Raw genomic sequence first — 72,089 nt, 5'->3', positions numbered from 1 at the left:
AACAAGCCCCCACAAGGAAGCATCTTCATCCCGGTTGTTCAAGTATGAATCTTAAACATCTTAATTTGTTCTTCTTTCACTCTCAAATGATATGCTTGTGAATAAAAGAGAAAAAAAATTATAAATATGATAAATGATACCATGAATAAAAAGATTAAAAAAAATAATAAGTTTTCCGAGCTCAATCCATTAAAATAGTTAAAGAAACTGCATATAAAATATTTGTTCGGTTTTAAGATTGGTTGGATTATTATGATTTAATTTTTAAAAAACTACATTGGTGGGTTAAAGGAAAAAAATGCTTATAAAGTGTTCTTATTTTCAATTTCTAAATGATGTAAAACTTCTTGATTTATAGCAAGACTTTCAATTGAAATTAAGGAATAAAAGTAACTTAAACTTTCAGTGACTGGTATATTAATATCATTATATCTAAAATATTTTCTATTTATTTATTAGACTATTCACAATTTTATAAGAGCTCAAGATGAGTCAAGGAGAGGGGATTTTATAAAAAAAAAGTGATGCATCAGTTTTAATTACGAATTTTGAAATAGTGAGATCCAAAAGTTATATAGGGGTTCGGGTATTACAAATTATTTACGAATATACAATGAGTGTTTTTTTCGTGCTTATATGCAATCTTTATATTTATATATATATATATATATATATATATATATATATATATATATATATATATATATTCTATCTATCTGAGCCTAGACGTACATGTTAAGTTGCTTATCCTTGGGATGTCAATTCAAAAAGATAAAACTAGCACATGGGTTGTCAAATTATGTACTAGTAGTGATCTATATATGTCTGCTGCTGACTCACACGTACTACAAAAGTGTTATATATTGCTTAATTTGTAACGTGTCTGATATTAGTTATATATGATAATATTGGCTGCTCATAGGGCACTTCATTAAGAAATGAAGTTTACTATTATCTTATCAGGTTTTTGTGGCTGCTATTTTGAAAAGAAAGCAGATATGTCAATCTAACCCTCAAATGCTTCATGGAAGTCAAAACAATGTTGGTCGGCAACATACTAATAAGTTCAGGTACTTTTGTGTTTTGTTTGCATTGGTTTTCTTTTCTTAATTAAATTAATTTATTTCCATGGCCGCAAAACTATTTTTTAGACATACATCTAGATCGCCAATAAATTAAGGTGAGAAAGAAACTGCCTTGTTATCCTCATGATCAAATACACTTAATATAACCTATTCATTAGCTAGTAAGCTATTATCCTTTGATTTCTCAGCCATTCATATGAACGCCTGCATATATATAACTGCAAAAGGTTTATAACTCTTTAATATGGTCATTCAATTTATCATAGCACCCTAAAAAGAAAAACTGTGTGCATAAATACACATACACTATAACTTCTAATTAATAATGAATTTAATTTGATCAGGTTCTTGGATAAGGCCTGTGTCAGAGAAGAGGGAAGTAACAGTAACACAAAGGAAAGCCCGTGGAGATTGTGCAGTGTCGCGCAAGTTGAGCAAGCAAAGATATTATTATCAGTTATTCCCATATTTGCTTGCACAATTGTTTTCAATACAATCTTAGCACAACTGCAAACTTTCTCAGTCCAACAAGGGAGTACCATGGACACTCACCTCACCAAATCCTTTCATGTCCCTCCTGCATCGCTTCAGTCCATCCCTTACATTTTACTCATTGTTGTGGTCCCTCTGTATGATAGTTTCTTTGTCGCTTTTGCCAGAAAAATTACTGGTCATGAGTCAGGAATCTCACCTTTGCAACGAATAGGCTTTGGGCTCTTTCTGGCTACATTTTCTATGGTTTCAGCTGCCCTTGTGGAGAAAAAGAGAAGGGATGCAGCTGTGAACCTCGACAAAACTATGTCCATTTTTTGGATTACCCCACAATTCTTAATTTTTGGCTTGTCAGAGATGTTTACAGCAGTTGGGCTCATTGAGTTCTTCTACAAACAGTCCTTTAAAGGGATGCAGACATTCTTCACAGCCATCACATATTGCTCTTACTCATTTGGCTTTTATCTGAGCTCACTATTGGTTTCTATGGTGAATAAGATCACATCCTCTTCTTCAACTGGAGGTTGGCTCCATGACAACAATCTCAACAAAGACAAGCTTGACCTTTTCTATTGGTTACTAGCTGCCCTAAGCTCCCTCAACTTCCTCAACTATCTCTTTTGGTCCAGATGGTATTCTTACAATCCATCCCAATCCAAAGGTGACACTAATGAAAAGGAAAACAATCTGTTTGCCGGCCCACAGCTATAGAAACTGTGGAGATGACAATAATATTCGATAGCAAGTTGTTAATTTTATATACTTTACATTAATTAGTCTTGGATTATAAAAGTATAAAGCTATATGAGAAATCTGCACGTTTCTCTTTTCGGGCTGATAGATTCTGTAAAGAATTGTGACATGATGTACTTTAGTTATCTTCCGAAGGCTTAATATATTCTTCAATCTTGTCTCAAATTAAGTACTATTGTGTTTTTAAGTTTAGACTCCTTACTATTTATATTATACTTGAAACTTTTGTGAATTGTTTCCAATGCAATAGGTCTAATAATACATTAAACACATCTATATCCATGTGTAGCTAGCCACGTTGGACTTACGTGACACATGTATGTAGGATTCACATGTATATATATATATATATATATATATATATATATATATATATATATATATATATATATATATATATATATATATATATGCGTGAAGTCGTAAGCATTGTCCATGCAAGAAACACCGAAATTCAGAAAGATTCAGTTTTATCGGTATCCAAGGACTTTTAAGTTGGCCCTAAGTATCACTGTATCAGTAAGGACAAACTTAGTAACAATTCATTGCATTCTCTTAATGTTTCTCCTTCCCTGACTATTGGATAACTTTTCTCTTGAAGTGTTTTTTCCCATATCAAATTCAAAGCAAACATGCATAAGTGACATAGCAGTGCTTTCTCACTTTTAGGAGGGAACTTTCAGAAGAGATCCAACTATTGTGATGCGATGCTTGCTCAATATGAAACATAATGAAAGCTCTGTATTTAAAGTCAAGAAATTGCGTGTGTGGTATACCGGTGGGGCTAGATACAGTTCCTTTACCTTTTTCTTTTGGGTTAATTAACAGGGATTTCTTTCTGCATCATGAAGTTCATTTTTCAAAATTATTTTTGGTCACATTAAATTTTTCTGCTCGTATTCACAGATAATTTTCTCTAAAAATAGGAGTGATAAGGTGGTCTGGTGGTAAAAGGAGGTGGTCCTGGGGCTGGAGGGATAAGGCAGGATGGAGGTTCGAGTCCCCCTAGGACCCAGCGGAGATAACTACTAATTACTAACTACTAACATTTGCCTATCAAAAAAAAAAAAAAAAATTTTCTCTAAAAATGAGACCGTCGTTACTTTCTAATTATTATTTTTTATATAACTACGCTCCTTTGTGTGACGAGACATGTCCCAAACATGTTTTTCTGTTGAAGCCTGGTCCCATCCTCTCTGCAAAACCATTTCAAATTGGCATCCTCCTAAGACAATTGGTACATAAAAATGTAGGCTAAAAGATTAACATAGCCCCCACTTCCCCCAGCAAAAAACAGAAAAAAGTTGTGGCCTTGAGCCCACTTCGGTCTCGAACTGATTATTGTTAATTCCACTATGACCTTAGTCAGTAATTTTTTATTCTTCTGGCTCCCTGTTTATAATTTTTTTGTTATTTTTAGGTTTGATATTCGATATGAAATGATGTTAAAATGGATATGATTCGAGGAGCACTTATGTTAGGGCATCAAAATATTCATGCAAGCTATCGCTAGCTAACTAGTAGGGTTAAAGTGCATACCATCCTGATTCTAGTATAATTACAATAATAAAACTATACTTTAAATATATTTTTAGTTCTTATATATAATTTTATGAACGTGTAATTTTGGTCTTAAATTTTTTATATTATAAATTTGGTTTTTCTAATTTTTAAAATTTAATATTAGTTCACCATAAATATATCATCTAAAATTTTTTTAAAAAATGGTAAGTTGAAACACGAGTAATATTATATAACAGTTATTTAGGCATATGTTGAGTTTTGTATAATTAAGGAACAATGTTATTTTTTCACTAAAAATTTCTTATGTTCCTTTTTTCTATTTCAATTAAATCTATTAAAATAATTTAATTTTAAATTTTTTAATATTATTATGTTCATACGTTATTAACTAACTTTCAAATAGTGTCACTCACATTTGTTAGTATTTTTTGTTTAATTTTAAATAATGTTAATGATAATGATGAACTAACATTGTTTAAGTTTGAAAATTATTAGATTCTTACAAAAAAAATTAAAGACCTAAATTGCACATTTTAAAAAAAATTATAGGACCAGAATTTAAGTATAAAAATATGACATGATATTTGATAAATTAAGAAAAATAATGATGATAGTAATGATTATGATTTCGTATAAGCAAAATAAATATATTTTACATAAATATTAGAGTAATTTTTACCTTTTTTTTCAAAAGACATGCGTTTTTTTTATTATATTGTTTTAATTCTCTTTTATATTATGATACAATTTCCTTTATTTAACAAATTCAAGTATATGAACATGAGACTTTATTTTAAAATTGTCTTAACTTTATTTAAAAAAAATATTACCAAAACATTTTTTACACTATCATTTTATTAGAGATGCAAGTATTATATCATTAATATTCTTTCCTCTTGGTGTAATAGCTCAACAACCCGCATGTGGATATTGTCCGTTTTGTCCGAATTGTGAAGTCCCACATCGGTTAGGAAGGAGAACGAAGCATGCCATATATATGGGTGTGGATACCTTCCTTGTGTGGACGCGTTTTGGGGTGACATGCGTGCCATTGCCAGAAGCAAAACCGTGAGGGCTGCGGCCAAAGCGGACAATATCCACATGCGGGTTGCTGCTGGGCTGTTACATTTGGTATCAGAGCCTGGACCCGGGCCGGTGTGCCAGCGAGGGCGCTGGACTCCCTTGAGGGGGGTGGATTGTGTGAAGTCCCACATCGGTTAGGAAGGAGAACGAAGCATGCCATATATATGGGTGTGGATACCTTCCTTGTGTGGACGCGTTTTGGGGTGGCATGCGTGCCATTGCCAGAAGCAAAACCGTGAGGGCTGCGGCCAAAGCTGTTACATTTAAGAGTAAAATTTTATTATTATTATTATTATTATTTCTATTTATTTCAAGACTTGTGAACCTATGAGTTTTTATTAAAATATGTGGACCCTTCTTGATGTTATATTTATTGAATTATTCTTATTGTTGTTACTTATCTATTATGGGGTAGAAGGGTGTCACATTTAGTGGTATCAGAGCAGGTCGATCCAATCGGCCGTGAGTTATGAGTCTACTATGCTTGTTTGGTAGATGAATGATGGAATATGTTTTGCTTTATGATGAGGATAATGATGATGATGATGATGTTTCCCTTGTGTTGTTAGTGTTGTGCTTACACTTATATTGTTTTCTCAGAATTTGGCTGAAAGACATGATATAGCTTAGTTGGGGCTATTCATGATTGCTTATTTGTTTTGATACTTCTTGCTTACGTAAGAAGTAGTGGTTGAGTGGTATCGCTCGTATTGCAAGCATATGTGCCAGTAGTAGTGGACGAAGCCTTGCTAATCAACTAGAAATTATTGGGACCTTAGATTTGGGTGAGACATTGATTTGTCGAGAGTTTACGGTTAATGGAGTTTCTAGAATCTATAGTTGTAGCGATTGAATCCAAGGAGGTTGTATATGAGAATTGGAGTTTTGGTATCCTTGATGAGAGATTAAAATGTAGGTAATTCCCTTGAGTGTTGGTGTTGGCATGTTTACCGTTTATGGTTTAGGTAGCATGTGAGTTTTATTTTCTAAGTCTGTTGTGCTAAATATGTGAGTTGTTTGGTTTAGGATTGTAGTGGGAAGCTTGAATATGAAGTTGAGGTGTGAGTTTGGAAGGGTTGATGTATTTTTGTGGCCTTAGATATATTGATATACTATTGCTGTTTGGTGTAGAGGATATTTTCGCTGCAGTTTTGTTGTGCCATTATGACTACCATATTGACAGATTTAGATTTTATGATCTTCATTAAAAGTTGTAGCCTTAGACGTTATCTTTCCAATGGAATTGGAATCAGGTAAAACGGAGGTCTATAACTCCAGTTATAGCTACTTTGGTGATCAAAGGTCTAGCTGTAAGCGCCGAATATATCTGCTGCGGTTTTTGAAATTTTTAGCTAAGAAGAGGATCTTTTAGAATTTTATGTCTTCATAAGAGTTTTAACTTATTCTCTTAGCTTTCTTTTGAGATAGGTTTGAGATCATTTGGATGAGTATAACTCTCTAGGTGTCATTTTCTTTGATCATTGTTGAAGGGATATGTATGGTGTCATGATATTTTTGAATCGTTAGACAATGCAAGGATAAAAATTGATTTTTGTCATGATTCTAAGATGTTAGGTGGATTGAGAGGTTGTTTAAGATTGTATGATATTATGTGGTAAAGTTGATTCATGCTTTATGGTGTAAACGATGATTGATTTGTATATGCTTAGGGATAGTATATATGAAGATTTTAAAGTAGGTATTCTAATATGATTTGATATGCATGTATGTATATATGAGGATAGATGACTTTATGGATCAATTAGTGGATGTTTGTGTATTAATGAGATTGATCTTAGGATGTGATATCACCATATTAAGAGTTAAGTGTGAAGATATATCCAAGATAAATTTAGGATAGATTATCTAAGTATGATTTTTGACTGTATGAGATGAGTGTTCTAGGCCATGTAATTTTCTTGCGGAGGTATAACGTAGATCTATCTAAGATAGAAGTTGTGCTTAAGTGAGAGATACATGAGTCTATTAGCGAGGTTATGAGTTTCTTGGATTAGCTCATTGTTGTTGGATATTTATTGAGTAACTTTCTAAGATAGCATTACCTTTGAACATATTGAGTAAGAAGAGTTTTATTTTTGTGTGAGATAGTAAGTGTGATAGTAGTTTCCAAATTCTTAAGGAAAGATCGACTAGTGCGCTAGTGTGAGCATTGGCCGATCTTAGTAAGCCTTTTGTGATATATAATTATGCTTCTAAAGATATGTTTGGGAGGAGTATTGTGACAAGAAGGAAAGGTAGTAGGTTATGATTTTAGGCAATTGAAAATTCATGAGAGGAATTTTCTTATCTATGACCTTGAGTTAGTAGCTTTAATATTTATACTAAGATTTGGAGACATTATGTATATGATTCCAAGCTTGAAGTATTTTTTGATCGTTAGAGCCTTAATTATCTGTTGACTGAGTAGTTAATTATGTGACTAAAGAGATAGTTTAATTTCTAGAGGACTAATATTTCAAACTTAGTTGTTAATTGAGTAAAGCTATTGTGGTAACCGATGTTTTGTGTAGGAAACATTTATATTTATCTTCCCTTATGATTAGAGAGATGAATCCTTTTGGCTCAAATTAGAGATTTAAGTTTGGCTTATAAGGTTACTCTTAGTAGTGTGAGACTAAGTATGACTTGAGTAACGAATGGATTGTGTGAAGTCCCACATCGGTTAGGAAGGAGAACGAAGCATGCCATATATATGGGTGTGGATACCTTCCTTGGGTGGACGCGTTTTGGGGTGGCATGCGTGCCATTGCCAGAAGTAAAACCGTGAGGGCTGCAGCCAAAGCGGACAATATCCACATGCGGGTTGCTGGGCTGTTACACTTGGATTAAGATATACATTCTCCAGATAGTGTAAAAGTAAAACATATTTCATATATTGATTTGAATTTATATAATAAAGTATCATATAATTTTTAAATTTTAAAAAAAATTATAGATTTGATCTATCTATTAAAATATTTTAATTTAATGGTTGAATCATTAAAATATTATGTAAAACATGAGTTGTTGAATGAAGTAAGTTTATCAAAACTATTGAGATACAAACAAGTCTCACATGATAAAATAAGACAAGATATAACAATTTATATAACACATATATACTTCAATGATTGAGAGGCCTTTTAGGTAATGACCAAAAGTAAAACTGTTAGGGCTTAGGCCCAAAGCGGACAATATCTCATCATTGTGGAGTATGATTGTGTAATAACCTTCATAAAATATCCCCTCATACAAATACCATAAAATAATCCTTTTAGTGGTATCAGTAGGCATGACAACAGGACGGGGCGGGGGCAGGTTTTACGTTCCCCGCCCCACCCCCGCAAATTTAAACCGTCCCCCCCCGCCCCCGATACCCGCTGGGGATAAAATCTGGATCCCCATCCCCGCCCCCGACGGGGTTCAGGTTTCCCCGTCCCACCCCCGCCCTCGCTCTATTTTTTTTCTTTTTTCTTCTTTTTTTTATAAATAAATATGAACAATTTAAAAAAAATAATAAAAAGTAAAATAATATAAATTTTTACGTATAAATATTTTTAATTTTAGTTTATGTATATATAAAAATAATTTTTTAATTATATTATTAAGCGGGGCGGGTATGGGGGCGGGGGCGGAGTGGGTATTAACATCCCCGTCCCCGTCCCCGCCCCCGATTTTATCAATCGGGGAAAACTTAAATCCGAATCCGAACCCGAATTCGATAAACACGGGGTTTTCCCGTCCAAATCGGGACGGGTTCGGGCGGGTACCTCCGGTGGCGGGTTAGATTGTCATGCCTAGGTATCAGGACGCGATAACAACCCTCATAACTCATCGATAAAATAAAACAAGATATGCAATTGTTATAAATTCTTTTAATACCAGTTGAATTGTCACTAATGAAAAAATAGATAAATAAATTTATCAAGAAATCCAACACAATTAATTGAGGAGAATTCAAGAGTGTTATAAAATATAAATCAACTTGATGCCTAAGTTGATTTCTGGATATAAACAACATGCAAATAAATTTGCACAATTATTGTATTTTTACTCTAATAGTGAAAGGAGGTCACTTGGTAACAAACTTGAGAGTGAATTTGAGAAATCGCACGAACTTGACATACCACGTGTAATTTCTGCAGAATTGTTATCCAATTCCAGACCAACATGCCCTGTCTTGATGAGTCTGGATTCAATAAAATTTTCATTTTTCTAAAAAAAAAAGAATCCTAGAGTTAGTTAATTGCAATTAGGGTCTAGGCCTTATATGTTTGTATGATTAGAATCGCAAATTCTATGTTATTTGGATAATGGGTTTAGGAAGAACAAAAGAAAAGATTAATTCATGAAAAAGAATGATGAGTCTTACCCATAATTTTTTATCTGTAATGAAAAGAAAAGGATGGTTGAGAAGCATGTTGGCAGTGGACCTCTGAGAAGAGTTCTTGAGAAAGCACTTATTCAAGAAATCTTGACAAAGAAGATTTATTCAAGAAATCTTGACAAAGAGGAGTGAAATCAGAACCTTCTGATTAAAAGAGGTAGGTATAAAACTTATTCACTAAGACCTTTAATTAGTTGGTTGTCCTTGGTGGCTTCAGGTCGATCAACTTCTTATTGTGGGAACTCTGGGTTCTTTCCTTTCTCCAACATAAACCCTTTTCATGCGTTACTTTATCACCTTTCTTAATATCTTCAATAACATTTTGCATCAAGTTCACAACAAATTTAGGGAATAGTTATTCTTGTGCTTCAAACCTATTCATAGAGGATGTTACATGTCTCAGTTGCATATCCAACTTCTGAATGCTTCTTCTTACATCATGTTTGAATTGTTGAGAATCAATAACAAGGGTTTTAGCCATATGCTTTATAGACATAATTGGGTTCGAATTGTGGTAAGGACTAAATTCTCTTGGGTTAATTCTCGTTTAAGTGCTTTCACTTGATTCATTGAAACTTGTTTGACAAGAGACATTAGATTATTAACTAGAGTTTCCATCAAGGCTAAAAACATTTGTCTCATGAGGTGTATCCTGATATAGAATCTCTGTGAATTTGCTAGCACAATAGAAATTAAGTCTTTTGCATCTTATTAGTGTTATATATAATCATTATAGATTATATATATATATATATATATATATAAGTTTATTTGATACATAAATATATAAAATTTAACAATATATATATATATATATATATATAAGTTTATTTGATACATAAATATATAAAATTTAACAACATATATTTGTTGAGCTTAGGAGAGCTTGAAGCTTAAAGAGTTTTGATGATCACAACATGCAACAACTTGGAGAGCACAAAAACAAAGTTAAAGAAGAGTCAAAGAGAATGTTATGAACTGGAACTATGTAATAGAACTTAGGAAATGAATTTTTGTAATTGTGTGTGCTTTGTGCATTGAGCAAATCTTGTCTAGGATTAAGTAGGGAGTAGATGATGATGAGTTAAAAACATTGGAGAGTTATTTTGAGGCTTAAAATGAAATTTTAAGAACTAACTCAAAATAATCGATTATTGTTAAATATAATCGATTATTTCAGCAAATGGGCTAAGTGGCATGCCTTGCTGTAATAATCGATTATTTGCCAAAATAATCGATTATTTCAGAAACAACTCTCTGGAATAATCGATTATCCAGCTAAATAATTGATTAAATTGTTCTTGGTTGATTTCCAGAAATCTGAAGAACAAAATAATCGATTATTCTTTAAAATAATCGATTATCTGGGTTTGAACTTTTATAAATAGACTTGAACTCTTTTGAAACTTAAGACAATTGAGTAAGAACTGATAATCAACTTGTGAAAACGTTTTAGAGAGTCTGTGTGACATCTTTGAGAGTTTTCTTTGTGAAATCCAAGAGAAAAACGTTTGTGAAAAGCTTGTGAGGAAATCATCATCATCATCATACTCTTGAAAGAGGAAGACAAAGATTTGTTCAAGAATTCCAGGTGAATTCGTTCCATTTTAATTCTTTGTGAATCTTTGTGGAAAATCTTGAGAAGGGGTTCTCAAGTGGTGAAGTTTCTTGTAGTGGGATCTATAAGGGTTGCTTTCTTGGGGTCAAGAAAGTGGTTATCTTTTAGTAGTGAAGTATATGCATGTGTGTTTGCTTGTAAACCTTCTTGCTTAAAGATAGTGGAAAAATCTTAATCAGGTGGTGATTAAGGACTGGATGTAGGTCACATGTGGAGTGGCTGAACCAGTATAAAAGACTTGTGCAATCTTCTTCTACCCTATCTCTTATATTGTGTAATTCATTGGTGGAACTTTAAAGAAGATAAAACTTGATTAATAAGTGCATGTGAATCTTGATGGTTTGAATCTGTAATTGAATATTATTGCTGAACCTTACTGTGTTGAATCAAGTGAGCACATTGCATTCATATCATCATAACAAGTCTTTAGGAGGGCTTTATTTGAAAATTCTGTCATAGAAAAGTTTTGATTGAAATTAAGATCCAAAAACTCTGATAAATTTTTAAAGGGTCATTAAATCCAATTCACCCCCCCTCTTGGATTGTGCCATTCTTTTCTATCAATATTGTGTCACTATAATATATATCACTACATGATTTTTTTTTTGTAATGTGAGGTTATAATTTAATTTTCTTTATTATTGAAATTTGAATCAATTTATTTTTATTTGTATCAAAATCACACTTTTGTAATGATTTGGATAGAATATGAAAATTTGTGATCAATACTCCCCTTATTTATATATATATATATATATATATATATATATATATATATATATATATATATATATATATATATATATATATATATATATAAAAGAAGAAAGATTTGTTTACTTTAGATTGGAATTAATAAAATAAAATATAAAATAATTTTTAAATTTTTAAAAAATTTATAAACTTGATATATGCATTAAGAACTTTAATTTTAATGGTGAGATTATTGAAATTTAATGTAAAATATAAGTTATTAAACGAAGTAAATTTAGGTAGATTTACTTCTAGAGTAAACGAATTTTTATATATAAGTAAAAATATAAAAGAAAATGGTTAAGATCATCTAATTTTATTTATTTCATATAAAAATTAATTAAACTTTACCTCTTAAACTATCCTTAATAATATTTATTGAAAATAGTAATCACATTTAATTTAAGGATAATTTTTTAAATAATAGCATTAAATAGGGCCAAACTAATTAAAATTTGTTTGTACTTAAATTAGAAAAAAAAATACTTTTTTTGCTGTGTTTAGAAGGAGTAGAAGGAGTATCAATTGGTGATTCAATTGTTTGTGTATGCCCGCGTGCGTACGTGCATGCGTGCATGTGTGACAATGATTGAAATGCCACTAATATAATTTTTATTAACTTACATTACTTAATAACTATCAATTAAATGTGAATTTTTCAAAATTCACTGATAGATTGAAAGTTTCTTACTCCTAGATCATATATACACAATTATATATTAATTCAAGATGATTTAATACATCATTCTTATAGAAAAAAAATTAATATAATATATACATTTCAAATATACTAAAATATAAACATTTTGATTACCTTCAAATTATTGCTTAATTTTAACAAAATTTGATATAAACATAAAATGTAATATGAAGTTATAATTCAACAGCTAGATCAACAAAATTCACATTTAATTAAAAATTATTGAGTAGTGTAATAATTAATAAAAATTATACCTATATTGTTTGAATCTACTTAGGCTTATTACTTCGTTCAATAACTCATGTTTTATATTAAATTTCAACAATCCAACTATTAAATTTAAAATTTCTAATGCATAAATTAAATTTATAAATTTTTTTTAAAAATTGAATATCATTTAATAGTTTATTTCATTAATTCAAATCAATGCTTGAAAAAGATTAATTTTCTCACTTTCAACTTTTTAGGAAAAGAGTTGTTTACAAAATAAGTAATATATTTGAAATAATGGCTTAAATTTATAAACAACTTTTTTTCATAAGTTGAAAATTTAAAGATTTTGATTATTTTTTAACAGATTTTACTTTTAAGTTTATTTATAACAAAAACTTATTTTCTTGTTATATAAATAAAAGAGTTAATCACCTATACATTTGTCAGTATAAAGTTTTTTTACACTGACAACCAATTATATCTTTTAATTGTGTCATGTCACTGTTAAAAGTAAATGTGTTTATAATGACATAGCATAATTAAAAGATATAATTAGTTACCAGTGTAAACAAATTTTACACTGACAATATATAAGTGATTAACTCTAAAAAAAATAAACATTGAAATCATTTTACAACAAATTTACCCAAATAAAATTTCATTCCTATCATAATTAATTATAACAATAATCAATTATTTATATAATTAACTATTAAAATAATTTAATTTTCATAATTTCTTTAAAGACATTTTAACTGTTCAAAAATTTAGCTTTAAAGTTCAAGAACAATATAGTCACCCAAACCCAACATAATACACGTTTTTTCGCAAACAAGTGTCTAACGTCAACTTGAGAGAAAATCTAGTCACTTTGATTGCATTAAAATTATTTCTTCCACTGTTAATTTCTTTTATCAAATCCAAAATTCGAATTACTTGAAGACTAATGACAACACCAGTTAAAATAACATCGTGAATAAAAATTTATCTATTATAGTGAAACAATACTGTGAAATTTTCATATCCGTACATTATACAAAGCTTCAACCAAAAGTCCAAAACATTCTGTACTTCAATTGTAAACAGTTAAGACTACCCGAATGTTAATATAGGTAGACCGATCTAATTAGTAATGCAACACCCTTAACGAGAGTCATTCTAGACACATAACTTGCATCTTTTCCACCTACGACAAAAAATTGAAAGACAATTGCCATCTTCTGAGTCACAAATTAGGGGCACAAAAGCCTTTTAACGAATGAACATCTTTCTGAATTCTTCATTGGATTTTGGCTTTTCATCCGCATCTTCTGCTTTTGGTTTATTTGCAGTAAAACCAAGAGGTCGGACATTTCTAGGCACGGCAAAAGTATTCTTCCCTTTAAGCTGGATATTATCATTTCCTGGCTTTGTAGAAGACAACTTCGCATCCTTTACATCTTCCTTGTAAGTATCCTCAGTTTCTTTGGATAAGGAACCTTTTTGACTAGAATGATTAGTTGTATGTACTGAAAATTCAAGTTAAATGTTACAGAAACTTTGTTAGATGATATTGACATAAACAAAGCCAACAGTTACTCTATCAACCAGAAAAGCAAAGGAAGCACATATAACAAATGTCATTAAAGATTGCCAAGGAGCAACAACTATGGCTGCAAAACTAAAAAAAGAAAAATAATATATACATATATATATATATAACCTTCTTGTTGTGTATGACAAAGAACATGTTGTATTGTTGACAGTTCCCTAACCAAACTAATTACAAGCCTAAATGTTTATATAATTCCATAGTTTCTTTCTGATATTCACATGTTTCATCACAAGTTACCTAACACGACAAAGATGGATTGTATAGAGTTATTGAAATGAAATAAGAGTAACATAATAAAGATCTAAATTGATAATAAATATTTACATGACTTTTTCTTATAATAAAGAGCCAAAAAATGATTATTAATAACCATTATTTTACGGCAAAAGAACTTGGTTTCTTAACAAAAAATCTCAAAATAAAAAATGAAGCTATATTTTTTAAGAAAGATATATTTACCTTCTTCAATCAACTTTCTAATAAGTTTTTCCTATAATAGAGTTTTACAAATTAGAAAAAGGGGTAAAAAGACATTTTTTTAAAAATTTGTATATTTTAAGCTTACTTTTCAAAATATTAAAAAAAATTATATATTTTTAACAATCGTAGTGTGTTCATCCATATAGAAGGGGTCAGGTCACTCATGTGTCCAAGCAGACAAAAAATAGCATTCTAATTTGACACTTGAAGAGAAGTGTTTAACACATGTCAAACAAATGCTAACTAGGTGTCAATGTCCGAAATGTGTCCAGTATTGTAACGTATTAGATAGAAAAGGAGTTCGTGCTTTACATGTAATTATTAGATAACTGCAACTTTCTATATATCTATACAAAGTATCAAGTATACATCAAGATTACTAGCAGAGAGGATTACAGGTGCCAGCACATCCATGCATGCCCTTATGTTATGTCTAAGTAAAAATATTCAAATTGCACATACCATGTTCTTTCAATGTCTTTGGATTAGAAGATTCCCTTCCACCTCGCTTTGGGTCAGACCGAGCAATACTTAGCTTCTTTCCAATTAACTTTTGCTTGTTCTTAGCAATTGCAGCAGCAAGGTGTTCATCATCCATGAAGTCCACATATGCTAGTCCCTTCATTAATATCAAGATAAACATATGTGACTTATGGTATGATCAGTGAATAGCCATATAGCACTCATTTGCTGCGGTGTAACATGGCCTCAGCTGAACTAGTAACTAATGTTTGTATTACTTGTTAGATTCAAGTGAATTAAAAAAGTCCCACATGGGAATAATGGACTAAATGAGGATGAGGACCATATAAGTGGAAAAAATGAACTTAATTCCTTGAGGTTTTAAATCAGGTATGGTGTTAACTCCATAAGTATGGTTACTAAACCCATGGAATGTGACCTCCCCACTGTTTTGTGCTCCCCCTGAACTAAAAGTATTTTTATTATCAACAAAATGACAGGTAAAAATGTAAGCCAAATCCCTGAAATAGCAAGGTTATGGAACTGAAGGCAACACTCCAGCCCATACACCCAACTAGGGAAACCAACATGGGGGCTTTTAACATATTGAAATCCATTTGAAGTTTTATAGTTGACAAGCAGTTTACTTTCTAAATCAATTTAGGCTAAAAAAATAAACAAACAGTAAGAAATAAGTCATTTGATACCCTTGATTTTCCAGTGAATTTGTCATGCAGGATCCGTATGGCAACAATTCCACCAACATCACTGAAGAAATTACGAATATGTTCATAATTTGCCTGCAATAACACAAATTATTAGTCACAGAAACACATAAAGATAGAGTCTAAGAATACTATGTTCATAATTTGCCTGCAATAACACAACTTATTAGTCATAGAAACACACAGAAATAACGAGGCTAAGAATACTATCTACCGTAGGATGAAGATTTGATATAAAAGCAGTGCAGTGATCAGAATATGCTCTGTTTTTTTCGTGGCTAAACTGTTGCTCACTTGGGTTATCATCAATTTTAGTATTCTTCCAATTGACCCCTTCCACTTTTGTCACCTGAGAAGAGTTCTGCACTTGATGTTTATTCTCCTCAGGTGCTTTCTCTGGATTTCCAACATCTCTAAGTCGCTTGTATGAAGACTGTTCTTCAGTTATATCCGACCCCATCTTTCTCTTTTCACGAGCATTTCTCTTTGTATTCTTTTCACTTTCCTCTGCCGACTTGGATTCCTGCTGTATCCTAAATAACTGTAGCTCTTTAAGCCGAGGGGTAACCTACGGAAAGGAAGTCCTCAAATTAAAATAATAAAATCAGCAGATCTAAACAATTATTAGCTATTCTTCTGCCCATCCATAAGCATGTTCATGGAGTAAGGTTGACCATGCCATCAACAGTTAAATGACATGATTATTGTTAAGATATTCTATGATATTCTAAGATATAGTTTAGATATATTATAGAATATCTTCTCCTGATTTATAGTTTATCTTAATCCCTAAACTTTAGGGATTGGTTTCTGTTACAAGTCTATTAATTTGATTGTACCCATCAATTCAGATTCAATAAGAAATTATTCATATTCAAGTTTATTAGAATAACCGTTATTAATAACATTCCATTTTGGTTAAACTATTCATTTAGTCGATGTATGATAGAATCCTGATAATATAAAGAACTGATTTATTGAATAAAAGAGTTATAGGTAGTGATCTGCTACCCCTTTTCCCAGAGCATAAGCTCTGAACAACTTCCTAAAGAAAAACCCCAGCTGGTGCCCATACACTTCCCCTGTCCCCTTTTAATATTCTTTCAGCTTAATTATGTTTATTCCCCAAATTTAAAATTTTTGTTTTTAGTATTCGAAATATCAAAAATTATTTGTCTTTCAAATTTAGGATAAATTGTTTTTATTTATCTTTTTAGTCCATGTAATTTCAAATAATATTGTTTTAATCCCTTGGAACCACTAAAAACATAACTGACAGTGATAGATTAAGACAGTTATATAATATCAATTGGTTTAATGTGATGTTTTATTAAACAAAGACACTAGTAGAACAATTTTGTGTGATAGAATCGGTAATAAGTGAGTTATATTTGGCAGGTTTACTATCGACATTTGAATAAAGAGACTAAAATAATATTTTTTGATATTTTTGGGACTAAAAACACGTTTTAAATTTGAAGGACCAAAAAAAATATAGTTACTAAAACAATATTTTTTAAATTACATGGGCTAGAAACATGTTTTAAATTTGGGAGAACAAAAAAATATACACCCCAAATTTGGAGGACTAAACATAATTAAACTTATTCTTCCTAACAAATTCCCTAGATGATCATATTTGTTGTTAACTTCCTAGATAATCCTTCTCAAATTTAGAGTAGAATAATTTTTCTTATTAGTCCGAATTGATGGGTACAATCAAATAAATAGACAAGTAACAGAAACAATCCCTAAAGTTTAGGGATTAAGATAAACTATAAATTAGGAAAAGATAAACTAATATATCTAAACTATATCTTAGAATATCTTAACACAGCTAATAAAACAGATTCTAATAAAACAGATTCTAACACTCCCCCTCAAGCTGGTGAATAGGAATTCTCCATTCCCAGCTTGGAAACAATCTTCTCAAAGATGTTGCTGTTCAGCCCCTTTGTTAGAATATCTGCAAGGTTGTCTTGTGAGGAGACATATGGAGTGCATATCAGACCACTATCTAATTTTTCTTTGATAAAATGTCTGTCAACCTCAATATGTTTGGTTTTATCATGCTGCACCGGATTATGAGCTATGCTAATAGCAGATTTGTTATCACAATAAAGTCTCATTGGTTCATCCGATTTTATCCTTAGGTCTTCCAAGATAATCTTCAGCCAGAGTAGTTCACATATCCCTTGTGCCATTGCCCTGAACTCGCTTTAGCACTAGATCTGGCTACCACACTTTGTTTTTTACTCTTCCAAGTCACAAGATCCCCTCCAAGGAAAGTGCAATATCCTGTAGTTGACCTCCTATCCACAATTGACCCTGCATAGTCTGCATCTGTATATGCTTCCAGATTTACATTCCCATTTCATTTGAACAAAATTGTCATGCCTGGGTCCCTTTCAAATATTGCATAATTCTTAGTGCAGCTTGTAAGTGAACCTCCTTCGGCTGGTGCATGAACTGGTTGACTAGACTCACGACGAATGCAACATCAGGTCTAGTGTGAGATAAATATATCAGTCTACCAACTAGCCTTTGATACACTTCCTTGTCAACTGCAGTATCTTCTTCTGCGTTTCCCAATTTTAGGTTTGGGTCAATTGGTGTACTTGCAGGCTTGCATGCTGTCTTACCAGTCTCTTTCAACAAATCAGTGATGTATTTCTGTTGAGATATGAATATCCCCTTTTTAGAATGAGCCACTTCAATCCCCAAAAAATACTTCAATTTTCCCAAGGTCTTAATTTCAAATTCCTTGGCTAGATGTTGGTCTAACAATCGTTGCTCTTCCTCATCATCACCTGTTACTATAATATCATCCACATAAACCAGTAACACTGTTACTCCCCTTGACTTAGAGTGTTTAATGAACAAAGTATGGTCTCCTTGACTTTGTTTAAAGCCTAAACTTATCATAACTTTAGTAAACCTTCCAAACCACGCTCGTGGTGATTGTTTCAGCCCATACAACGCCTTTTTTAGCTTGCAAACAGTGTTGGCAGCTATTTTTTCACCATATCCAGGGGGCAATTCCATGTAAATCTCCTCTTCAATTTCTCCATGGAGGAAGGCATTTTTAACATCGAATTGTTGCAAGTTCCAACCATAATTAGCCGCTAGGGACAATATCACCCTAACTGTATTCATTTTTGCAACTGGAGCAAATGTTTCCATGTAATCCACTCCATAGGTTTGAGTGAATCCCTTAGCTACTAACCTTGCTTTGTACCTCTCAATGGATCCATCAGCCTTGTATTTTATAGTATATACCCACTTGCACCCTACTGGTTTTTTTTCCATTTGGGAGAGCAACCAAATCCCAGGTACTATTCTTCTCTAATGCTTTCATTTCCACATGCATGGCTTGTTTCCATTTTTTATACTCAATGCCTCAGATAAAGAGGTAGGTGTTGTTGTAGTGTTTAGGCTTGTGAGGAAGGCTTTATGGGTAGGTGATAAGTTTCTAAAGGATAGATAATTGGCTAGAGGGTACAGTGGCTTGGTGGTACATTTCTTGGTTTCTTTCCTAAGGACAATTGGAATATCTAAGTCCTCATAAAGTGGTGCTGGATTGGTTTCAGGTTCCTATAAAGTTGGGAAATCAGAGGTTGATTTTGTGAAGATTAAAGGATCAAGGGTAGTTACCTCATGTAATGTTGGGTTGGATTGTTGGACATGGACAGATTCTAGAATGGCCTTTGTCTTCCTTGTATAAACCAGTCCTTTTCCAAATCTTACATCAGCTCCATCTTGAATGGATTTAGTGGGTTCCTTCTCAGTTGTTACACTTTTAGTCCCTATTTCTGGTCCCAAGCTTAAGTCGGGGAGCATAAGAAGATCATCTTCCTTTCTTGCAGTCTCCCCCTATGGATGATCTTGGTGGAAGTAGCTTTTGTGCTCAAAAAAGGTGACATCTCTGGACACGAAGAATTTTTGTGATGGTGGGTGATAGCATTTATATCCCTTTTGTGTGGATGAGTATCCTATGAAAACACATTTTAAGGCTCTAGGATCAAGTTTACCTCTATTACCACTGTGGACATGGACAAAAGACACACACCCAAGTATTCTTGGAACAAGTTGATTGGATGTGGAAACATTAGGATAAAAGGAGGACAGAACCTCCATAGGGCTTTTTGAGGCTAGAATACTAGAAGGTAGTCTATTAATTAGATAACATGCAGTAAGAACAGCCTCCCCCCAAAACCTTTTAGGAACCTCATGTTGAAAAAGAAGAGCCCGAGTTTGGTCAAGTAGGTGACCATTTTTTTCTCTCAGCAATCCCATTTTGCTGAGGTGTTTTGACACAGGATGACTCATGAATGATACCTTCCTTTTGACAAAAGGAAATAAGCCCATGATTAAAGTAATCTTTGACATTATCGGATCTAATCCTCTTAATGCTAACTCCAAACTGATTTTTTACCATGGAGAAAAAACGCTGAACCACATAGCTGACTTCGGATTTTTGTTTTAGTAAGAAGACCCATGTGACACGAGTACAATCATCTATAAAGGTGAGGAACCAACGGGCACCAGAAACATTTGGGACAATTGAGGGACCCCACACATCAGTATGAATTAAATAGAAGGGAAAAGTGCTCATATTATTACTAACTGGAAAAGGTACACGCTTGTGCTTAGCAAGCTCACACACTTCACAATGGAGACTTTCCACATCTAATTTGCTAAAAAGGGAAGGGAATAACAATTTTATGACTCTAAAGGAAGGATGTCCAAGACGACAGTGATGTAGGAAGACCTTCTCCCTGTTGGCCTTCATTGAATCAGAGAAAAAAGAGTTGTTGTTTTCCAGGTCTGGTGGCAAATCCGGATTATCCAAGTAATAAAGGTCATTCCACTCTCTAGCATGTCCAATCGTCCTCCCCAAGTACTTGTTCTGCAGTATACAAACATTGTCATAAAAAATGGCATTACATGATAGGTCTTTTATGAGTTTTTTTATGGAAATCAAACTGACAGTCAATTTAGGAATATGAAGGACATTTTTAAGGGTTATAGATGGGCTTATTTAAAGTTTAAACTTCTCCTTGACCTGCTGCAGTCATCAGAGAGCCATCTGCTGTGAATATTTTCTTGTTGCTAGATTTTCTTGTTGCTAGGGCAAGGGGTGTAAGAAGAGAAATGTTTAGGTAGGGGTGTCATTTGGTCGGTAGCCCCAGAATCTAGTATCCAATATGGGTTATGGTTTTTATCTGAGGCATTAAGTCCAAAAGAAAAAGGAAACATACCTGAATGTGCCAGAGAACAAGTACCTGTTGACTTATCCAACTTGTTGAGGAATGATCTCATCTGCTCTATTTCATTCTGGTTAAGTTGAGTCACTCCTCCTCTGTTTTCTTCAATGGTGGCAACACCTATGTGTGCTTGTCCTCCCTTTCTGGTGTTGTCTCCTTTTTTTCCCCACTCCTTGTCTCGGTTTTGGGGCCCCCAATCCTTACTAGGTGGCTTTCCATGCAGCTTCCAGCATTTTTCATGAGTGGCGAGGCTTGTTACAGAAGGCACACCACACTCCTTCACCTTTCTTCTCCATATTAGCTATTCCCCCCTTTTTCTAGTCTACCATCATGGCTGATCCTGAAGCAACCATGGCTGGGGTTTCTAGCATTATTCCCCTTCTGCTTTCTTCACTTCTAACCATAGCTACTACTTCATTAATTCCTGGAATTTTTTCTTTTCCAAGGATCTGGACTCTTACTTGATCAAAATCAGAGTTAAGCCCTACCAAGAAATCATAGACTCTATCTTGCTCAATATACTCTTTGAGCATTGCTGAATCATCTGAGCACTTGGCTTTTATGACCCTGTAATGGTCTAACTCCATCCACAGGGATTTGAGTTGATTGGCATACTCTGTAACAGTCTTGTTTCCCTGTTTTGCAGCCACAGTCTTCACCTTCACATCATATATTTGAGCAGCATCTTTAGCTATGGAGTATGTGTGCTCCACGGCATTCCAAATCTCCTTTGCAGAATTAAGAAACATGCAAGTATCAGTGATTTCTGGGATCATGGAGTTCCATAGCTATGCCATGATCATAGAGTCCTCTTCATCCCATTTTGTAAATTTGGGATCTTCTTCCTTAGGAGCATCTTCAGTCAAGTGGTTAGCTTTCCCTTTACCTTTCAAAGTTCTACGAACAAGCTGGGCCCATTTCAAGTAATTCTTCCCATTCAATCGGTAGGCAATGTTGAGGTTCTGCAGTTGTTCCTGAGTGTTCTGAGACTCAGTATTCACCACTTCAGCAATTGGGTCTGCCATGTCCACCGTAGTACAACAACCCTAATGCAGTGAGTATGTATTTGATTGTTGTGACAACAACTAAGAAACAACACTACAAATCATAGTAGCAATGCTGCTGGCTGTCCTAAAAAAATGATTGACAACAATGAAGGCTGTCGTCTTGGGTTTTGGTTTGCGCAGTCAGAGGCGGCTCCCAGAATTTGAGAGCTCTGATGCCATCTCAAATTTAGAGTAGAATAATTTTTCTTATTAATCTGAATTGATGGGTACAATCAAATAAATAGACAAGTAACAGAAACAATCCCTAAAGTTTAGGGATTAAGATAAACTATAAATTAGGAAAAGATAAAATAATATATCTAAACTATATCTTAGAATATCTTAACACAGCTAATAAAACAGATTCTAACAAAACAGATTCTAACAATCCTATCTGTTATCAACTTCCTAGATAATCCTAACTTTAAATTTAAAAAACAAAACAGTAACACTTATCAACTTCCTTAATAGATAACAGATTCCTATCTGTTATATCTTATTCCTCCTAGTTAGACTCTCCAAAACCTTGGGCCTGCTATTTTGCCTCATTAATTGGGCTCTACACTATAGTTGTTTCTATTTTAAGTTTTAGTTCTAATATATAGTCCCTACACATGCATATAAGATAACAACAGAGAAACATTCTAGTGGTATAAAACCACAACAAAAACTCTGGCAATGAAAAACCACTACAACTTAAACTTAAACTTGTTTCCTTGTGACCTGGAGATTACAAGTACAAATACTAGAAACACTGTTCGCAAGGACTAGGATTAAAATTTTGAATAATTAGTGATGCATTCAGTTTAGATTAAGTTATAATAAATTTTCAAATAAAAAGCCAATAGAAATTTATTATTTTAATTTTAATGACATTTAGTTTGATTGAAGAACTAATCAGCTGCAGGGGAAGACATTAGGATATCATCAATATTACTTCCAAATAATCATTGGATATTTCTACCGTCATGCAATACAATTGTTGCATACAATCTCTTCTAAAAGCCTAGGCCGTTAGGCAAAGGCCACTTCTATAAGTCCAACAGATATTTTATAAAAACAAAGATAATGTGAAGTTGTTCAGAACTAATGAAAATGAATTTTAAGAGGAAAAAATGTACCTTGTGTAATGCATGATCAAAATCTTCCAACTTGCCAAATTCCCTCTCAAAGCGTAACCATGAGTGACATATGTCCTGAATTATTCTGTTTTTTAGGAACAGAAGGTATCATCTAATCCAAACAGTATTGCATAGCAAGTAAAATCATCCATACATGTTGCATAACACATTAAACACAATCTTTTTTATCATTTGCTGACGGAAAAAAATGACTTTTCACAGCTACGCATCCTGGAAATTAGAGCACAATGAATTGATGCTTTCATTGGTAGTTTTTGTTAAAGATGTGATTCTATCCTTATGTAAATAGAGAAATATGTCAATATTGTTGATAAGATTGTATCCTTATCAATTGTATAGCTGAAAATTAGGGATTGCAACCATTATTTGTTTCCTTAATTATATCCTTATTGATTATAAATAAAGTAGTGTCTGCATGGTTAAATACACACATTTTCTCAGCAATTTTATAGTTTTCTTCATATGTTAATTGACTATACTACTGTGCTTCCCCTCAGGCTATCTAAAATTATTTGAGGATGAGCCTTGGCACAATGTGGTTGTTGCTTGTGACCCTCAGGCCTCAGCCCCCTTGCTAATGAGGGAATGTTGTGTACATCCCAAGCAAGGTTGTCAAAATAGAGATCCTATCTAGCATAAGTGGGTGAAAGATTGTAAATCATGTAAGATCTTACCAAAATATTAAAGTATACTTTAAAATAAAACGGCACGATAGACAGAATCCAGATCAGACCTGATCTGTCTGGGCAAGATTCCATTATCAGTTTTTTTTCTCTCAATTATTTCGTCTCAGTACTATTGCCATATCCATGCATTCTGAATTGTTTCCTTATTTGATAGTATTACCTTTTATCTAGCTAATTTTATGGGATTGGAATGACTGAATGAAATGTGAGCCGAGTGTAGTGCATGATAACTGCATGTCAGCTTTCATTCTATTAAAGGCATGTTTAGAAAAACTCCTCCAGAAGCACTTCTAGAGGAGAAAAATAAGGAAAAATAAAATAAGTTTCTCCGTAAGTTAAAATTAGCTTATGCATAAGCTAATTTTAGATGTTATTTCCTATTATCTTTTCTAAAATATTACTTTTTAACTCATAAATAACCTAGTTTTAAGATGTTTATTTTGATTTTTCTTCCTATTTTTCTCTCCCAAAAGTGTTTCTAGAAAAATTTATCCAAACAGACCCAAGAATAGAATCCTAACTACTAGGAGAACAATTGTTCTAGATACTTTAAACAGAAGCTAACCAATTTAGTTAGTTACAGAAGATTTCTATTACAAGCTAACCCACTGTAGTCACAGAACACCACTCATGCATAATACTCTAACAAAGCTTATATCTACGGCTTTCAGTAACTTCGTTTTTTGTGGCAACACCAAATCAAAGTTAGAACTGAAACTTCAATGAGTCAATTAGATAAGATCAACATATCATAAGTACCAATTATTTAAGTGTTAAGAAGCTATATCAATTGCCTTATGCAACCAAGGTTTTCCTTTTCGTTTCTTTATATGATAGTCCTTCCCATCAAGACAACCTTTTTAAGCAGGCTGACTGGCCTAATTAAATCTAATTTACACAAACTAAAATAAAATTTTCAATATTTTATAGAAATAACATAAAAATTTCAATATTTTATAGAAATAACATAAAGCTGATTCTACCTCTGAACCAGTCCCAGAAAATCTCTTACTGTAGCATCTCTTGTATATGGATCTTGCTTCATTTATGTGACCCAATTCCACTTCCATTTCTATATAACGATTCCATGCCTCCAACATTGAACCACTACCATATGAAAAAAATAAGAGTCAAAAAGTAGTTTAAAATTAATTTGATGAATAAAACAAAATCAAAATTATTTGATTTAAAAATGAATTAAATGAACATTATCAAACCATATTTTAAGACAACTCTCCCAAACTCCACGAGCTGCAGTTATATCTTTTCCAAGTTTTGTTTCTAAACGGGCCCAATAAGCATGTAAATGTAGCAAACCCTCTGTATTCTTCAAGTAAGGTGATAGATAATCCGATGCACGCTAGAAATAGTAAATAGTTAGCACATAACACAAAATACATAAGGTTTTAAAGAATACATTTTAGCTGATTCACAACAGTTGATGAGTTGATTAGTTAGTGCAAACCCTCTTCTTGCAACACACTTAATTTTATTGAGAAGAAAAGGCTAATGTCACTTATCTGAGAAAAGCAATGTAGCCAATACGAACTTCGAGCCTCAAAACAATACATGAATATTAAATGGCATTAAAGTTGTTAGGGAATAGATTATTAACATGATCAGTGACCAATGTGTCATCAAGTACGTATACTGTACTAAATGATCAACATAAGTTACCAAGATAATTCTTTAGGGAAAAAAGAAAAAAGAATATCACACATGAAGTATACTTTAAGAAGGCTGGAAGAAATGCAGCTATCACATTGTCAGTGACATCCTTCCTTAAGTGTCTGGGTTAAACTAACCTAATTTAAATATTTCACATCATCTGTAGCACATTCTTTCTTTCAATTTTCAAATTTGTTCAAAATGTATAATAGAACTATGAAATTTATAACAGCTATGGTTTGGCTAACAGGTTACCACAGGCTTGTACAAGTTTTAAGTTTCCAGGTAGGGAAAACGAGTTGACTCACATTAAAACTTGTTTCTGATTAGAACTGGCATAAATCAAGTAGACTTGCCTGAAATGTCAATCCATGAGTCATCTGAATCTCTGAGAATCTGCTAGCTCATTTGACTTTTATCGGATACTAAGATAATTTTTTTTACATATTACAATTGTATTAGTCAATCTTACAAGTTAAGTCTATGGATACCTATGATAGGGATGTCAAATGGGTTAACTCAAACAAACCTGGCCTTAACACAACAACAAAAGCGTCTTGGGTTGGGTTAGACTGGCCAAAATTAAAAAATATGTGTGTGAATGATTTGTACGTTGACCTACAAATAAATATAAATAATTTAAACATAATGTCACAATTACAAAAATATTATCTTACTAAACTGTTTTAGCACAACTTTTTTTTAGAAATTATCATCATCATGAGTTTAAAAAAAAGTAGAGTAAAGCAACAATATTTAACTAAATAATTGATCAAAAATCTAAAAAATAAACAACCCAGTAGCCAGTAGGTCAACCCAACCCACCCTTTGATCCATTGAGTCGGCATGTTACACAGGTTGAAGGGAAGAATTACCCAACCCAATCCATTTTGGTGGGTTAACTGGGTTGACCTACTAAATTCAACCCACTTGGACATCCCCAACCTATTATGCATAGATATGATACATATTCGATACAACATATAGTTATTCTAAAATTGTATAGGATATGGATACAAACTAATACTCCATCCGTTCTTTATTATAAGACATTTGTAACAGAATCAAACAAACCAACATTGTACTTATTTTGGTTTATTTTATTGGTTTTTTAAAAAACATTATGATGTCCCATTTTTACTCTTATAAACAGTACATCGCAGAAACTAATACCATTTTCAATGTAGAAGATATTCCTCCATACCAAAGCTTATGCACTAATACCAATAATAATTGATAAATGACAGTTGGATAGTTCAAGAGGTGGGATAGAGAACGTTTATTTCTCATTATTCAACAACAAGAAATACATGTACTCACAATCTTTAATAGGGTCAAAAAATGAAAAATAAAATTAATGCTTTATATAAATTGTAAAATGCCTTATAAAAAGGACTACTATTTCCTTCTAAATTGCGTTTTATAATAAGGAAAAAGGGAGTAAAAAATAATAAATGCATAATTGCAATGCTACCAATCCAAATTAAGAAACAAACTTCTTGGACATTACTAAAGAAAAAAAAAATTATAAATTGTGATCATAAATTAATTCCTATTGTTTACAAATAGGAGTAGACGAAAAGTACTCTTAATCTCACTTCTCTCTTGAAATCATTATAATGAATATTTCCATTTTAGTTCATCAAAGGATAATGCCTCTATGTTTCTATGCTATCCATGCTTCAATGTCTTGTGTATATGGATTTTAATAATTTTTTTAAAGGCTTGGATACGGATATGTGAAGCAAATTAATGTATTGATCCTTCATATATGGTTTAATATTGAAATTAGCATGTGCTATTCCCTTTCTTTTTTCTGATGTTATTGCCATGCTAAACATTAATTTCATAAATGGCCACAAGGATACTTGCTGCAGAAGTACAGTAATAACTAAAACCTTTTCCCCCAATCAAACAACACTACTTGTCATGAATCAAGTCATTAGAAAGTCCAACAAATCTAAGTTAAGTCCTTTTTAATTGAAAGATTTTCTTGGGCTCCGCCTACCTCAAACTATTGGACTATCCTAAATCAGATCAACTTCTTACTACACTTCTATTGGGCTTCTCACATGGTCAAACTACTGCAGCTGGATAAATATACGAGGTGGAGACCGAGAAAAAAATCTAACAAAGACAATCAAAATTAATGGAGCAAAAGTACCATTAAACCATTTTTACTTTCAACTCCAACATAGCTTTACTGAAAATAAATATAACCATTAATGAAGCGAAAGTACCATTAAACCATTTTTACTTTCAACTCCAACATAGCATTACTGGAAATAAATATAACCAACCTGAAAGGTCTCCCTTATTATTTTATATTCCAAATCCTGTTCACCAGTGGATGTCATTCTTCGCCTTAAGCCATCTACCCGAGTAAGAAACAAATCAAGATACTGAAACAAAAATATAAATTGAAAAGTTTATTAATGCAACTTATTGTAACTTACGGGAAGTGAGGAAATGGAATTAGAAAAAAATAATAATAATGTTACAAGCACTGCAGAGAATGATGCAACAAACTAAATTGAATATTAGATATACCTCATCCAGAGTTGAAAAGGTACATTGCAGGGACTTCTCAAAGACCTGAAATCATTGGCAAAATTGATTTTTATAATCAAAGAATATATCAAGAGAAGAGTATAAATGCAACAGTATAAGAAATCCTCAAGAACTTTAAAAAAAAAAAAGATCATGAATAAAAGGACAAAAAATTAAAACAAAAATGCAATGCAGCATGCCAATCTTTGTCGAACCAACAAAGACACCCATATAAGAAGATCATGAGTAGCATTTCTTTCCAACCAACAAGCTAGGTAATCAACAACTAACAAGGATTGTAGCATTTCTTTCCAACCAATACACCAAAGAATTGCAAGTTGAGAAAAGTGTCCAATCCTTTTGGCATCTGTACTAGTACCACCATGTAAAAATCCATGAATTTGGCTTTTCAAGATCTGTTACCATGTTATAAACCAAAGAGAGATAACTGAAAATGTGCATTATTGAATTCTAAAGTGATTTGCAGAAAAGCACCTATATATGAAGTGCAGGTAGGGGAGTTTATGGCTCAAACCTTTGAAAAATTCAAACCAAACCGATCCATGTTATAAAAGTGGATTGGTTAACCGATCTATTTTTTTATAAAGTGGATCAGTTTGGTTTTTTAAAAATTCAGATTGGATTTTTTTAAACTGGATCAGTTTAAAGCAGTGCAGTTATCTACATTATACTCATATGGATTGGTTTTTTTAAAAAAACCAAACCAAATCAAACTAAACCAATCCACTTTGTGAAAATGGATTGGATAACTGAACCGATTCGGCAAAGTGGACCATTTTAGATTTTTTCTTAAAATGGATCAAACTTTTTAATATGGTTAGGATCGGTTTGGGTTTTTTGCATATCCCTAAGTGCAGGGGCTGGTTAGACCTAACCAACTGCACAACTAAAGTGTCAAATACAATTGTCAAACTAACTAACTGAAAGCAACTGTTCTAACTAACTGTATATGTTCTAACTGTACAGTACACTAACAATCCTACAGATATTTTCTCCCCAGTTGTAGAAAGGGCTTTTACTTAACATTTCTTATCCATGGTACCTATTCATCGCTGGCCTTTATATTAATCATAGTTGTCAATCCCCAATAATGGAAAGAAGTGGCCAAACCCAAAAATGGGATAGTGGATAATTCTAATATATGCGTGTGTGTGTATGTGATAAAAAATAGAAACATGACTGAAAATTCATGAACTATTCATCATTAATAATAAAAAAACTCATGCATATATAGCAGCTGTTGGGACTTGGCTAGGGCAGAAAACAGCTGTGGGTCGTGATGGAAAAAATATGCGCACTCTAAAGTAAACAGTTGAATGTTCAAGGAGAAATCTAAAGATGCACACTGCACTCAAGTTAACTCCAGCCTTGTAATTAGACAACACAAGATGGCCAGATGGGTTATATCACACTCTACCCTGCCTTTTCTTGATAAAAATTGACAATTTGTGGTACAACTAAGACACCAAAAGAATCTATACATATCAGTACACTAAATTTATGAAAAAATTAAAAGACATTTGCGATCATTGCTTTTTTCAACTGCAAATATTATCACATATGACAAATTGACAATATGCCTTTCATAACAGAACCCCAAGGTCATATGTGCCAATTTGGTAAACATCATCATGTGTGTCAATATTTCTTCCTCTTGGGATACAATAACTTTCAAATCAGGGACAAACTATTAGAAAGACAAGTGCGTTTTTTACCAAAAAACTTGCCTGTTATTAAACCACAAATGACATTATTTACTCATTAATAAACCATTGAGCCCATTGAGGATTAAAGAAACATTAATTGGATTTCTTAATATTTAATTTGCATCAAGAAATTGGAAATTTTGCTATAAAGATGAGTTGTATACAAGAACATACATCAGACAAGTCTTTCTCAGAAGCATGACCACGCTCCAAGGCAAGCATATACCGAACCCAAAGTTCTCCAATCCAAGGGCAATTCTTAGTTGCCCTAGAATAAACATTGCTGACAATATTTCCAACCTAGAGAAAGAAGCAAAAGGGAGAAATTTCAAAATTAGAAATTTGGACTTAGGAAATGGATGTTGTGATGTGACATAATACAACAAAGGCCTTGTCCCACTAAGTGGAGTTGGCTACATGAATCACACGATGCCATTCGGCTTGGTTAAAGACCAACTCTTCACTCTTCAGAGATATTGTTTACCATGAGATGTTACAAAATAACAAGGGGAAAATATAAAACCTTCAAAGTGTTGTCCAAGTTGCGAGTATAATCAAGCCAGAGATCGGGAGATACAGGAAAGTCAGTTATAGCTCGTTCATATAGAACTTGAATTCTAGCTGGCGTTCCAAAAGACTGCTCAAATTTCAAATAGTTCTGCAATACAAATATCTTCTTTAAAAGAAATTATACATACAAAAGAACCATAAATAAACAATTGTAGGATTCTATCAGTAAATAGTCATATTTTGACTGGGAGACATACCATGTAGTGTTGTAGTCTTTCTGAATTCGAAACATTCGAGCTCAAAATCTGTTCTTCAAGATGAAAACGAGCATTATACATCTCCAAGGCCTTCTGGTACGAAGATGCAACATGAGGATAAATATCAACCAATTCAATGGATTCAACATCTTGAAGATTTCCTTGTTCCACCTCCCAGGTCTTATAGGCTGTAAGTGTTGAACTCATATCAGCAAGAGGAACAGACAATTGGCGGTGGAATAAACTACGAATGTGTTGGACTTGCTTTTCTTTGGCCTGAAAAGATAGAAGAAAACTTAATGTACTACTGAAACAACCTATAATGCTACCAAATGCTTCAATAAACCAAATTCCTTTGCAAATGTCAAAAGTTAAACTCCAAATCAAGTTTCTCTTTGGCGGCTGGATTTTCTTTGTTCTTTGGAGGTATTTGTGCATTCAAGGCACTACCTCGGGACCAAAACTTATTTTTGACGAAACTAAGTTGTTCTGTCCTCAATTATATAAGCCAAGTAATACCTTTGGTTTCTGATCAACAAAAAATGTTCAAGTTTGTATACAATAGGAAGGCAAAGGATACATAAAGCATCTATCTGAGTAATCAACGTTCACACTTTCTTTTGACAGATAATTTCATACAAAAAATACTTGATCAGATGCAACGCTTGGGGATTGAACCACAAAGCAAAACATTGTATTAACATGTAAAAGTTGCATAGAGCTCGACTAATACTGGCACATTGTTTAGCACCATTAAGATAGATCTATGGTAAATTTAAAAATGTTCAGACCTGTGCATCAGTATCATCGATGGTTAAAAGTATAGCCTGCTCATATTGCCTGTATGCTTCCCATATTTTATTGCCTTCAGCAACATGCAACCCGGCTGCAGTAAGGGCACTCTCAAACAAATCCCTTGTCTTAGAAATACCAGTAGGTGTACATTGGCGTACAATTGGATCAAACTCTTGGACAAAATTAATGTAGTCACACCAGAGAGATACAGACTGAAATTGAGGATAATGCAACAGTTGAGAAAAACCTTCTAAAGAACAAATTGATTATAAATGTTGAAAGAAAAAAAAAAGGTTGCCCATGGTTCTCCCACCATATCTAAACCCTAAATAGTAGAAGAGCTACAGTTTAAAAGAGAAAACTTCAATTTAACTAGGAAAACAAATTAATTGCTGAAGTAGACATTAATTCTCTAAAGCGGGCAGCATATTGAAATATAATAACCAACCAGGTAATCAAAGACCCCCCGTTCGTAAAGCTTCAGAATTCTAGAGAAAGCCTCGGGTCTGCATGGTAAAGGGAAAGTGTAAGAAAAAGTAGTTCAAAAAATACTAATAGGATGGGGGAAAGAAGAGCAATATGAACTGGAGGGAAGAGAAGAGGACCGAGAAGCAGTGTCGATAGAAAGCTCGTCTTTGATCCATTGGAGCCACATTGTAGGGCTCAACGGAAAGAGTTCACTCATAGCTTCCCGGGCTATTGTCAGCTGATCAACATCACCCGTTCTCCTCAAAAGCGCTATGTACTGAAAAGGACGATCATCAACAGCAAGCAAATGAAACGAGAAGGGTTGGAAGAAAGGGAAATGGAGAAGTAGAGTATAGTTGAAGAAGAAAGAAATTACTTGCAAATGAGCATCGTAGTTGGAGGGGTTAGCAGCAAGCTCGGTCTGGAGGGATTCGAGTTGGAGGTTCTGCTGAGCTTCGTCCTCTGAATCAGAATCGTCGGAATCAGCCATGGCTTTGTCTTTCCCGCACCCTGCTTCTGAGCTCGGGGCTAGACTTTGCCCCATCCTCTGGTCGGAATCAGCCACGACTTTATCTTTCTCGAGCTCTGCTTCTGTGGCTGAGGTTAGGTTTTGCTCCATCCCGACGACCAAAGCAGACAGATAGAGTGGATGGGTGCTTGCTTTTTGCCTTTATCAATCAGACTATAACGGCCAAACACACCGCTTAATATGGGTGCACGATTCATATGGGTCGGGCTACGAGTTTAAACCCAATGTGCAGTTTTTTTTTTATATATATAATAATTACTGCAGTTAAATTCAAGTATATCCACAATTAGACCTCTCAATTTGATAAGCAGATTCATTTTGATTTTTCAATTTAATAAAATAGAAAAATGCTTGGTTTTCAATATTTTAATTGAAATTTTTTAACTCTTTAAATATCATAATTGAACAATTTTATCCTTCAAATATTAATTTAACAATTTTAACCTTTCAAATATTATAATTATACATTTTATTCTCTTATTACAAATTTAATAATTTTAAAATTATATAATATTTTATAATTATATAATTATTAAGTTATTTGTGTTACATATATTGTAATCTACATTATGTATGGTATATATTTATTGTTACTAAATAAATCTCTTAAAAAAATACTACTAAATAAACAAGATTTATAAGAGGAGAGATTATTTTTTTAAAAGTAAATATTGGTAAACTTATCAATAGTTTTGGTAGGAGAATTTTTTTTTTTATATACTTAGAAAAATCATGATTTATAGGAATTACAAACTTTAGAAACCAATATTCTTAAGAATAGTTAAAATCTACTTTATTACTCATAAAAAATTTTAAGAATATTAATATAAATTTCTTTAAAAATAAAAATTCCAACATTTAGTTATAGTACTATTTTTCTACAATATAGATATTTTTTACAAAAACATTGTTTGCAAAAAATTGAATTTCTTCTTCTTTGTAGAGTATAATCATATCATAATCTAATATATAAAAAATATCATATTTAACTTAAAATAACAAATCAACAATTTACATATAATTTGTAACGTAGTGAGTAGAGTTCAAAGTTTAGTTGACTCTAGAGAGAAGAGTATATAAGGGTTTATATGAAAAAGGAACTTCATAAGTTCATTCTCAAGGAAACTTAGAGAAAAGTTTTAGAAAGAAAGACTCTAGGTCTGTGAGCTTCTTTCTCTCCCAAATTTCTTTGTTTGATTCCTCTTCTCTTTTAGATTACTAATCTTTTTTATCTTCTCTTGAAATTCAGGCTAGAAAGCTTGCTATTGGAGGATTGAAGTTCGGAATCGAGCTTTGGAGGAAAATTCTTCTTCTTCTCAGTTCTTGGCCATTTTGAGCCAATCTTCAGGTGAGGAAAGCTAGAATGTATGTTGTTTGGTTGCATGTGAGTTTAGGAACTCAATTGATGCATGAATTTGGAGAATCCATGGTTGAATTGAAAAAATTCTCATTTTTCGAGGTTTTGGGAAAAAATGGGGTTTTTGGTGATTTTGATGCATCAAATGGGTGCATGTTGAATCTGAGTTTTCTTTCGAGTTGTATGGAACCTATGCATTGTATTTCCTGGTTTGCATGTGGCCGGATTTGCTGATTTTCAGGGGTTGGAGAAAATTTTAAAAGTTTTGGAGGCTATTGTTTGAATTTGCGTCGGGCGCAGTTCTTGGCGTAGGGCGTGTATTCATCAGAGATAACCATTTCAAATTCACGCCGGGCGCAAGGTTAGTCGCGTCGGGCGTGAATTGAGATGGAGGTCTCTGGATGGGTCACGCCGGGAGTGGCAAGAACCACGCCAGGTGCGATATCAGATAGTGGACTTGTTTGTTGTTTTACTGATGTGGCGCCAGGCGCAAGGGTGATGCGCTAGGTGTGGAGACCCTTGAAGGTCTCTGCCTATTATGGCGTTGTGCGCGGAGTTGACGTGCCGGGCATAGAGACCCTTTTGAGGTCTCTATTTGAGTCAACGTCGGGCATAGGGTGAGCGCTCTGGATGTGGAGACTCCTATAAGTCTTTGTTTTAAGGATGCCAGGCGTGGGGATTTCACGTCGGGCGTGGATGGGTTTTAGGACTCTCTGGTTGGGTTTAGGCCGAGCTCAAGTTGAGCGCACCGGGCGTGAGTATGTTTAGTAATGTTGGTTGAAAAGGATGCTTATGCATGTTTAAAGTTAAAGTTTTGGATCATGTATGTATGATATATGATGTATGGTGGTGTATGATTCATATGTATGCTTGGTAATGATATGTATGAATGTTTAAATATGATATGACATATGTATATGTTCATATGAGAATGATATTGATCATGATGGTGGATAGACCATGTATGATGTATGATGCATTATTGCATATGATGCCTTGTGGCATGTGTCTAGCCTAGGACTTGAGGAGAGGGAAATATTTTCGAACTGGAAGAGCTCACACGGGGTCTCTTGAGAGTGGCGCTTTGATAGGCTACTGATTTGTATGAGAGTGGTTCTTAGATAGGTCACTATTTTTGGGTGAGAGTGGTGCTCAAATAGGCCACTAGTTTTGGTGAGTCTCCTCTAAGTCCTTAGCTAGTGTTGGAGCGGAGTATGAGGTCGAAGGTTATTCCCTTAACCAAGTACTGGGGAAGGTGTGTGGTTCCTTGCGGATAGTCGGTGGGCGAACTCTACAAGTGACTTGGTAATGCATGTCAAGGTCGTGGTAAGTCTGTATCCAGCTGTGCTATACCTGACGGTGGAACCGGACTTCAAAGTATGTAAGTGACATCATCCGAGTAAACCCGAGTGAGGATTTATATCCTATTTAGTTGTGACCGAGCGGGCACATTGGGCGTAAAAATGGTTGGGGTGGTTTTAGTAGGATTGGGATGTCACTTATACTGCTTTACTGTTCGGGAAATCTCCTAGGTGTATGCGTGACGACGCATTAAATGATTGATATGCATTGATATCTGTCATGAGTTGCATGTATTGCATGATTTCTAGTATGATGAAGTGTGTGGTGTTGACTTCATGTTTGATGAATTGATGATTGATTTGAGATGAGAGTCCATTTGGGACTTGATTTGGATGCATGTGTTGTAACAGCCCAAGAACCCGCATGTAGATATTGTCCGCTTTGGCCGCAGCCCTCACGGATTTGTTTCTGGCAATGGCACGCATGCCACCCCAAAACGCGTCTACACAAGGAAGGTATCCACACCCATATATATGGCATGCTTCGTTCTCCTTCCTAACCGATGTGGGACTATATCCACCCCCCCTCAAGGGAGTCCAGCGCCCTCGCTGGCACACCGGCCCGGGAACCGGCTCTGATACCAATGTAACAGCCCAAGAACCCGCATGTAGATATTGTCCGCTTTGGCCGCAGCCCTCACGGATTTGTTTCTGGCAATGGCACGCATGCCACCCCAAAACGCGTCTACACAAGGAAGGTATCCACACCCATATATATGGCATGCTTCGTTCTCCTTCGGTTAGGAAGGAGAACGAAGCATGCCATATATATGGGTGTGGATACCTTCCTTGTGTAGACGCGTTTTGGGGTGGCATGCGTGCCATTGCCAGAAACAAATCCGTGAGGGCTGCGGCCAAAGCGGACAATATCTACATGCGGGTTCTTGGGCTGTTACATTGGTATCAGAGCCGGTTCCCGGGCCGGTGTGCCAGCGAGGGCGCTGGACTCCCTTGAGGGGGGGTGGATATAGTCCCACATCGGTTAGGAAGGAGAACGAAGCATGCCATATATATGGGTGTGGATACCTTCCTTGTGTAGACGCGTTTTGGGGGTGGCATGCGTGCCATTGCCAGAAACAAATCCGTGAGGGCTGCGGCCAAAGCGGACAATATCTACATGCGGGTTCTTGGGCTGTTACATGTGTAGTATAAATTTTATTTTGTACTTGTATGGTAGCGTTTTAAACTATAGCTTACCCTTTTGTTTCCATGTTGATGGATTGCGATGATCATATTATGTATGAGAGCAAGTCAAGATTAGGTTGGAGCTGGTTGCGGTGCCCACTGCGGGACAGGGAATTTTATCCTCGTGTTAGAGTTACCATTTTGGATAACTGTTTTGTCTGTGTTTGACCGACACTAGAGCAATATTATTTTTGGGATAACTGTACATATATAGTGTTATGTTTTGTACATAAAAACTTTCTTATATATATATATATATGCATGTATGTATGAGTTGTTCAGTTTTAATATTTCTCTTAGTTCACTAATAATAATGCGATTCCACTAAGTGTAGGAATCATGACGGGTTGTTACATAATTAAATTATATGCAAAATAAAATAAATTAAAATGTAAATATAGTTTTCATGGTTTAACATAATAAAAAAATAATTAAATTAACAATTAAGATAACAATTAAAATTAAAAATATAAGTCAACTAAAAAACTATATAAAAAAACATATAGTGTTATTTTGATAAAATATTTTGTTCAATTTACAAGATAAAATATAGTAAGAAATTAGCAATGTAATTTTATAATTTATAATTTTAAATGACTATAAAATATCATATCTTATAAAAGTTATATAATTATTTGATTTTTATTATTAAATCAACGATAAAAAGTGATATAAAAAATAAATAGTAATTTCTATCTAATAACAATAAAATATTTTATAATAAAAAGTATAATTAAATAATCTATTAATAGTTTATAGATGAAATGTTGCATTGGTTTTTTTCTTAAAAAATAATATAATTAAAAGTGATAAAAAAATTAATATGTCTAATAAATTATTTAATTTAATTTATATTTTAATTAGTTAATAAAATTAACGTGTTTTGTGTTTGTTGTTCAAATGATAATGGATAAAAATATATCAATTGAGTTGTTTGTTTTAGAAATAATATATTGTGATTTTTTTATATATGTAAAATTTTCTCTCTAATTCGAAATGTTATTTCCATGGGAATGATTTTTGGTAAACTTACCATGGTTAATAACTCGTGTATAGATTCAATTATTAAATTAAAAAAATTTAATAAATAAATTAAACTACAAATTAAAAAAAAAATGAAATTATATGATATTATATTATATAGATTCAAATAAATACATTAAATGATTTTATGATTATCTATCAATTGAACTAAAGAAACAAAATATCAAATAATTTTTAATTTCTTAAAAATTTATATACTTAACCTAAATATTAAGAACTTTTAATTTGAAGGTTAGATTTTTAAAATTTATAGTAAAACACAAGTTATTCACTGTGGAACCCTCTTCAATATATATATATATATATATATATATATATATTATTGATAAATTAATATCAATAATATTATTAATAATAAAATGATTTCATAAATATTAATTGGTATATATTTATATATTTTATGGAAAATAAATATATTAGATAAGATAAATATATTACAAGTGTGAAAAAAAAGAAGACATTATGTGACTCATATAATACATATTTGATTTAATTACTTTATTAATCTAATTAATTGTTTGATAATAAGAAATTGTTATAGAATAAAAGTTATTAAGAGTCATAATAAATATATTTTATTAGTTTTTAATAGAGAAATTAATAGAGGATAATAATGTAAAGGATAGTTAATTTTGCTATAAAAATGTTATATCGTTTAATGGACTTAAGGGGAGATAAAGATCAAAAGAGTTCTCTATATTTCTTTAAACATCTAAATATTTTGTTATATTTAATAGTTTGGTAATGATGACTATAAGAAATATGCCTCTACTATTATAAGTTATAGACTAGAGTTTTATTTTTCTTATAAAAAAAATGATAATTGAAAATACGGATACATTGTATAGTTAGTGCCACATAAAAAAAATATTATTAGATTTTTAATAAAAGATACTAAAATTATTTAATTAAAAATTGAGGGACTATATTACATAATTATTATATTTGAATGACTAAAATTACTTAATAAAAGTTAAAGGACTAAAATCATTCACCAATGATACTTAAAAAACTAAAAATACATTTAAATTAATATAAAATTAACCTCTATATTTATGTCATGTCTACTTTTATTGTTTTAGATTTTTATTTTCGATGAAAATATAACATAACACTAAAAATATAGTTATTTAAACATGTTTTCAATGAAAACATTTTAAATTTATATATAATTTTGAGAACATCATGATATTGTTTTTAGTGCTTTATTTGTTAAATTTTGAAAATGAAAATATTTGAATATGCGGCGGCAAAAATTGTAAATGAGGTGAAAAATCATAAAAGGTTACATAGCCTAAAAGTCTATCTACGTTGCTTGCTTTATAAAATATACGTAAACAAATCTATAAGACTAAGTAGTCCAACAAATCTTGTTCTTTACCTAAATTATTGATGTTTATTTGTAATCAATTGTTGCATCAAGGTTCAAACTTAAGACAAGGAGTATCCCAAATTCCACACTTAATAGGTTGACATAGTTATTTATTTATTTATTTTTTTCTGTATACGATTGTTGCACTGAAGTTTAAATCTAAGACTCATGGTATATTATCTCAATTCTTTCCCTCCACCCACTCCCTCTCGTACTAGGTTGACGCAGTCGGTTTTTTTTTCTTCTTTTCATTATTTGTAATAATAATAATAATAATATAAAAATAACAAGCAACTATATTTAAAAAAGAATTGTAACTTTTTTATAAATTCAAAATTACTAATAAATTTTATAGATGTTAAATATTATATATAGATAAATAGACAAATTTTAGAAGTTGATAGTCATCACTTAAAACAATCAGTCCCATAATTGAATTGAAATATTAGACAATGTAAATTTATAAATATTAAAAGGTTAATGAATGTTTACAATATTAGTTTTGCATTAGTATAACAATACACTTTTAAAATTATAATTAAAATATTGTTGTTAAAAAAGTATTATTAATAATCATATATATTAAATATAAATACTACACATATTTATATATTTTGTACATATTATATACTCATTTCATTATGATATATTTAATATTCATCTCATTGTGATATATTGTGTAAATATTTATTTTTAAAATTTAAATATTATTTGATCTAATTATACATAACGAATCTAAAACATGATGAAAATTAAATATTAAACTATTCAAAATAACATTAAAAATACTGATAAAAGATACATTTTTAATTAAATAAATAAAGTAGAAGAATTTCAAATTTTAAGTTGAAATTTTTATTTTATAATATAAGATACCTTCACTTAATTAATTATATAAAATTAATTGTGTGAATATTAGAATGAATATTATAGTTGTTCTACTGATCCCTATATCTTATATTTTTCAAGTAATTCCTTGTTTCTTAGGTTCAATCAGAAACGAATCCATATTATACATAGTGGGGGTACTTGAGACACCCTCTACTCCAATATTAATACACAATAAATGTAAACAATTTTTTTTTTCTTTTTGAGTAAATAAAATCTTTCATAGTTTGACAACATCTTTCATGGTTAAAATAATTTTATCAAATATCATAAGGTAGAAGATTCACATTCGTAACTCATAAATCATAAGAAGTCAACATATAAGTATCAAAACTCAAGAAATCATATAAAGGAAAATATAGATTAATTCCAGCAAAGGTGGCAGTGCCTCCTAGTTAGGAATTAAATTATAACTTTTAAATCATATAATAAAAATAATATGACAAAGATACACATTTTGGTCTTTTATCAAGAACGTTCAAAATTACAAAAGAAAATATTATAAACTTTATTTACGTTATTTCTTCGTTAGAAATTACAAAAGAAAATAAACTAAAGTTATTAAAATAATAACATATTAGACTAAGCAACCTATGCCCCGATGTCACATCCTATCAGAGCATGTACAACTGAAGCCTTAAGCCTCATCACCAACATCATGATCACCTGCAACTTAATTTAAACATATACAAGGACAACAAGGGAGTGAGAAACATCTCACTCAGCTTCAGGTGAAGAAATAAAGGTTAGATAGCACACCCACAAGAAATATAAGTCACATGGAAACAACATACATAATCAATATTACATGTACACTCATTTATCATGCAATGATATCATGGACTCGACTCATAAATGCATGCATGTGGCGCCATAAGGAAATTTCACAATTCATCACTGGTGACCCTAAAGTACACCTTGTTAGTCGTGGGTGACCTTAAGGTACACCTTGTTAGTCGTGGGTGACCCTAAGGTACACCTTGTTAGCATCACTGGTATGCGGCCTCAACGGCACACCTGGAGTAATATATGCATATGATGCATGTCATACATTCATTATTTTATTGACTCAACATTTTACTTATTACAGAATTTCATTTAGTACATCATGTCATTATTTTTCATAGTCTCATAATCACAGCTTGTCTCAATAGTCCATTCTTAGATATCATGTCATTTGTCCATATTTCACATGATCATGTCATAAATACTCCTCACAAGGTCCGCACAGGAATTTACAGAGAGCATTCTTATTCATATTAAAACTTATTTATTTTTAACATTAATTTCATATTTATTATTACTTCCAACGAGGAACAAAGTAACAAGAAACAAAGTAATAAGGAACAAAATAGAGCAAACAAAAAATAAAACAGAACAACAAGCAAAGGATTGGGGGTCAATCTGACAATCAAACTATCCAACAATTATCCCCACACCCCCGAGCGAGGTTTCTCACTCCCCCCTTACCTGGATAAGCAAGAGCTAGAACTTGGGTAGAACCTCCTCCTTTGGATTCCATCTTTTTTCCCTTTCTTTCTTTCTTTCTTTCTTTCTCTCTCTATCTCTCTCTTTCTTTCTCTCTCTCTAAGATTTTCACCTTCTCACTAAGTTATAAATTTTTCACCCCCTTACCCATATTTATATATTTTTAAATAAATTATCATCTAAAAATTTAATTTTTATATTTTTATTAATGTTAAATTAGTATAAATTAAGCCTTTAAAATTGTAATTCTAATCAAATATTTAAAAAATATTTATAATAGATAAATAAATTATAATTAAGATGTATATTTTTAATAAAAATTAAATTCATACATACTAAACTATAGTATAATCTAGTTTTATTTAATTTATTTTTACCCATAATCATAATCATAAATATAAAAATTTATAAGAAAATAATTATAATATATATTTATATTTTTATAATTTATATAAAATTATTAATATTACAAATATATTAAATAAATATTATATCTACTATTTAAAGTTTATAATCCATCACTAATTCAATTAAATGTATTTTTCACAAATACTTGTAGGTTCCGTACAGTCTGCCATATCTGCTAGTCAGATTCCTAAATTGGCACCACATAAATAAACCTTCTCTGCCTGCTGTCTATTTGCTTTCTTCAATATTCCAACTACCATCAATGAAATAATATTATTTATTAACAATTTTTTTACTGGGTGACATCAACACAATATAGAAAGAGATGCATTGACATACCAATAATTATACTAAAAACTTTTATGATAAATATTGACTTATTTGTAATAAAAAAAATTGTCAAAAAAAAAAAATAATAAAAAAAAAATAAAAAAATAAAAAAAAAATATATATATATATATAACGAGTGAATCAACATTCGTGTGATATAATTAGGATCTAAAACGCGAATTCAATTTGTACTCTTTTAATGATCATTTAACGTCTGCAACGAGTTTTTTTTTGTCTGTCGACCTACATGCATACTCTTAGGTTCCTTTTTGTTTCAAACACATCCTTTTTTATGTGTTTTTTTATTTATTTATTATTATTTGTGGTTTGGTTTCTGATTAAGTATTGTGGTATTTTTTTATAGAATGTTATTGATTTTTAGATATTGATTAAGCATTGTAGTGGTTTATTTTGAGAGTTTATGTGGTTTGGGGGTGTAACGATATGGATGACAACTTCTCGTAGAAATCTGCAAATGCATTATGTTGTGTTTTTGAGGTGGTTTGGTGGCTGAATTAGGGCCATGATAAGGGATGATTTATGCCTCTTTTTGGAGCACATTTGTAACACCTTGAATGTTTTAAAATTATTAAAAGAATGTGTTGTAATTAATTAAATGAGTTTTGTAAATATTTTAAGGTTTTTTTTTAATTATTATGAGTGTTTTTAATTAAATAAAAAAAGACTTGTGAAATTATTTTGGTATAATAAGTATTTGGAGAAAAAATATATATTTTTTATTATAATTGTTTTAAGTATTTTATTTTATTCATAACTGTATCGAGAGAAACAAGTTTAATTTATATATTATTTATGTTTTAATATTTAAGGGAAGGAAAATGTAAGTATGATTTATTTATTTTTTTGGAGGGTTAAATGTGGGTTAAAGAATTAGGAGAGGGTATATTAGTTTCATTTTTTACGCTTCTCTTTTTTTTTTTTTTTTGTACTCTAAAGAATTGAGAGATCAAAAGATTGTTGGAGAATACCTCAAAGATCTGCATTCTTCGTCTAACATTCACCGACATAAATGAGGAGTGAATAATCTTGTTTTGGGCGTGAAATATATGTTGAGCAGTGAGTTTGTTATATACATTATATGAAGAAACAATTCCAATTTTTAATCATGACTTATAATTCTATACTATATGTGAATATCTAATATTTTAATTGATGTTGTTGAGTGGTAAGTATTTTTATTTGTATGTAATAACTAATTTTGTGAAAATTGGATTCTTAATGAATTCCTTTATGAACCTTGGGGAATGTACATATTAAGTTAATACGAAATATTTGAGATGGGTAACTGAGAATGTGTAAATTAATGAGTTAATAGAGTAGTAAGAGACTTTAATTTGATATGTTACCAATTGGATTTAAATTGAAGGTGTTAAAGAATGATGTAGATAAAATTAAAAACCTATGAAAAATATAATATTGAGTTTTGGACCGGTGTAGCTCAGTCAAACGACCTTAGACTCACTTTAAGTGAATTTAGTTTAATTCAAGTGATCTTAGACTTATTGAAACGAATTTATAATAAGAAGTTTTAAGTAGTAGCTAGTTCACTTGAAGTGAACTAACCTTACTTAAATAAATGATTGACTCTTTTAAGTGTGTAGATGATTGATTTTTTTCAATTTTTTAAAAATTTTGTAAATTTGATCTATGTATTAAGAAATCATTGAAATTTAATATAAAACATAAGTTATTAAACAGAATAAATATATGTAAACTTACTCCTTGAGTAAATAAATCCTTTCTCTCCCCCTCTATCTCTTTTTCTCTCTCTCTCTCTCTCTCTCTCTCTCTCTCTCTATATATATATATATATATATATATATATATATATATATATATATATATATATATATATATATATATATTAGATGATTGCATTTAAGAGTAAGATTGGTGCAGGAAAAAAATTCCCACAATTTTATAATAACTTGAACCGAGAAAGTTTGCATCACAAACCATTATTGCGCACTCAAATTAAGAAAGATCAAGTATATCCCTTCTCAGTGCATAATATAGGAGGAACAAAAAACTTACCCTAAAACAGTGAAAAAGAAAGATCAAAAGAATCACATGCAATGAAGCCCGAGCATCTAAGAACGATGAGTACCAATACCAATGACAGAAGTTTTAACCCAGTGCGACTTCTTTAAATTTTAGAATGCAATCCAATGCTTTCTTGAAATCATTTTCTTCGAGAGCAATATTGAACCGACAGTATCCAGGAATTCCGGTCCATGACCCACTCTTGATGCATAATCCAGTGGCTTTGAGAATGGCATTCCTAATATTAGAGTCGTCGAGCTTTATTTCCTTAGTGGCACTTCCGTGGCTTCCTTCACCCTCTGGTGAAATCTTCAGCTTAATAGTCTTGTTAAGATAGGCAGAGGGCTTGGCTACAACAGACACCCCCGCACACGGTTCAAGGACGTCCCACCCACTTTTCTCAAGAACCTAGGGTAATAACAACAAAAAGAAAAAAAAGGTATTTAGCATTCTTTTAACAGGAAAAGAAAAAGAACTACAGCCATAATAAAAACAAATCAACTAAAATTAAATTCAAACAGAGATGTTTAGCTGTCGGAAATTACCTCTTTCAAGCACTTGGACCTACTTCTCAATATCCGTGTGTGTTCAATAATAGCATCTGATAAGTTGGATGGTTTCTGCTCTCTAAGCTCCAGCAATTTCTTTGTAGCATATCTAACAGTACTATGAGGTTTGCTTAACCCTGGATAACTATAAAACGTGTCAGCCAAAACAGGCTGGTTTAGAATAAGAAAGCCAAATCTGAGAACACAATTGAGCATCTTCAGAGACAGTCCTCCAAGGAGAGACACGCAGAACGATGGCTTAATCGAAGAATTCAGGTTAGACAAACACCCCTCTATATCCCAGCCACCCCAGCCTTCACAGTCAAATTCCAAACCGGAGGATGTAGTATCAATTATAACTCTTGCACCAAATCTAGAACAAGTACTCAAAATTTCTACCATCTCATCATTGCTATAAATTAAGCCAGTTGGATTGATTGTGGGACCAGAAATATACACCCATGGATTTTTCACAGTCCCAAGGACTCCAGTGAGTGTCTTTTCTGTGAACTTGAAACCTATATTGACATCGGTAGGGACTGTCAGTATGTCAGCTTTCAAAAATCTGGCAGAAGAAACGTAGTTCCCATTTGATCCAGCTGGAAAACAGAGGGTGCCACCTTCTTTGATGCAGCAGAGGACCAACTTATTGAAAAGAGCTTTTGAATTGTCAGCATATATAAATTCGGTGCTGCTATTTGTTGGAAAACCATAGTTACTCTTGACAAATCCTTTGATACTTGCTGTTACATCAGTTTCAGACTCAGACATGTTTTGTCTAGCAAAACTTTCAAAAATAGCTGCCTTAACAGGAGATGGAACAGGCAAGAAGATTTGATCAACATCCATATGGATCAGGGACCCATTCTCTACCCCATCAATAGATAACTCAGCATTATTAAGGACCGATAAGGCTGATGTAGCAAATCCTATCATATCAACTGATTTGACATTCTCACAGTTTCTCTGAAGGACAGGAGTTCAAATTGAAGTAATGAGAAAACTTAATATGGGAATAAACTAAAGTATGAACAACTAACAACTGCATGTCATAAATATATAGAAGATATATCTTAGCATTGATTTTCAAGGTATACTCCCCTTATAAGCAATGACAAGGAACTTGCAAATAACAGTTATCAAAATACAAAGAACCATAAAGTTTAAGGAGACATTCTGCTTTCAGATGTCAAATTTACACATTCCTCAGACCCAATAATCAAGGCACGTCACTTAGTTGCAGATAAAATGTATGTTCTAGATAAGGTTTCCTTAACTATCCTAGAAATTTCTAATGTCTTTGAGAATAAAGTCAGCATGCATGGTATGAAACCTTGGTTGTCCTTTTTTACTTAAGCAGACATTAGTAGATAACCACAGTCTGTTTGGTCCTCTATTAGGTAAATTCAGACCCTAATATGTCCGTAGCAGTTGGTGAAAACATCTAACTACTAGTCCATGAAAGAATCCGACATGATTCCTAGTATGAATTTGGTAAGAGGCAAACGATAACAGGAAATGGGGGAAGTTCTCAGGTATAATTAAGTTTATAAGTCCAGCTTTTGTACATATTATTTCTACAAAAAAATTTTGTTGTCCAAATATATTCAGAGCCCCAAATGAAGGAACCAACAGACACCAGGAACATTTTTACTTGCTAAAAAGCAACTTCATTTTTTAAGGTTTGAGGCAAATAAAAAGAAGAGACCGACCTTGGCAAGTGAACGCCGACCTGCAAGCTGAAAAGCAAGAAGCTCATGAAAAATACAGCCATAATAGTACTGACTAATTAATGCAGTATTGCCTTCTAGTAATTCAACAGTTTTGGACAAGGCGTTAAAGAGGGATTCTTCTTCCGAAATGACAAAAGCTACTTCTAAATCTGGATAAACCTGTAAAACATGTATGTCAATGCTATCAATAAGAAATTGTTAATATCAAGCCAAAACACAAATCTACTACCATACAGACTAAGGAAGCCAATAAATTAACAGGGATTAGGGAATGTTACCTTATTTTTTACCAGTCCACATATAATTGCTGCATGAGAAGGCAGAGGAGTTCCTGAAAGATACTTCAGGACCCCATTCGATCCGGGAAGACTGGATAGCTCAAAGTGATCTGATATGTCCAAGAAAAGACGAGATCCAATTTCTCGTGTTGTGTCCAAAAGGTGCACAAAAGCTGAACTAGTAACAGCCTCAAAATGTGCAATGCCAGTCACCACCACTTTAGGCTTCAATTTCTTTATTAGTTCTATCATTAAATCTGATTGCCGAGGGGCTTCAATAACCATAATTGTATCATCTTCGATAGTTCCTGTACTCTACTAGAAAGATAAGAATTTGTCACGAAAGATGCAACAATCAAGCCAAATCGTTATCAACACAGTAATTAAAATAAATAAAAAAATCATTTGTCATTCTTTTAATGGAAGGTTTTAGAACCACGTACTACTATGGGTAAAATTAATTCATGTCATGTAAAGGGAAATAATAAAGTCAGTTAGAATCTGTTAATATACAGCTGTATTAGTTTTCCTTTTTAACAATTGTAATTGTGTCTATATAAGACATTTTATTCATCTCTTATAATTCATTCTATTGAGCATCAATACATGAAAAACTTTTCTCTGTTTTCTCTCTTCCATGGCTGAACTCTAACATGGTATCAAGAGCAATGTGACATCAACCATGGCTTCCGCATCTCAATTCGTTCCCCACACGCTCAATATGCCGATTGCTATCAAATTAGATGATGATAATTTTTTGATTTGGGAACAATAGGTTCTTGCGACAATTTGAGGGTTAAAACTTGAGAAATTTGTTCGTGGTGATGCAATTCCACCACGTTTTGCTACAAAAGAAAATGAAAGTGCGAAGACGGAGAATCTTGAATACACCAATTATGTTCAACAAGATCAATTGCTTGTTGCGTGGCTCTTAGCATCGATGTCCTCACCGATCTTGACAAAGATGGTGGGATTGAAATTTGCTCATCAAATTTGGAAGAGGTTAGAGGTATATTATGCTGCGCACACACGAGCTGTTATCAAGAAATTGAAATTGCAGCTTTGGATGATCAAGAAAGATAAAGGTATCAATGAATATCTCCTAGAAATTAAGAAAATTGTTAATTCTCTTGTTGCGGTTGGTTCACCGATTTCTGATGAGGATCATATTGATGCAATTCTGGATGGTTTGCCGAAAGAATTTGATGGTTTTGTTACTTCCATCACGTCGAGACTTGATCCATATACTGTTGATGAAACAAAGGCATTGCTACTTGCTCGAGAAGAAAGATTTGAGAAGCGAAAGGGTTCAGACACCCCCTCTGATTCATGCTAATATTGTTTCTGGTCCTAATCAGTGGCAGAACTCCAATCAAGGTCATGGTAGATCCGCTATCAATGCACAAGGAGAATTTTGTGGAGGAAGATTTAATAATAGAGGTGGCAATTGGAACAATAGAGGCAGGTTTAATGCTGGTAGAGGCAATGGATGTTCAAATTGGAATCAGATTGGCCAAAACAATTGGAATCAAAATAAACCCACCTGTCAAATTTGTGGTAAAACTGGCCATATTGCTCTTAATTGTTATACAGGTACAATCAAGAGTATCAGAATAATCCTCAAGCCAATAACACTCAGTTTGAAACTAGTGGATATGATCTTTCGGAGACCACTACTCTTGCAACTCCTTCAACTGTGCTTGATCCTCTCTGGTACTCAGACTCAGGAGCATCTCATCATATTACTCATGATGAGTCCAATCTATCCATGAAGAGTGCTTACATTGGAACTGATTCTGTCAATATTGGTAATGGTACAAGTTTGCATATCAGTCATGTTGGCCATTCTTATTTTCATAATCCTATGTCATCCAAACACTTTGTTATGCACAATTTGCTTCATGTCCCATCCATAACTAAAAATGTGCTACGCGTTTCCAAATTTGCAAGAGATAATAAGGTATTCTTTGAATTTTGGCCTGATTTTTGTAATGTGAAAACTCAGGACGCCAAGGACATCATCCTCCAAGGGCATCTTAAGGGCGACTTATATGTTTTTCCTCATTTTCAAAAGGTCCAATTTGTTTCTGCTCATCCAGTTTAGAAGGATTCTAGTCATTCTCTCTTCCAGCTTTGGCATTCAAGGTGGACATCCCTCTCCTAGAATTGTGAAATTGGCTTTAAAACATTGTAATATACCTAGTAGTCATTTTCTTGATTCCTTTTTGTGTGACTCATGTTGTATGGGTAAAGCTCATCAACTACCTTTTGTACAATCAACTACTGAATATAAAAGTCCTCTTGAAGTTGTTTCTACTAATATTTGGGGTCCTTCTCCTGTACCTTCTTCTTCTGGTGCTAGATATTACATTATCTTGTTATATGCTTATTCTAGATATTCATGGATCTATCTTTTAAATTCTAAATCTCAAGCTTTTGATGCTTTTGTTCAATTTAAAACCTCTGTTGAACTTTAGTTAGGCATGAAACTTAAAGCTCTTCAGTCGGATGATGCAAAAGAATACATTAAATTTACCAAGTATCTAACAGAACATGGAATTAAAAATAGATTTTCTTGTCCCCACACACATGAACAAAATGGCAGTCCTGAGAGGAAGCATAGGCACATTGTAGAAACCGGGTTAACTCTTCTTGCCAATGCTTCCTTACCTCTTCATTTTTGGGGAGAAGATTTTTTAACTACCACTACTCTTATAAACTACTTACCTACTCCTTCATTGAACAACTTGAGTCCTCATCAAACAACTTTTCCAAACACCTCCTGATTATCATTTCCTAAAGACGTTTGGGTGTGCTTGCTACCCTCTTTTACGACCTTATAACGGTCACAAGTTAGAATACAGGTCTCACTTATGTCTCTTTCTTGGTTATAGTAATCAACATAAAGGTTATAAATGCTTATCTCCTAATGGTAAATGCTATGTGTCTAGACATGTTAAATTTGATGAGTCTCGTTTTCCATACAAAGAAAATCCTAATCCTTTTACTATTTCTTCTATTTCTGAGTCTGAATGTCCCTTTATTAGTCATCCTCTTAATTTTTTAATTCCTCTTGATGAGAATGGTCAAACTGATAACTGTAATCCTATCAGTTCCACTATTATTACCAATGGTGATGTGATTATAGACACTAACACTACTAATCCCACTGTTACTGTTCCTAGTATTGTTATTGATACAGGAGCCACTGAGCAAAGTATGGTCAATACACATCCTACAACTACTAGAGTTAAGGCAGGGATTTTTAAGCCTAAAACCTATGTTACTGTTGTTGACAAATCAACCTATGATCATACAATTGAGCCCACATTAGTGAAGGAAGCTCTATCTAAACCTAAATGGTGTCAAGCTATGAAAGATGAATATGAAGCTTTACTTAAAAATAATACATGGAGTTTAGTTGATCTACTTGTTGGCTGTAAAGCTGTTGGTTGCAAGTGGGTATTCAAGTGTAAATACAATGCAGATGACACTTTTCAAAAGCACAAAGCCCGCCTTGTTGCAAAGGGATTTCATCAATGAGAAGGTTTTGATTTCACAGATACCGTTAGTCCAGTTGTTAAGCCAACTACAGTCAGGGTTGTTCTTACATTGGTCTTGGCTAGGCAATGGCATATACATCAAATTGATATTAATAATGCATTTCTGCACGGTGCTCTTAAAGAGTCTGTTTATATGGTTCAACCTCCAGGTTTTAATACCAAACATAAAGGCAAAGTTTGAAAGCTCAACAAAGCAATTTATGGGTTGAAACAAGCCCCAAGATCCTGGTTTCATACCTTGAGTAGTACTTTATTCAAAATGGGATTTAAACCAGCTAAGAGTGATACCTCTTTATTGATCATAATAACACCTCACTCCACATTGTTGCTTCTGATTTATGTGGATGACATTATAGTCACAGGAAGTTCAGCATCTGAAGTTACAGCGCTTATATCCAAGTTAAACTCTATGTTTAGTCTTAAGGATCTTGGACCATTACACTATTTCTTAGGCATTGAGGTCTCTTCCAGCAATGATGGAGGTCTTTTTTTGTCTCAGGCAAAACATATTCGCGATCTTCTCCATAGAGCTAAAATGGATGATTCCAAACCTCTGCCAACACCAATGGTTTTAGGTTTGAAACTCACATTTGATGCTTCTACAGCTATGTCTGATCCTTCCTTTTACAGGTCCATTGTAGGAGGTACAGTATATTACAATCACAAGGCCTGAGCTTTCTTATTCCATTAACAAAGTATGTCAATATATGCATAAACCTTAGGAGCATCACTAGAAAACACTGAAAAGAATTTTGAGATATTTACAAGACACCATTGACTATGGTTTACACTTTAAAAAGCCAACTCACCTCACTCTTCAAGCTTTTTCTGATTCTGATTGGGGATCAGATCCTGATGACAGAAAGTCTACAATAGGTTTTTGTGTCTATGTAAGAGGCAATCTTATTTCTTGGTGCTCAAAGAAGCAAAAAGCTATGTCAAGGAGTAGCACTGAGGCTGAATTTCGAAGTCTTGCAGCTGCTACTGCTGAGTTACTTTGGTTGCAATCTCTTCTCAGTGAATTAAGGATCCCAACTATGATTCCAAAAATCTATTGTGATAATTTTGGTGCGGTATTGCTAGCCGCTAATCCAGTGATGCACTCAAGAATGAAACATGAGTTTGTCAGGGACAAAGTCATTGAAGGAGCTGTCCAAGTTATCCATTTATCTGCACAATTTCAGATTGCTGATATACTTACCAAATCTATCTCTGGTCCTCAGTTTGAAGCTTTTCAAAGCAAACTCATGGTTACCATACTAGGTAACATGAGTTTGAGAGGGGGTGTAAAGGGAAATAATAAAGTCAGTTAGAATCTGTTAATTTACAGCTGTATTAGTTTTCCTTTTTAACAACTGTAATTGTGTCTATATAAGACATTTTATTCATCTCTTGTAATTCATTCTATTGAGCATCAATACACGAAAACACTTTTCTATGTTTTCTCTCTTCCATGGCTGAACTCTAACATGTCATTTGATATAAAATCTAATTCCATGAGAAGCACTAGCGATTGCAATCAATAGATGAATGCTCATAATATTTGACACAGCAACACGCTTGGTATTTACAATTCCTTCATGAAAAATAAGGATGTAATGAGTTGAGATTTTCATGAACTATTCGAACTTAACTTGTTAAATGATCGATCAAACCATTTGTTTAAGTAATCAAGCAACTCAAGTTTGAAACTGAGTTTGATTATTTAAATCAGTTAAGTTCAAGTTTTACAAGATCAACATTAACTAATGGCCAATAGTTCGTTTATTTAAATAGACAAGTATTTAATATCTTTTGTTATTTATATATTCATTATGTATGTATAACTTTGTCGAGAATGTTAAAATTATTTTAAGTTTATTCTTTTTGGGATAGTGTAGAAGTTATGAATTATTTATTTATTAAATTATGAAAATATCACATGTTAAGAATATATTTTTATATGTTGATTAATTATCACCTAGTACTAAAATATTTTTTTAAAAACTAAATTAATAAAGTTAAAAAAACAGTTTTAAGAAATCATAAAAACAGAAATAATTAAGTTATAAATACTCTAAACAAGACAAACTCAAGTTTTATACAAAATTTTTTTTTAAAAATTCAAGCTCTATTGTTTGGTAAATATTTGGAGGGGGAGCTTTGCTGCCCATAATGATCCTATATGTCTACAAAATGATTACTTCTAGTGTAGGATACTTATGGTCTATATATATATTAAAAAAAAAAAAACTTGAGCTTCATTTTATTTTCTTTTTTTAATGCAGGCTAAACTCAAGCTTTAATATTGTTTAAATAAATGAACCAAGCTTGACCCATTTTTATGCAAGTCGCACCTAAACTTCAAATGTTTGGCACAACTCGACTTGTTTATACTTGACTAACAATTAGCAACTTTCTTGCTGGTGATGATGATCTTCCGAGAGGTCATTCTCTTTTTCACTCGTTGATAAATATTGCCATACGTGATGTGTGGTGTTCATAATTGTCTTACTCTGAAAAGGCTTAATGGTCTGTTTGGCAGGCTAGAAATAGATGAGACATTGGTGGTAGAGTGTAAGAAATAAAGAAAATACTAAAAAAAAAATTGTTTGGTTGAGGTAAAATAGTGCGGAAAGATTTTTTGGTTGATGTAAAATAGAGTGGAGAGATTTTTAAAGTGAGTGGGATCCAGATTTTTTTTCCCTCACTAAAATGGGTGGAAATAATGAAGAAATTACTGGCATCGTAAAGTTTGAATAAAATAATCTCGAAAACTGGTCTTGCTTTTGTGCAAATTTGTATTAATCAATTAAACATTATCAAACGTAACCATGCATACCAGCCCCATTTTCAAGTTTTCTTTTAATATTCGAATTATACATATTTATTTAAGTTTAATAAACATATATTGCGAGTGTAATCTGTTAAATCAAAATCGATTAATTTATTTTTTGTGTTATGTTACGTCATAATAATACACAGCCAAGGTTATAATACTAATCCCATTTATATTTTAAGATCTCTACTCTCCTACCTAAAGCAAACAACTCCATAATATTATTTCTCTTAAACTAAACAACCCAAAATTTCATCCTACTCCCTACATATTTCTCTTTTCTCCATTTCTTTCTCACCTATTTCTATCCATTTTATATCTTTCCTCACCACGAGTGTAAATGTTAAGACTAAGAGAAAATACAGGTCAATTAGACACAGTTTAAATTCATTTTACAAAATTCAAGGACAACCTAATTTCATGTCTGTCAAGACCACATCAGTTTTAAAGTTACTCCCAAGCAAAGGAAGGGTGAGTGTGGAAGACAGGGAAATAACATCAAGCAATAAAGCTGAATACAAAAAATCGTATTCTACTTCAAAAAAGTGAATAATGATGAGCAGCAAGCCCTTGATCATTCATTTAAAAAAAGATGAGATGGAACTTTATACATGGAGAATAAACCCCGAGAATAACGTGAACCTAATGGACAGTGGAATTATATTCAGGAATAATTGTCAGTGTTCATGGATATCTCTTTTCCAAGCGCAACCTGCGCCTATAAGCCGCAGGTAGTTACAACAAGCACAAAGAGAAGAAAAAGTTATGACAACATCCCAATATCCTATTTTACTGATTTGTGCCAGCCACATTAGGAAAATACACTAAAAGGAAATAAATCCAAATTATAATGCTGACATAAAGCTATAAAGTATGAAATTGAAAAATAAAGCATACGCTACAGCATTTATAAATGACACCAATTAGATGCTGTAAAAAAAAGAACTTCTGGAAGTTCTAAGTATTAGGTCATCACCTAAAATTGCTTTCAAATGGAAGTAAGTTATTTTATTCTAATTTGGAAGAAAAATAGGCATTTAAAGCTTCTGCTGGCAGCAGAAGTCAGATCCTTCTGTGAATCAGGTCTAAACGGAACAATGATACAGTTTGGATTTGTATGTGGATACATGGACTACATTGCCCATGAAAATATTTTTCCGCAAGAAACTAGCCAAAACTGCCCCCCTCCCCCAAGAGCAGTTTTTAAGAAGTTATTGTCGTTAAAAAAAGGTTTACAAGTACGTCAAAGAAGCATGCAGTTGCATTACTTTCTAAAATGTGTTCCTCAACAAAGGAACTTTTTTTCTATAAATGACTCTTGCTTCAGAAAAAATTTCACATCAAGGACAACTTTTCACATAATTGCATTTCTACAACACACTTGGATAACAATGCACAGACGTGACAAAATATCAATCGACTTCAAAAAATTCCAAGGCATGTCTGTTCCATACCTCAAGTGCCGAAGATGTTAACCACTGCTTAGGTAAGTGTCGAGTCAGATGTTCATCAACAACTACAAGGCGAGGCGAGAACAGGCGAAGAGCATTCTCAATTGCTGCAGTCCTTGAAGGAAAAATGACAACATTCTTGCACAAGATCGCAAAAGATGAAGTCAATATAGTAATAGTGTAATATATTATAGAGACCAAACAAATATACTATAGGACGCGTAGTTCCAAATTACTAGCTCAAGTAGAACTGTTCACACGTAAAATGTTATCAGCCAGATTGAACAAATTAAGGAGAGCACTACATTTTTTTCATATTTTTTATTGTTCATAAAATATTAATAATATTCATTGGGAAGCATTTGCACCCGAGCCATAGCAGGTACGTGCAGCCATAAATCACATTGCATGTTTCAAACTACATCCAGTAATAGAAAGAATTTTGACCCTGAAACACCTGGCATTATGCCTTAAATTAAACTGAATATTGAACAAAATTTGTTACTTAGTTGGCAACATCTATACTATGCCACGGGACCAATTTAAAAATAAAACAATTTCACCTATGACTTTGTTATTATTTCTTTGTGGAAGACAAATGTTTTTTTTTAAGAGAAATTCATATGAACTCCCCAATAGCTGAGGCTAATTTTTCAGGTTACATGACTTCTGGCTCACACCTATACAAGAATTTCCAATAATAATTATTAAACTACAACTTTGTAGGAATAATAACTTATTATAAAGCAAGTTACAAGTAAACAACAAACCATAATGTAACCTAGACTCTTACTACTAACCCATGCCCATTAAGGCTTAAGGATTCTTAGACTCACAAATAAAACACCATAATTCTTAAATAACATAGATGTGGCCCAAAATACTACCCCTAACCAGAAGCTACAAAAAATAATTAAATTTTTGGAAACTATAAAAGTAACCCTGCTACTTAAGATTTATTTTTGCTTCTACATCACATATACTACCATGCTCATTCATTAATGTATTAAATTTTGCCTGGATGCAATAAAGAACCATATTTACCTGATGGCACCCCAACCTGAGATATATAATGAAACATACAGTAGAGCTTAGTACACAGTTAAATCTAATGAGACATCATCTCATACGATATGTACATGTGCATGCTGCAGTAAGGCTATATACTTAATAAACCACTCTATTATTCTTACATCGGCGGTGAGTGGAATATGGTGATAAGTCTTCAAAAATCCTGCAATGAGATTGCGAAAATGCTTGCTTCCAGCTGGTGGCTCATATGGAAAATAAGAATTATTTTTTAGTGTGCTTGCAAGATAAGCAAGGAAAGGAATCTTCTCATCAGCAACCGAATCATCCTCAAAAGACAAATCTAAGGAGCTGCTGATCTCTTGACATCCATGTTTGAGAAAATCAAAAATAACCTTAACCTGTCAGTATATAAATGGCATTGTGCTTCAAATTTCCTCCAGTGCAATAAATATTCTTGTAAAGAATTAACAAGCTTTCCTGAAGTACTCCACCTGGTTAGGGTGACGAAGTTGACAACTGTATACTGATAAAGCATGGGAAATGCTGCCACCAGACTTTCCATAAGCCCATGCAGTCCGTGCGCAAAGAGGCTGATCTCCAGAAAGTCCCATAAAAAACTCAAATCGGTGCGGGCTGTTCTTCTCAATCTCAACTAAGGCTGCAATATCTGTATCACCAGCCTGTACCAATACATATCAGCAACATAATACTCCCATGGGAGACATGACATCTAGTCAAACATATAGCTACCAACCTGAATAATTTTAGTTTGCCAAAGCTTTGTAATGCGAAAACCCCGACGTTCAAACAACCGTTTGCAAACAGCTTGACCTGGGCGTCCCCCCATGTTAAAGATCATGATTCCAGTTGGTTTAATTACTGCTATCCCCTCCTCAACTGCCCTAGCAATTAAACCTAGGCCAAATTGGTCCTCCACAAAACCCTAGATGCAACAAAAGACAAAAAAATGTGAGAATGTTGCATTCTTGTCATAAATAGGCAGCTAATACATCAATTCAAAGAATTTCTTTATTGCCAAAAGATCTGTCATTGGGTGAAGCAGGGACAACTTTCTTAGGTGAAAGTGCTGTCTAAAGAATAAGGTTATTCTTGTGGTTTTACACATAGGAATCATTAAATGAGTAAGAAGTAATAGTGTAATACTTTAGATATCACCAGAACAAATACATCAAAATCGACTGAGGAAATATCGTAGCTAGCTGGGTAGATAGTTTAAGAAACACAATGCCAACCATAATCTGCCCTATCTCTTGGGATTGATGAGGTTCAGATTGGCATTTAGCATGAAAACGTGCAGGACATAAATGAAATTCCAGTAAATAGCAGGTGATCAATGATAAGCAAGGATCTTATTTACCTGAAGTGCACAGTAATTACTCAATGAATGAAGGAATTCCTCGCTTGCGTTTTCTGTTATCATCTTAGACATTGCATCTGGATTTGGATTAAGAATCTGCAGGGAGCCACCCATTAGAAAAAAATTGTATTAATCCAATGATGATGACAAAACACCCTAGGATAAACCAAATTCATCGAGACTTATTAGTTATGATGACAAAAAGAGCTAGTTCTCCTCGGTGCCAAGGTTTATATTATTCATAACAGGTCTAGAATTAAGGTGCATGTTCTAATGTTCTATGAAGCAAGGAACATGAATCCAACCATCACAATTGTTATGAGCCAAATTTTGTAAATAACTTGTTTATAAAGTTGCCAGTAAAGCTACCAGTACCATCAACAACCTTATCTTTGGCACACAACTATAACCACCTTTATCTGCTTCTAGACACACAGTAAAAAAAATTAGATAAGCCAATCAAAAAGTGAAATGCATGCGAAATTATGAAGGGTTCGAATCAAACACCAAGATATTTTACTTCGCTCCATAAAAAATAAAGGTAAAAAGCAGCAGCAGGCCCAGCCTAAGAATCAAGAACACCGACAATAACAGGAAAAGATAATAGCATCTGAAGTCCAATTCAATGTCACTCAAAAAGGGAATCAAAACATATAATACCATACATGAAAAGTTTTAGAATTTAACCTCAAAAAGCATTAGATTCCCACTTAGTACATAATGTCACCTTAACCAAAGGTAACCATAGAATCTTGCAGGAACTTAGTTACTAGATAAGAAATCATTCACATGTTTTCACCCAACAACTTAAAACTCTATTCATGACATGGCATCATAGCCTCTATTGCCATGTGGTCCGAAGCTTGATTCCTGTTATCCTAGATAAAAGTTAAATTCCCCTACAAGATAAGGTGTTGTACATTGTCCACAATTCAAGCCCAAAGGGTTCATACATTGGGGTGTGTGTTAGTTGTAAAAATGTTAATAAATGTATCCCATGAAGAATAGTTTTGATAACAACCAACAAAGAACTCAACATTGTTTTTCTCAAACATCTCCAGCTCCATCCATTTAAAACATATTGTAAGGATTCTTGATATGGACAAAAAGGCTTCGTTAAAAATAAATTTATTCACAAGTTTTTTTAAAACTCATTCTCTTGAGATAAATTGTTTTTAAATTAAATAGCTTTCAAATGAATTATTGTTAATTTAGCTCAAATGTTTCAGAACTTGTTTTCTATGAAAGTTATAAGTTGCATGCGTTCTTAAGCGTTTATTCTTTCACACATGTAAAGTCTTGCAACTGTTTTCAATAAGCCAAGAACTCAAATTCTTGATTTTGGGGGGTCAAATAATCAATTATACCAAGTAATAACAGATTATTTTGCTTTTAAAATGTTTTCCACGTCTGAAAATCAAAATAATCGGAGGCACATTAATCGATTACCTAGCTTCCAGAAACCGATGTTTTTATTGTTCTATTAATAATCAATTATAAGGATTTGTAATCAAGTATTCTTTGGGCAGAAACATTTTTATAAACAATCAATTATTTATTTTAGAAAAAAATTAACAATAAATTATAATCCATTATAACGTAACTGAAACCCGTTTCTAATTCTAACCGTTTGAAACACATTCAACTTCTATCTTCATTACGTATTAGCTATTCCCGTTGGGGAGGCATCTTACCTTACTCAGGTAGCAATAAAACCAGAAGTGGTAATTGAGAATGATCCTATCTGTCTATCCGAGGTGAATGACGGAATCTTGCGGGATGATTGTCGATGTCCAAGGCCTAATGTAAGGACGAGTAAGCAACCTACTTATCTCATTTATATGCTTCCCAAATTCTTCCTAGCCATTCATTACGAAATGGTTTCATAAACAGGTCCTTAAGTGAATAGTCTACTTTATTCAGTACATTGAAAATCATTTGAAACCACACAAAAACGTGTCTTTGAGATTTTCTCGTTCATTCTTGAGAGATTCAGGCATATAAAATTGAACGCCAGGGTTTTAGAAAAAGAGAGAAAAGCAAAAATACATTGAGAATCATTTGAAACCACACAATAACGCATCTTCGTGCTTTTGTTGTCCCTTCTCAACTTGTATCTATTTCACTATTGAGTTTTCATATATCTGTTTCTACTTTGATTTTTTTGTAAGGGTGACATATCGTTATTGGGTTGTGGTATCACTGACTTTGTAACTGCTCAAGTGTTTTATAACTATTGTTATTAATGGATAAATCTCAGACTCTAGCTTACAGATTGGAGCATGGGTTACAAAATGATTGGTGACCGAAGCAGGGCAAACACCGGTGCAAACAGAGTTCTCTAACTCTGCTCTTTGCATTTACACAATTCAACGCCTCTCAAGTTTGAAGCCATTTGGGTTAAAGAAAACATTCATGAGCTTTCATTCAACAGCTTAAGATTTAGAGATGGTTGGTTGCATCTCAAGGCATAGGTATAAATTGTGCGTGTACAAGTAATGGTTGTGGAATTACCTGAGGTATGCATCCAACAATTCTTTCAAGTTGAATGTCATTTTCCCTGCAATAGGATAAAAGATCAGATTCATGGAACTCTACCCTGTCCAGCAAAGTTTTCTTCTCGTCATCATAGACGGGCTGGCCATTTTCATCTAAAGCATTCAAGTATAAGTTTATCCAGGAAACCTTGACCGCTCTAGGATTGATATCGAGGCCATAGACCTGCAGAAATTAGTTGCATTGTGGGAGCCAGGGCAGGAAGAGAGAAAAAATGTTAGGAGATAAGTAATTAAAGGAAACCTTGGAAGGCAACCACTTCTCGGCAATGGCAATGGAAATCCATCCATTTCCGCAACCTAGCTCGGCGACAGTCCTCTCCTTGAAAATGGAGTCTGGATGTCTGTTAATCCCTTCATAAAAAGTGAAGGACCAGTCTTCGGGGAGAAAAATGCTAGGAATGACCATCATAGTCAGTTTGTTTCTGCCGTGGTGTCCAGCTGCAATGCATTAGTTAGCGAAGAAGTGATGAGCGGAGCGGATAAAAGCACACACATATAAAGCCAATATAATATAATATAACAGGCAGAGACAATATCCATACATAAATGCCCACGCACATAAAATCCATTCTCATTTCCTGTTATAATCTTTTTTACAGATCAAAAAACATACACACGCACTTACCCTCGTATTGACCCAAGAAAACGTCTTCGATGCGAAAATGGTAGGTTTGAAAGCATCGATCGCAGGATTCCTTGGTAGGAAAACGCTTCTGAAGGTGGGACAGGAAGACCCGAGCCTGGGAACGGGTTTGGGGATTGTCTAGGCGCTCCAGAAGCGACCGCAAGGAGGCGTAGGCAGCGTCGCCGGACTGCTTGCACTGCGTCAGGAACTCATCCACCGATATCCCACTCATTTTCCTAATTCCTTCTGAATGAATGATCAGTCAACAGAGAGAGAGAAAGAGAACAAAAAATGAAAATAGTTAGTTAGAGAAAGAGATTGTCACACTACTCTCAGTCACTCACCAATCCTGCGACTTTTTCTTTTCTATATATATAATATCTTTTGCCACCACCATGCTTTCACCTTTCCAACAACTGTCTTTCTAAAAAAAAACGAGTCAAATTAATTTAAAAATAACTAAAATAGTAAAATATGTTTATAACATTTTTTAAAAATCTAATGAAAAATATTATTTATAAATTCACATGATAATTTATCTATAAATAAATATAAAATATTAGGATAAAATATAATATTAATAATTATAATTTTGAATACTTTTGACATTATATTATATTTCAAAATGAAAAGTTATAACATAATTTTTAAACTATTTATTATAATTTTTTTTGACTATTTTTCTAGACAAATTTTGTTAATAATTTTTCATGCTCTACACAAGTTTATAGGTTAAATAAAGAAAAAACATTTTCCTTAAAAAACTTAAGTGTTTTTATGTTTAAAGAAATTAAAACATTAAAAAATACTTACAACGAATCACTAATTAAATATAGTCATAAGAATTAAGATAATATATGCATAAAATTTGTTATTATCTTTTCTACGTATTAGAAAAAACATTATCTTTCAATTTATGTACTAAATACATAATCTGGTATTTTGATATTTAGAATTGATATTTAAATAAATAACTTAGTTAATACTTTATTTAATAAATTGTTATGTTATAATAATTTACAAATGTTATAACTTATAAATGTTTAAAATTTAATAAGTTAAAATATTTGGATATACATATTGACAAATACTTATACCATTTTGAAATGTTTGAATGTATTATTATTTAAGTACTTATAAAATATTGTTTTATTTTAAAAAATTTTAAAATAAAAATTAAATTTTGGACATATAAAAATGTTAAAGAGTAAGTTAATAATTTTTTTAAAAAATGACATTATATATCGCAGTAATTTATAAAAAAAAATAATAATGAAATGTGAGAAATCAATCTTATATATTTATAATCATGATTAAAAATTATGAATCATAAATTTTAAAAAAAATGTTATGTGATGTTAATGAAAATAGTTGAATATTTGAATTTTAACTTCTATAACTAAAATTATGTGATAAGTAAAAATAATAGACAATAAGCAAGCAATCGAAACTCTTAATAAAAAAATAGATGTTACATACCTTAATAAAGAGATTTCAAATAAAGTAGATGTGTTATTTAAAAAAAAGTTATCACGGTTTTTTTTTAAAAAAAATAGGAGAATATGGATTTTGAGGGAAAGGGAAAAAAAACTCTTAGGTAGATAGATAGTGGTTGGAATAAAACGATTGTCAAGCATAAATTATGAAATATTGGACAACACTTAAATGTTGACGGAGCTACAATGAGAACTACGACAATGGAAGACGTAGAGTTAACAACAACAAAAATGACATGAGGCATAAATGGCTTTCCTCGGGAAAGAAAATACCGAATTGTAACAATGAGCAATCACAATCAAGTACATAAATACTTGATTTGTCCTATATTGGAGTCGAATTTTTCTGATGTGAAATTTTTACTATCTCAACATATATCGTAATTTTACAAATAAATATTTTAAATTTTGATAAAAGGGTTCACATGAAAAACTTAAAAAATCATTTTTTAATAATCACAATAATAAAGATTTAAAAAATGAAACACAATAGTTTACAAATTGTTTTTAAAATGATATTTACAATTCCAAATCCATATAAAAATTCTGTCCTAAAAGTCCTCTGCCCCGATGTCACAATATCATAGCATACCTCTATTTTAACTGTTGGCATTCTAGATGTCACTCGCAGCCGGATCTTCTTCACCTAAAACATCCACAAAATTGTACGGTGAGAAAAGAAAACATTTATATGAAAAGTACATGCAAACACACAACATGTCATCTCATTATAACTCGATACTTAACAAAATATTCATAAACATTTCAATGTATCATAACTTTATCAATCACGCATCGTCATCACGTCACAATTCGCAATCACAACAATCCTCACAAATCTTGCAATCAACCCTATGCCAAGGTCACGCCTATAACATCTCTTGCCCAAGGTCGTGCCACCTCCGACACAAGTATTAATTGCCTCACACATCCCACCCTATGCCAAGGTCACGCCTGTAGCATCTCTTTGCCCAAGGTCGTGCCACCCCCGACATAAGCATGAGAAATCACACATCCTACACTATGCTAAGGTCACGCCTGTAACATCTCTTTGCTCAAGGTCGAGCCACCCCTAGTCATAATGTGAGGAACCACAATCACATCACAATCATAATCACATCAATCCATCACAATCCACATAAATCTTACATTTAACACTATGTCAAGACCACGCCACAACTGACACAAGTGATACAGGTTAATTGCCTCACTCATCCCACATCATGCCAGGGTCACGCCTTCCCTGTAGCATCACTTACCCAGGGGCTGTGCCATCCCTAGTCATTGATGTGAGGAACCACAATCACATCACAATCAACACAATCTCTTGCAATTAACCCTATGCCAGGACTGCCATATTTGACATAAGTGATACGTGTTAACTGTCTCACTCATCCCACACCATGTCAGGGTCACGCCCTCCCTGTAGCATCACTTACCCAGGGGCCGTGCCATCCCTGGTCATTGATGTGAGGTACCACAGTCAAAATTATAATCATATCCACACAACATCTCATAGTTCAATTCCATATCAGATAAGTTCCACACAACATCTCATAGTTCAATTCCATATCAGATAAGTTCAAAATAATGGGTTTACACACTCCTCAAGCAATTCACATCTATCATCAATTCATAACCATAACATTCATAAATTAATAAAATAATCAATAGAATTATCAATTTAATATGATTTCAACATAAACAACAAAACCCCTAATTGTTCCAAAACCTAGCTCAGAGGCACTTTTCTACAATTTCGTTCTCTCTTCCTGATCATCATTCTTACAAATTATTAGCATATTTATAATCCTCAACACATACAGAATTTAATGGGATCATCAATTCCTCAAATAGAAATCATCCAATTTTTCACAACCTAACTAACATGAACTTTTCTATAATTTCGTTCTCTCTCCCAGAGCATCATTTTTCCAAATAAATATATATTCATAATCTTAAATTCATACAGAATCACATAAGACCAATAATTCTCCAAACATAAATAATTATAAAATTACTCAAAATCTTAAGGGTTCTTCTCTACCCAATTCCCTCATGCAACTCTACATATAAATAATTCCCTTTTTCTCCCGTACCTGGATAAACAACAGTTGAACTAAAACAGGGATCTCTTGGTCTCCTCCTCTAAATGCCCCTTGGTCTTCAGAGAGAAGAAGAGGGAAAGAAGAGAGAACAAAAAATAATAGGAAGAGAGAATGAGAGATGTGTGAAAATGAGAGGTGAGGGGCGCTATTTATAGGATTTCAGGCTCACCTACCGGAACGGCTTGTTCCAAAAGTGGAACGGCCATTCTGGGCCCTTCAAAACTACGCAAAATTCTCAACTGGAACGGCCCGTTCCAAAACCGGAACGGCCCGTTCTCAATCCCAGCAAAACGGCCCGTACCACTTCCAGAACGACCCGTTCTCCAAACCAGAACGGCCCGTTCTCCAACCGGAATGGCCGTTCTCAACTACGTTTTTTTAGGCAAATTCTTTATTCCGGAACGACTCATTTCACTTTTGAAACGGCCCGTTCCGGGCAACGAATTGGGCCCACGGCCTAGTGAAAATTGGGCTGTTACATTTGACACTTCAAAAAGAGAAAACCAATTATCTAAACCTGAGTATAAAAATTTTTATACCTAAACCAAAGTATAAAATATTGGTATTCAACCTTAATCAAACATGAGTCCTCGATCAAACATCTAAATTCAAGTATAAAATTTTGGTACACCAAGCACATGTACAATAAAAAAGCCTAACTTACATTGAAACTTTTGTTTCGCATGTGACAAACTGGAGATCTTTAAAATCTTCCTTGTTTTCAGGGGTAAAGGAAGAAGATTAATTATTTTTAAGTTTTCCTACTCTTGAGGACTCATGGACTCTAGCCCCCAAACTTTATGCTTCAAAGGTTTTCTCGTCTAGTAGAAAGGAAATTTTGGAGTCGAATGCTCATCGTCTTTGGGAACCGGGCCCATGAAGAAGGATGCACCCTTCAAAATTGGTAAAATCTTAAAGAACTTGTCCTTGAAGTTCTTGAAGGATGTGATGTACTACTCGAATAACACCTAGTGAGCACAATTAACCAAAGAGAGCCACCCCAACATGGTGCTCTACCTTTATTAGGATAAGATTGTTTAATTATTTATGATAGGATAGTTTGTTATCATATTGCATTTCTGTTTTATGTGATTTTCTGTTTCTATGTTATCATGTTGTTGAGTTTCCGTTGAAGTTCGTTTTTCTTTTTGTTATATATCGTTATGATTTTGACCACGGACTCAAACACGACAAGTATACCGGTCATACAAGTAGTAAATTAAGATCGTATCTACAGGGACTAGTTTAGGTAAAATAAGCATTTAATGACTATCAGTGATTAAAAAATAATTCCAATTTCTTGTAGGTTGTAATGCAATTAAAAGAAAATATTATAAGTCACTGAAATTTTAAATCTAGAAAACAGTTTATATGTGTGGAAAGGGTAGAAAATGATATTGTGAATTTGTGAGATTGTGGGGTCAGATGTCACCAAACTTGACTCTCATGGATCACGATTCTCTTATTGCATCCATTGTTCAGTTAACCCAAAAGTCTACTTAAACCTAATCCCTTAGAGCAAGAGTATACTCAAAAGTCTACTCAAGCTCCATTCCTAGATACATTTCCCACTAGGTATTTTGTTTTAGAGCTAGTTTCAAAGGCTATTTTCCAATACCCAATGAACCCTATATCAAGCAATGGAGAATCAATCCAAAGCAAGCATTAATAATAGAAACATAACACAACAATGAATGAAACAAGCTTATATCATTAATAGGATGAAGATTACACAAGAGTTCAGTTGATTACATCTAACCCCACAAAATATTGGGTAGAACCACTCAAAATAATGAGGGTAAAACAAAAAATAGAGATGGAAGAAAAGATGGAAGAACCGAAGAAAAGACCCACACACAACACGGTCCCAAGCACCAGGAATCCCTTCCACAGCTCCTAGAAGTCACTCTATGTGTGAATGAGGAAGGAAGCCTCGAAGATTTGATCAAATACAAGCTGGATGAGTCAGGATAGGGTTTACACGCCCGATGCGTTATACTTTGCGCCCGACGCAGTGTCTTCCATTGAGGGAGTTGCTCTTTGTCTCGAAGCACGTCCAGCGCAATTCTTATGCGCTCGGCACAATAATGAGGTGCAGAGAATGTTGCTCTCTATCTTGAGCAAGCCCTGCGCAGTTACTCTCATGCCCGGCGTGAGCTACTTCTCCTACTCTTGGCTCTTTCAAATTCCAATCTCATGGGTCTTCAACCTCAACTCTTCAACTCAATACCTGCACAACAAATAAGGTGTATCAAGGTATTTTCAGATGATTTTTGGGTTAGCTATATCTGCACAAAATTGAATCAAAAAAGAACAATTATATTGCAATAGTGAATGGAATGGGTAGAATTGTTCAGTAATTCATATATGAAAATAAGTATAAATAAGACTTAACACCTGTACATATTTTTGTTATTTGGAATATCAATATAATGACCAGCACGTGAATGAGATTCACAAGCTGCTCCTTCATAGCAACTTCCTTTATGGTATCAAGAGCTAGATTATCTCACGTCATTTTTTTTTCATTATATCTTCCGCAACTCTTAAAATTACCGACCCTAAATCACCATTTTTCTTCATGTCGTGGTCACCCTGGTATCATTCTCACCACTGTACTCTTATGTGGACAATCTAATTATGAAAATTGGGAAAAATTAATGCGTAATGCATTAAAAGCCAAGAACAAACTCGGTTTCATTATGGGCACAGTTCCCGCACCCACTGATGTTGCTTCTGATGAAGCATATGCTTAGTCCCTATGTAACTCCATGATTAACAGTTGGATTCACAATACCATAGATTCTCAATTGCAGCCATTCATCAAGTGTTTTGAAACTGCAAAAGGTCTTTGGGATGATCTCAAGGAACGATTTGCAGTTGCCAATATTCCCCGTATTTTTCATCTCAAAACTTCTCTCGCGACTATGAAGCAGAATGGCACATCAATTATAAATTACTACACAATGTTTCGCTCCATCTGGGATGAACTGGAATCCAGCCGCACGTATGACTTATGCACCACCGGTGACAATTGTGCATTCCAAAAATTGGTTTCTACTGAACAAGAACATGACCGCGTCTATCACTTTCTTATGGGCCTCGATCATGTTGTCTATGGAACTCTTATTACTCAGATTCTTAATAGCAATCCACTTCCTACCATTAATCGAGTTTTTGCTATGGTTACTCAACAGGAATCTCATAAAGCTATGGTGTGTTCTTTTGAGACCCTTACCAACGCTCTTGGCTTTGCCACCACTAATGCACCCATTGATTCATCCAAGTCACGTGTCACCTGCACCCACTATGGACGCCCCAATCATGATGTTTCTCATTGTTACAAACTCCATGGCTACCCCGATCGCCCTAATACCAGTCGTGGACGTGGACGAGGTCGCTCTACTCCAGGATGCCCCACTTCTGGTTCTGCCCATGCTACTCTATCTGGTGTATCTTTTGACAAATAATTATCTATTAATGACTTTACTCATGACATGCTTCAACAGTTGATGTCCATTGCTATTTCTTCCAAATCGTCCACCAACAAATTATCGGGTACAATATCTTCCAAACACCCTTGGCTTTTGGATAGTGGGGCTTCCCAACATTTGACTGGGACCGTCTCTCTCCTCTATAACATTTCCCCCTATTTAGTAAGCTTACCTAATGGTGTTCGTACCATTGCAATCCAATGTGGGGACGTTAGGCTAGCCTCTATGTTGCTACTTACAAATGTTCTTTATGTGCTATCCCTCATGTGCAACTTGATTTCTATCTCAGTTGCTATGTTGTAATGACTGCATAGCTATGTTTACTAATTCCACATGTTTTCTACAGGACCTGTAGACGAGGAGGATGATTAGATAAGGTGTTAAACATGAAGGGGTGTATGTGCTTTGCCAAATAGTTTCTACCAATACGATTTAAGGTTACTCTTCGTTCGATTTGTGGCATCGACGCTTGGGTCATCCTTCTCGACAATATTTAACTTTGTTGCCATTTTTTTTCGGTTCCAATAAAATGGCTTTTTGTGATGCATGTTGCGAAGCCAAACAAACTCGTCGTTCATTTCCTATTAATAAAAAACATAGTTTACATTCTTTTGATTTATTTCATTGTGATTTGTGGGGCCATATCGAACTACTTCTTCATCGGGTGCTCGTTACTTCCTCACTATTTTGGATGATTTTAGTCGTCATGTATGGGTTTATCTTTTGCGTGACAAGCATGAGACATGTTATACTTTAATAAATTTTATCACAATGGTGCACACTCAGTTTAATTCTATGGTTAAATGAGTCCAAATCGATAATGGAACTGAGTTTATTTCTTCCCATCTTCGTTCCTTCTTTGACAATCGTGGTATTTTGCAACAATTATCATGTGCGTACACACTGCAGTTGAATGGTAGAATTGAATGCCGTCATCGCCACATTCTTAACATGGCTCGTGCCTTGCGGTTTGATGGACATTTACTTATCAAATTATGGGGAGAATGTATCCTCATTGCTGCTTATTTGATCAACCAAACTCCCACTCCATTGCTTAAAGGAAAATGATTGTATAAAGTGCTTCATAAGACTCCACCTAGTTATGATCACATTTGGGTCCTTGGTTGCTTGTGTTATGCCATGATTTTTCCTAAACCGTCTGATAAGTTTGCTGCACGCTCACGAAAATGTGTTTTTGTGGGCTATCCTTCTAACAAAAAAGGTTGGAAGGTTTTCGATTTAGACACTAAGGAGATTTTAGTTTCTCGTGATGTTTAATTTTACGAGAATGAATTTTTGTTTGTATTACCTACCACAGACATTCCTCCAACTCCTACACAACTTACTTCCCCACCTATGCTTTTATATGAATCGTATGATGACAATGCTCCCCCTTTGGATTTTGCACCCCTACTTAACCCATAGTCTGTTGATAGGAGGAGCTCTTCTAACATTCCATCTCCATCTTCCATGCCTCTTCGTCGCACAGGTATAACTCATCGCCCACCAACACATCTTAAAGACTATCATTGTCGAACAACTACTACACCTTCTTCTATCAACACTCTCTCCAACGTTTCCTCAGGTATTCTATATCCTATTGAGAATTTTGTCACTAACCATATTTTCTCTCCACAACATCATAAATTCTTAGTAGCTGTTAGTAGCACTAAAGAGCCACGTTCATTCAAAGAGGCCATGAAGGATCCTCTATGGCAGTAGGCTATGAAATATGAAATTTAGGCCGTTGAGGATAACCACACTTGGGATGTCACTCCTCTCCCTCCCGGAAAAAAAGAAATTCCTTGCATGTAGATTTTTTGAATCAAGTATAATTTTGACGGTTCTGTAGAACGATATAAGGCTAGATTAGTAATTGCTGGCCATAACGAAATTGAAGGACAAGACTACAAATGAAACTTTTTCTCCCGTTGCAAAAATGGTAAGTGTGTGTATTCTTCTCTTTGTAGCTGTTGTAAAGGGATTTGATATTTATCAACTAGATGTTCATAATGCTTTTCCCCATGGAGATCTTGAGGAGGAAGTATATATGCATTTTCCACCTGGTTTTTCTACTAGTTCTCCTGGTTCTGCATGCAAGTTGAATCGCTCGCTTTACGGTCTCAAACAATCACCAATAAATTGGTTTGCCAAACTTCATGACTCTCTTCTTAGTTTTGGGTTTCACCAATCCAATGTTGATTACATGTTGTTCACCTACACTCGAGATCACGACTTTGTTGTTGTTCTTGTCTTCTTGTCTATGTTGATGATATCCTTTTGGTTGGAAACAACACTTCGGTTTGTGATTAAGTGAAGCGTCATCTTCAATCTTGGTTCAAAATCAAAGATCTTGGCAAACTTAAATATTTTTTGGGTATTGAATTTGTTCATAGCTCATTTAGTCTATTTCTTAGTCAACACAAATTCCCTATGGATATCTTGAGTGAATGTGGCTTACTGGGGTGCAAACCAGCTGATTTTCCCATGTGCCATAATCATAAATTAGCCCTTGCAAATGGTCCAGCTTACGATGAACCAACACGTTACCGATGTCTTGTAGGTCGCCTTGTCTATCTTACCATCACTCTACCTGAGTTAAGTTATATTGTGCATACATTTTCTCAATTTCTCCAACATCCCCTACAAGAACATTATGATGCAGTATTGTGTGTCTTACGTTACATCAAGGGTAATCCTGGGCAAGGACTACTTCTTAGTTCCACATGTGATCTTCATCTTCGTGCATATTGTGACTCTCATTGGGCAAGTTGTCCCTGTAGACCCCTAAAATTGTCCGGGTCGGAAATAAGACTCGAAGACTCTCAAAGATCAAAGGAAAGTCAGCCGGAAGGACTCCTGGAAGACCCTGGAAGACCCTAGGACGACAATCTGTAGGTTTAGAGGTCTTAGAGTAGCAAAAAATAAGAAAGTGGAGGGAATGAAGCCCAATACGGCCTCCCAGAAGTTCAGTACGGCCGTAGTGAACATTTTAAACTACAATACGGCCGCACTGAACTCAATACGGCCGTATTGAAGTTTCTGAACTTCAATACGGCTGCATTGAATTCAATACGGCTGCACTGAACTACAATACGGCTGCATTGAATTCAATACGGCTGCACTGAACTTCAATACGGCTGCACTGAACTTCAATACGACCGTATTGAGGTTTTTTGAACTTCAATACGGCCGTATTGAATTCAATACGGCCGTATTGTAGTTCAAAACTTCAATACGGACCGTATTGACCCCCAGAGGCCGTATTGCGCCTCATCCCTATAAATATGACGTCAATTGGACGTCATTTGACACTTTTGGACTGAGTTTTAACCCTCTTCTTGAGTATTCTGGGTTTTTTTGAGCAGTGCTCTGCCTAAAAATCACTCGGAGAGTTGATCCGACGAAGTTTTTGAGTCACGAGCCATTTGCTTGAGTCTCGAACCTAGTCGAAGGGAAATCCTCCGGATTTCCATAGTTAAAATTTTATAGGAGCGAGCGGTCTTGTAGAGGGAGGGAACGCCAAAACGCTTCCCAATTTCTGTCAAGATATATAAGAAAGCACGCTTCAAAGGTTTATCTCTTTAAAGTCCCTTCTTTTACCGCTTTCTGTGTGTACATATTTAAACTGTCATCATGTAGATAGTTAATTTATAATTGCTTAGAATAAATAGGGGTAATTTAGTAATTTCGCACTATTATTTTTAAATAATCTGTCATAGGGAACCCGAAAGGGGCGCTGTGGGGTGCTAACACCTTCCCCACGCGTAACCGACTCCCTTACCCGACTCTGGTTGTAATGGCCGAAGTCGATTTTTGAATCGATTGCCTTAAACTTCTTTTTCCAATGTTTTGAGTAAAACATTGGTGGCGACTCCATGAACCCTTCCTTTTTATGAAAACCGCTAATCCATGGAGGGTCCCGCTTGGGATTAACATGGATTGGTGAGCCTTTTAATAAAATTGCTTGTTTGACGAGGTCTCAGTTTGAGAATAAGTCATTCTAGCAATCCATATTTTTAAACAAATAAAAGAGTCCAACCATCCTTCGCGAATGCCGAAAGCCCATTTCGGGCCGGTGGCGACAGATGGCGACTCCACTGGGGAAGCCTCGAGAGTCAGTCCCATTTAGTGACAGATTATTTTTAACAAATAATAGTTAAAATTACTTCATTACCCCTCACCTGTATGATAATATGTTTTATCTAATTGGCTTTAATAACTGTTGTTTGTTTAATTTTCCGCAATTGTTTGAAATACAAACTGCACACGAACCTTTGCACACAACAGTTCCCTCTATACCCGGGGGCATGAGTGGTAAGCCATAGGGAGTGGATGTTAGTACGGCCGGTTGTCGAATGGGTCTATAGGTGCCCGTAGACCGTTGTCGGAAAGCATCACTCAAGGTGATAACCATGAACTCGAGTCCGACAGTGCGTTGGAGCTTTCCATCGGCTTACGACGAGAGGAATTGGGTCCCTATAATGGGGGCACCTTGGGGGCCTCAGACCGGTGAGAACAGTTAGAACCACCTTGACTATGCACTTTTCTGCAGGATACCCCTACCTCGTGATTCGCTCGTGACTGTTCGTGGATGAGTGAATTGTTTGTGCATTGATTATGTGACATTGTATGAGCATACATTGCATTTCTTTAAACATACAACATTCCTATTCTTTTAAAATAAGAATAAATAGAAATAAGAATCTTCCATTACATGGTGTTAACATCTACCTTCATCACATTCATATAGGTAGTTTCCCTTTTCACCCAAAAATACAAAAAAAATAAATAATAAATAAAAATACCCAAAAAAAAAGAAAAAAGGGTTATTTATCCAAACCAAGCAATATCATGCATCATCTTAGGGACATCCTAAAAACATGATAATGCTTAGTTGAATAAACACAATGCATGCATATTCAACGTCATCATCTCATATCATGCATTCTTATCAAAGATCATGGAGGGATCTAGATTTGCATTTCATACATCC

The 72,089-nt window shown here is 33.6% G+C and overlaps 3 protein-coding genes across 4 annotated transcripts in view; 1 reads left to right on the top strand and 2 right to left on the bottom strand.

Moving 5' to 3' along the window:
* The window catches only part of LOC109804512 (protein NRT1/ PTR FAMILY 4.3), a 3,564-nt gene extending 1,081 nt beyond the window's left edge, over positions 1-2,483 (top strand). Inside the window, exons 2-4 of the mRNA XM_083063937.1 lie at positions 1-42; positions 964-1,070; positions 1,430-2,483. The exon at positions 1-42 is cut by the window's left edge and continues 399 nt beyond it. Of these exons, the coding sequence (XP_082920063.1) occupies positions 1-42; positions 964-1,070; positions 1,430-2,288 (1,008 nt within the window). The 3' untranslated portion in view covers positions 2,289-2,483. The remainder of the gene's footprint in view (positions 43-963; positions 1,071-1,429) is intronic.
* Positions 2,484-13,567: 11,084 nt separating this feature from the next.
* Positions 13,568-32,681, bottom strand: EMB140 (EMBRYO DEFECTIVE 140). Of its 2 annotated transcripts, XM_020365132.3 has the most exons (16): positions 32,362-32,679; positions 32,123-32,262; positions 31,966-32,023; positions 31,514-31,729; positions 30,723-30,998; positions 30,479-30,613; positions 30,130-30,255; positions 28,229-28,273; positions 27,979-28,080; positions 25,228-25,370; positions 24,994-25,117; positions 23,304-23,378; positions 16,084-16,437; positions 15,852-15,944; positions 15,145-15,301; positions 13,568-14,116 (listed from the first exon to the last, which is right to left on the bottom strand). In XM_020365132.3, the coding sequence occupies exons 1-16, from the start codon at positions 32,602-32,604 to the stop codon at positions 13,860-13,862; spliced, it is 2,544 nt and encodes an 847-aa protein (XP_020220721.1). In that variant the 5' UTR covers positions 32,605-32,679; the 3' UTR covers positions 13,568-13,859. The 2 variants fall into 2 exon arrangements, with proteins under 2 accessions (XP_020220721.1, XP_029128351.1); XM_029272518.2 differs by lacking the exon at positions 16,084-16,437 and having other exon boundaries at positions 32,362-32,681.
* Positions 32,682-43,858: 11,177 nt separating this feature from the next.
* On the bottom strand, positions 43,859-60,343 carry MMT (methionine S-methyltransferase). The gene is made up of 12 exons (XM_020365003.3): positions 59,996-60,343; positions 59,612-59,808; positions 59,327-59,533; positions 56,813-56,908; positions 56,189-56,377; positions 55,926-56,114; positions 55,596-55,832; positions 54,406-54,540; positions 46,571-46,885; positions 46,272-46,451; positions 44,557-45,525; positions 43,859-44,419 (listed from the first exon to the last, which is right to left on the bottom strand). Exons 1-12 carry the CDS (start codon positions 60,225-60,227, stop codon positions 44,096-44,098), a joined length of 3,270 nt encoding a protein of 1,089 aa, XP_020220592.1. The 5' UTR covers positions 60,228-60,343; the 3' UTR covers positions 43,859-44,095.
* Positions 60,344-72,089: the final 11,746 nt, after the last annotated feature.

The sequence above is a fragment of the Cajanus cajan genome, chromosome 9 (genome assembly GCF_000230855.2).
Source record: "Cajanus cajan strain Asha chromosome 9, NIPB_CcT2T_4, whole genome shotgun sequence".
NCBI classification, from domain to species: domain Eukaryota; kingdom Viridiplantae; phylum Streptophyta; class Magnoliopsida; order Fabales; family Fabaceae; genus Cajanus; species Cajanus cajan.
This window is presented reverse-complemented; position numbering and strand designations above follow the sequence as displayed.

Bases quoted from the DNA above. Each gene is read 5' to 3' on its own strand.
- MMT (XM_020365003.3), bottom strand. From the start codon at position 60,227: ATGAGTGGGATATCGGTGGATGAGTTCCTGACGCAGTGCAAGCAGTCC. The intron at 46,452-46,570 runs GTAACATTCCCT...CATGTTTTACAG, and splicing joins GTGGACTGGTAAAAAATAAG to GTTTATCCAGATTTAGAAGT. The intron at 44,420-44,556 runs GTAATTTCCGAC...TTATTACCCTAG, and splicing joins GGTCCAAGTGCTTGAAAGAG to GTTCTTGAGAAAAGTGGGTG.
- EMB140 (XM_020365132.3), bottom strand. From the start codon at position 32,604: ATGGAGCAAAACCTAACCTCAGCCACAGAAGCAGAGCTCGAGAAAGAT. The intron at 30,999-31,513 runs GTCTGAACATTT...CTATCTTTTCAG, and splicing joins TCGATGATACTGATGCACAG to GCCAAAGAAAAGCAAGTCCA. The intron at 16,438-23,303 runs GTACATTTTTTC...TCCTTTCCGTAG, and splicing joins TTGATCATGCATTACACAAG to GTTACCCCTCGGCTTAAAGA.